Source organism: Astatotilapia calliptera, chromosome 17 (genome assembly GCF_900246225.1).
Source record: "Astatotilapia calliptera chromosome 17, fAstCal1.2, whole genome shotgun sequence".
Taxonomy (NCBI): Eukaryota; Metazoa; Chordata; class Actinopteri; order Cichliformes; family Cichlidae; genus Astatotilapia; species Astatotilapia calliptera.
The window spans coordinates 31,355,033-31,427,121 of NC_039318.1; the positions used below are offsets into that span (position 1 = coordinate 31,355,033).

General features: G+C 39.6%; 1 protein-coding gene across 1 annotated transcript; it reads right to left on the reverse strand.

Moving 5' to 3' along the window:
• Nucleotides 1-16,442: 16,442 nt before the first annotated feature.
• pdzrn4 (PDZ domain containing ring finger 4) lies at nt 16,443-60,025 on the reverse strand. The gene is made up of 10 exons (XM_026146908.1): nt 59,931-60,025; nt 59,563-59,792; nt 33,899-34,164; nt 33,013-33,115; nt 25,989-26,087; nt 24,396-24,458; nt 21,512-21,613; nt 21,217-21,324; nt 18,644-19,702; nt 16,443-18,552 (listed from the first exon to the last, which is right to left on the reverse strand). Exons 2-10 carry the CDS (start codon nt 59,629-59,631, stop codon nt 17,980-17,982), a joined length of 2,442 nt encoding a protein of 813 aa, XP_026002693.1. The 5' UTR covers nt 59,632-59,792; nt 59,931-60,025; the 3' UTR covers nt 16,443-17,979.
• Nucleotides 60,026-72,089: the final 12,064 nt, after the last annotated feature.

The following is a 72,089-nucleotide window of genomic DNA, read 5'->3' on the forward strand; positions in this document are numbered from 1 at the left end:
CATGATTACAAAGAGCCCTGCAGGGAAAGTGTTGGCGTTAGTAGAGACAAGAAGCCAGTGAAAGGAAAAACGTAAGTAATCAGCAGAGGACAGAAATTAGGGTGCATTCAATATGTGATGCAAATGGATTTCTTTTCGGTGGGTAAAAGCAAATATTGACAACTTAAATAAGTTCATATGTCAAATTTGCTAGCTATCTGTTTTCCGTTTACACATCCAGAAGCGACAGAACAGAATTAGCATTTCTTATATCCCTTGAGTGGGTTTCCAATTTCTGGGGCATCTAAAGTTTATAAAAACTTCAGCACTAGTAAAACCAAAACAATGGAAGACGACAAAATACTCTACAGAAGTAATGGCAGCTGAAGGGGCCAGAGTGAAATGTCCCTATACTCTATAGCAGTGGTCCCCAACCCCCGGGCCTCGGACCGGTACCGGTCCGTGAGTCGTTTGGTACCGGGCCGCGAGAGTTGAGGCTCAGGTGTGAAATGTATGGTTTTCAGGGTTTTTTATCGGTTTTCAGCGTTATTTTGTTATTGTTTTTATTGTTAACTCTGTTTTCCTGGGTCTTTTCACGTGTGTTGTGAATAAATCTTCTTTTTTTCGGTACCAGTACTAGTTTTATTTTCTTGTATTTATCCGCGACACCTTAAAGGCCGGTCTGTGAAAATATTGTCGGGCATAAACCGGTCCGTGGTGCAAAAAAGGTTGGGGACCGCTGCTGTATAGTGCTACTACATTCTTGCTAGGGTATTTATTACTGCAGTCAGTGTAACCCTTATGAACTTATGAATATAAACCCTGTCTACTGCAATATTGTAATATATTTTTTAAGTTGTCTGAATTAAATTGCCTTTCCACTTGACCAGCTGTGTCATTTAACTTAATAATGTCCACACAAAATGATGTTAATTAAAGAAAGAATTAAGTATTCCCCTACAGTGGATACCTAAGAAAACAGTATACTTTCATGACAATTATTTCTGCTTCCTAAAGTGAGTCGTTTTCTTTTATCCATTGCTCAAAATCTCTGGACAGGGATTATTTCATTTACCTAAATCATCAGTGGACCTTTGGGGTCCCTAAACATGAGGTTCTAACTGTGAATGATGCAATGAATGATGGTCAGGGTTCATCTTTCTACACTAGAGTGTGGCTGTTCCTCTCTATGGTTCCATTATAGCTGCTGCTCCATTACTTGCAAAGTTCAAAAATAATGCACATAACATTTCTTCAGTGATGTCCTTCAAGACTTTCTAACAACAGGACATTGCAGACAGCAGCTCCAGATCATTATTGCAATTCAAGCTAACTCAGAACTGTGTAGGAAACTCTGATGTAGATGACCAGGCGTTTGAGACTTATTACAATATTTTGATTTTTTTGTGAGGAGTCTGTGAAATCTGAATCCTTTTTATTTCTCTGTTATTTTGCAATAATTTAGTTAGGAGTCAAGTTGATGTTGAAAAAACTGTGGTATAATAAAAGGTAAAGCAGAATGGGGTCTGGATCACCATCCCGCCTCCACAATTTACATGTTATGGGATCACACAAGTCGTTTAACTCAGTATATTTTAGGCAACTATGGCAGTGCACAGCAACTAACCTGGGATTTTCAGAAGATGGTCAGGCTTTGTCTTATGTTTAAAAAAACTGTAAATGCTCCTCCAGCTGTAAAATTCACTATTGACAGTGCAACAATTGTTCAGGAACACATCTAAGAAGTAGAGATGGCACGATACCACTTTTTTATGACCGATACCGATATCATAAATTTGGATATCTGCTGATACCGATATGAATCTGATATAGTGTGTTTTTTAATCAATAAAACTGTTTTTTTAATATCTTGCTGCTTTTTTTTTTTTTTTTTATCAATCTAATAAACTTAAACCTACTCCATCCTCCCTATTCTGGTATTTTAAAGAGTAAGCAACCTAACTAATAGGGTTCTAAAACTCCCAGCAAAAAAAAAAAAAAAAAAAAAAAAAAGGGAACCACCCTCCACCTCATGATGCTTAATTGACGTAATCAACTTTAATTTGATGCAGTGTGAAAAAAATGCACAGAAACCAATTATTTTTCAAGAATAATTAAATAGATTCAACATCTTTCTTCAACAGAATTGCAGACTGCACAGATGGTATCTTCCCAAAGGAAAAGGTACTATAGCTTACTAGGGTATATTAGACTTAATAGTTACTATATACAGTAATGGACTTCTATACATTTTACATCAGATTAAAACTTTGGGTGTAAGATTCGGAAAATTATTTATTAAAAGCTAGACATTTTAAATGAGAATAAGAAAGAAAAGTATGTCTTTGTGCCCCCTTTTCCCTGTTAATGCCCTATCGGCCCCCCTGGCTAAACTTTGCTTGATCCGCCCCTGCACAGTTACCAGCCGTCAGCTGCGTAGAAAAAGATCCTGGTGTAGAAAGTAATATTAAATAAATTCTAACAACAGCTTATCAAGCTTAAACGTGTTGCTGTTGTTCAGCCGCTGCTTATTACCGATACGTAATATCGGATCAGTCCATCTCTACTAAGAACACAGCAAAAAAGCCCAGTGTTTATCTGGCCTGCCAACTACACAGTGTGCAATCTAATCAAGCATACAGAACCCAGCCCAAATCCAGTGAGGTCCCATCTGCCAATGTCAAGGTCCCAGAACCTAAAGAGTGCCCAAAGCGTCAAACTTGCTCTACAGGCTTTGCTTTTTCACGTTTAATGATATTGTAGAATATTTGGATCACAAGTTTGGTATGCATTGCCTAGCCTGGGGGGAATTTTGTAGACATCAGAGTCTACTTTTTATTTGCCCCACTCTTTATCAAATGACAATTATTTATGAGGCTGTTACACTGTCTGATAATAGGAAGGTCTGCTGCAGGGTCTGCAGCTGACTGGTGAAAGATCTCCTTATAATAGTGACTCAATCGATCAGTGTGTGAAACAAACATACATTAATGTCAGAAGGAGAGACAAATGTAACATGTACAGAGTTTGTCTTTATTGACCAGTTGTTCAGTTGATATTTAATGAGCAATGCTGTGGAAAAACATATAATTAGCATGATCCCAAAGCATATACTTCTGTCATGATTTACAACAACCTACTTTTGGTTTCCACCAGTTTTTATTGATATTCTTCAGTGTTTCTCATTTTTTCTTTCTATTTCCTCACTCTCCTTGCTTAGATGCATCTTTTATTGATACCCATCCTTCAGAACTCTATTTCCTTTGCTTCTAAAGTGTGAAGGTGTTCTTTATGTGATGAAAACTTAGATCCTGTTTTCAGCCTTCAGCTAGTTTTGGACTAAATAAGTAATATGCAGTCAGAAGATAGAGACAGAGGGCCAGCAAAATACACCAAGCCTGTCAGTATCCAGTGTAACATCTTATTTAGATAATCTACAGTGAATATCCTTTAAGTTATTCATGTAGGATTCAGGATGCTTGAGGGCAGTTTCACAGAGGAGATTGTAATGTAGAGATATTAATTCTTGATTGATTGAATGAAAGAATAATGGAAAGAACCCACATCATTTTTCACCGTTGGTAATCTTGAATCTTATCTTCTTGATTTTTTACAGTTTTGCTTTGAATTGAAATTTCCACTACTTTCAGAACTGGCATGATTTTTGGTGGAGACATTTACTTACTTTACACCTTGAACCATCATCAGGTCAAAGTCTTCCTTTGGCTAATGACTAAATACATGCAAAACCTTAATTCCAGCAGCCTTAGCTTATGTTTAAAGCTTCTTTTATTTTGCATGCAAACATTATTATATTTATCAAATCACCACTATGCTAAGTGTGCTACATTGGAAAAGTGGCATTATCTGAAGTGAAAAGAAAGCTGTCACTGGAAACAGTAATGCACACAATGGAAAGTAAGAGCTTAAAGTTAAAACCCTGTTTTTTTTCTCAACTAAGCAGAGAAATTACAGTCACAGAATGAAGCAGGGGGGCTTTGGTTTGGTTATAGAAAGTTGCAGAAGAAGTAGGACATGGGGGAGCGTGTTTCTAGAAGTCCGGTTATCCAACAAGAAGTTCAGCTTAGAATAGATATATTAACTGTGTCGGTTTAGTGGTTTTTGATGTAGGATGCAATAAAAAAAACATTGTATGGTCTTTAAATTAGGTAAATACAACCTCAGATGGAAAACACCTGTACTGTATTATTATTTATTCAACAAAAAAAAGTGAAAATGCAGAAGCAATGTGTGAAAAACTGGGTACACACCATTATTCAGTACCTTGTAGAACTTCTTTTAGAAGTAATTGTTTTCTTTGTGACATTATCAGTCTTTGACATCGCTATGGAGGCATTTTGGTCCACTTTACTTCACGTTGCTTCAGTTCATAGAGATTTGTGGGCATTTAGCTCTCTTAATCCAATACAGAGCCCCGCAAGGCACATGGGAGAAAAAAAATTAAGATGAACTTTTGCGAGATCTCGCAAAACTAACTCGGGATCTTGCAAAACTTTTTCGAGATCTCGCATTTGAAGGCCGAGTCGGTGTATGCTTTGTAACCCAACCTATCCCAGAATTCATAGCGCAGCCCAGCCAATTCGTTTCCAACAATGGCGGCAGCTACTTAGTTTTAATATTACTCTTTCTGGGTCACAAAATAAACTTTTAAGATGTTTTGAGGCGTGAATGTAGCTGTGTAAACGTCAAATATCTGCTCGGTTTATCAGGACATCACATATTTGCAAAAGTGCTCCGACGTTTTCGGAGACGTCTGTTACCCACTATCTCGAAGCTAATGGGAGGTCGAGGCCCACTACAGCCGGGGGGAATGCCGCACTCCCGGCACATCGTGCCTCGACCTCCCGGTCGGCTTCGAGCTGGCAGCCTCCGAAGAATGCGGCCAAAACTTCAGCTTTATTTAATTTTTTCTCCAATGTCTCCTGCGGGGCTCCATAATCCAACACCACAGCATTTGAGTGAGATTGTTGCCTGGCCTTTGAATGGGTCTGCAGCACACTTTGATTCATGTGTTTCTCAGCAGTTCTGTTGTAGATTTGCTGGTTTGCTTGGAATTGTTGTCCTATTGCATGACCCAGTTTCAGCTAACTTTACAGTTGGACAGATAGTGATAAATTGAAGTCCAGCATACTTTGTCGTATCAGAGGATTTTGTGGTTAACTCATTGACTGAAATATCATAGGATTTTTTTGCAGTGTCTCTGTGAATTGCACTGTCTGACCTTGAGTGAATTTGCTGTCTTTGCTTGTATTTTATTTGGGGTTTTTAATGGTTTAGGCTGTAATTTTTAATTCCAGGCAACATGGTTAACAGCAGCAAGAAGCACCATTAAGTCACTGCGAGGCTAAATTGAACCTTTGTGGATGCTGATTTTATTAAAGCAAACGGGAATGGTGGATAACATTATATTGGAATTAGTGAAGCAATAGTGATAGAAAGAGTTATATGTGAGCCTGAGCCCTACTTGACCCTCCCTTGCACACCACCTCAGGAGTGAAATGGTAAATAAAGTGAAACCACGCCCATAGTGCCAGCTGACATGGCAATAAATCCACTCAAAACTTTAAACAAAGAAACAAACTAATAGTACTCAAAAGTATATAGTTTCACCCCCACACACAGGACGAATGAATGGGAAATCTCTGATACCCAGTATGATACTGTAATATCACAGGACATATGAAGATAGCATAAAATATATTTTTTTGTATAAACATACCATTTGATCAAGCAAAAAGCAAACTCATACTAAACAGCTTTTTATTGCCTTTATGCAAATTCACTCTGTTCAATGGAGACTCATATAATGTAGCTTTAAAACAGGCTTTAACCAAAAATCAGCATAGCCCCCGCCCACCCTGTGCTTTAACTAGAACATCACAGGGAAGTTTCTCATAAACCTAGATCAATTACTTTGAGTGGGACTTGTCTCATTTCCTGTGTTCATTTTCCACAGCTTCACAGGGACTGTCGAACAAGAGGGCACCATCTGTGCACCTTTGCCCAAACAAAAAAAAAAAAGAAAAAGATGAAGAAGAAAAACATGTTCTCTTCGTGTTTGAGATAATCTCATGGAGGCTCTTGTTCTATTGGAAATCCTCTTGCCACGGAAATCAATTTACTTTCGTCAGGTTTAATGACACTTGGTTAGGACCCCCATTTTCACGAAGGCTGTTCAGGGAGCTATTTGTCCAGAATGAAGTAACTTGGAAAAACACTTCAGTAGCTCATCCAGTGATGCATATGGTCAATAGACTTAGCTGAAAGGATCAAAAGAAATGCACACAACAGTTATTACTGGGCATGACAGAGAAGGACATTAATGGGCATCCTCCCATTAGGCCAAATTTGTAGAACATCTGGGTATCTCATTGTTTAAGCCTGCAAAAGCTTTTTGGTATACACTCCAGTTTCATTCTAACAAATGAGTTGCCAACTTTTTCAGCTCTCTTACTATTTCCATGAACTCTACAACCTAGCAAAACAGCTAGATAAATGTAACCAGCTATTAAAACACAAGAACATAATGCTAACACTGTTCTACAATTTAAATCATCTTATTTATTGCAGGTTGGTAGCCAAGAGGCTTACATTGCTTATTACACAAAATTGTAAAATAACTAGAAACACTGAGTGATGTAACTATAGGTCAATGTTAGACTTTGGTTGTTTATATATACATTGACTGCACAGTTCGTTAGGTGTACCTGCCGCTCGTTAATGCAAATATGTAGTCAGTGACTCACACGGCAGCAACTCAGTGTATTTAGGCCCATAGACACAGTCAAGACAAGACAATAAACATCAGAATGGGGAAGAAAGGTGAGTTAAGTGACTCTGAACGTGGTTGTTGGTGCCAGACAGACTGATCTGAATATTTTAGAAACTGCTGATCAACTATCTCTAGGAAAACAGGAAAAATAAAAACAAATATCCAGCGTGTGGCAGTTTTCTGGTCAAAACTGGACTTGATGTCAGAGAAGGCTGGTTAAAATGCTTTGAGCTGATAGAAAGGCAACAGCAACAAATAGCCACTTGTTGCAGAAGAGCATCTCTGAACACAAAATATCTCAAACCTTGAAGTAAGTGTGCTACATCAGCAGAAAATCACATAAGGTGCTACTCCTGACAGCTATGAAGCAAAAATCTATAATTTACACAGGTTCTCCAAAATTGAACAACCGACGACTGGAAAAAACTTTTCTTGGTTGGTTTTGTGGCTAATAGTGGTTTAATGCTGTGGGAAATATTTTTGGCACACTTCAACAAGGTCCCTTAGTACAAACTGAGCATCATTTAAATGCCACAGCCTACCTGAATTTTGCGGCTGACCATGTCCATCCCTCTGTGACCATAGTGTACCCGTCTTCTGATGGCTGCTTCCAGCCATTCTTGAACATGACAATGGTTTCACTGCACTCAGATGGCATCCTTAGTCAACAGATCTAAATCCAATAGAGCCCATTTGGGATGTGGTTAAACAAAACATTCACATCATGGATGTGCAGCTGACAAACCTGCTGCATGCACATAATGCTATCATGGCAATATATCCAAAACCTCTGAGGAATGTTTTCACCACCTTGTTGAATCTATGTTACAAAGAATTTTGAACATAAAAGGGGGTCCAAGCCAGTACTAGCATGGTGTACCTGGAAAAAACTATCAGGTGAGTTTATACTGTAATAATTAGTGAATGTCATATATAGTGAGTCATATATCATTAAACAGTATGAAGAAATTGTTGCTATACCTGAAGTCATCATTTGAAAACAGGGCGTTTCATGTATGAAGTGCCTTGAATGCTCGAATATCCCCTTGATCGATAGGCTGGATGGATAAGCAATGTTGTGTTCGGGAGAGTAAGAGTTCAATTTGTATGCCTTCGAACAACAGGTCAGTTTTATTTCAATTTAATATACTTATAATATATGTTTTAATTAATGTGTTACATGTGTATTTTTGTTGTTATTAATTTTTTTAGGCTCGAAAGTGCTTATTTTACTGCAAAAATAATTAAAATATAAAAAAATTTAAATACTACTAATAAAAAAATATAGGCTGCAAAAACTTGCAGTATAATGAACTTCCTGTGATATAAATGTACAGATAAATCTGCGATGTAGTGAGTAAAGTATTTAAGTTTAAAAGCATAAAAAACTGTTGCTACAGAAGCTCATCCAAGATCTTGGATTGACAGCAATGACTGGTCTGATGTTTGTGGAAGTAATTGTGTCCCTTACCACAGTTGACAATGTAATTGGCTGGCTGGCTCTGTGTAAAGCTCAGCATGTTGCAGTGTTGCTCCACAGGATAAAGCAGCTACACTTTAAGTAGCCAGCTCTGCAGGCACAGAGACCATATATCCATTATAATTAAAGGGAATGTGAAGGATCAAATCAGCTGGCAGTCCAAAACAGAAAGTCCCACTTCACATATGAATAGCTGTGGTCAAGTGACCCAAAGATGCTGAATATTTCTGACCTTCGTGTAAAGATAATGGTTCAGTTTCCAACATTATGAAAGGATGAGATTTGTGAATTAGTATCGTTAATTAGCACAAGAGTAATTCTATGTATAGCTTATTACACCATTTAAAAAGTTTTTGGTAAAAAAGGTGTTTCTTTTTATGCTTGTCTTCTCTCTACTCAAGGGAGCATTAAACCCCCCAAGCGGAGCAGAGCTGGTATTCCCAGCACAGCACTCTGAACCACTAAGCCCATCAAGATGCCTGCAGTAAACCAGTAATAACTGAGCAAGATAAGGAGCAGTCAGGCAGATCAATAGCTGAGCACATCACTGTCTAATCAAAGCCTTCACCCCACAGGAGAGACTGAAACAGAATACCTTAGTCTCTCAGGATAAACCAGGATTTAGAATTGCTGGGTTATGAAACCAGCTGCAACCACCTGCCATTGTCATTGCTGAGACAGAGAAGTCCTTGAAAGAGACTGTTTCAAATAATTATGCTCATATTACAGACTTGTTTACACTATTATGAGGATATTTGAATAAAACTAAAAAGACAAGAAATTAGGTGGTAGGTATTCATAGTTTTGCTTATGTTTTTGGAGCAAATCGCTCTGTAAAATGCAGATTGCAGTTTCGCCCAAGAGTCAGGATTTGATAAAAAGCAGCTTGTCTTGAGCGTACAATATTTTTTAATGTCTCACTCAGAGAGGCTGGTCACAGAAAAATATATGAAATGTTTTCTTAACACAGCATTATGTAGCCGTGGAAGTATAAACATCTCACTTCAGTTTGAAAGCCATTTCTAAATCACAGTGTTTTAATAAACTGAATCAAATGGCAATTTGAAACTACAAATAAATAAACAAACAGTCCAAAATTACAAAGTCTCCTGTGCAAAAGCCAATGAATCCTTTTTCTACCTACTATATCTGGATATGGGTCACAGAGTGCTGCTATCGCTCTCTCCCAAGCCACACGAGAGGCACAATCTCTCAAGTGTGAACTGGCTCTGCTCTCGGTTAGACCAATCCATTAATTGTCACCTTTTTGTTGTTGACAGGTTTGCATGAGTGTGATCCCAGGAGCTATGTTGTCTTGCCTCTGGTAAACTAGTCCTGTGTAATAACAACTGAAATTCAGGTGATCCTCTATTCAGCCAGCAACTTTGTACCAAGCCCCATCTTGGAGCCAGCCTTTGGGGAGTTTTGTAGGGAAGTTTGTGGCTACTCTTATCTTTCACCACAGGACAAAGGTAGTAGTGCAAAACCTTATGAGTTGGATGACAGCCGAATGCAGTAATAGTGTTAGATAATGAAAGAAATCATATATATTAAATAAATTACTAATAACATATAAGAGTAGTATCTGCCTCTTGCCCAGTGACAATTGGGATATTCTCCAGCCCCCCACTAAATTCAATAAGCAGAAGTGGATGGATGGATTAAAACAGGAGACTCAAGACTCCAGGATTAAAGTCTGCTACACCATCATAGTCTTTTCCTCCTAAAGAGGAACATATCTGTCCTTTATGTCTACTGCATATGAAGCAGGGCTTTTATGTGGGTTTCTCGAAAGAGTTGCTAAGTGATTTTTTTCCCATAGTTCCAGCAGATTACTTGAATATGAAATGTGCAACCACCAAATAGAGAATGGCATGAACTCAGGTGGGATTCAGAGGAAGAACGTGGGATTCTTTCCGTGAAGTGCTTTATGAGAATGATGAACCAGAAGGGAATCGTGTAATGCAGCATTCTCCAAAACACACAAACCTGCTGTGCCACACCTAGCAAACCCAAGAAATCCCTGTGAGGCTTTTATTTATGCATCATCTGCTTCTTTGTCCACCATCCCGCAGAAAAGAAGTTACACACTTTCTGTTTCCTGCCACCCTGCCTTCGGTTCCAATTACCACAAGTGTTAAATCTGCACTGGGGCTGGGCCTTTGAATATTTTATGCCACTCATTAAGCACAAGTTGAGCCATTTTTCCTGTGAACCTTCCAGCTGGGTGTGAGTTTTCTTTCAAAGGTAACAGTTCTGTGGCTGCAAAGTCTTTGAATGTAGAGGCTTTTAAAAGACTGCGGTGACAAAATAAAGCAAACTGAAACTGTACATTGGGATACTGTTGTACTACTGATACTAATGGAAGGCAACTTAAAAGAACAGGTCTAACACTGTGTGAGAAAAACAAGCCTGTCTGGTATTGATCTCAGTGGTTTTTTTTACTACCTAGTGAACTTTATTTATGCTGCATTCAAGCCTAAAAATGTACAAAAAAGTGAATGCAGCAAAAACAACTGCTTTCTCCAAACAATCCCACAATGCAGTGAAGTTCATACAAAAACTTTGTAGTGTCAGGATTAAAGAAATCTCAATTTATTCTTCACTACTGAGTGTTTGTTGGCTTGGAGAACTGTATTTAATATAGATGTGAAGGCTTCCATGTCTTGAAATCCACCTCAGTAATAACACACCGATTCCTGTTTGAGTATCAGGCAGACCTGGAAAGCATCAAGACCTGGGCCTGTAAATATTTGAAAGGATTCTGATGATTGCGATTTGTGTTCGTTACAGAAGTTACAGAAGAATACAGTCAGCTGTCCTTCTTCATGGGGAAAAGACGGCGAAAACAATCCATTTGTTAATTAGACGTCTGAATGAGCCAATAGCGCATAATTGGGGCTATGAATAGAAGTTTAATGAATGGAAAATTATCAGTCATTACCCCACTCTAATCAGTCATTTATTCCATGATAAGACACAACTCTTAATTGTGCCGCGTGTTATAATGTATGGTAGACTTTTTTTGATTTTGTTGGCATGAGAAACAAAGCTGATTGATCAAACCGTCATCTGTAGGTCACGCATACAACACCGCGCAAAGATTTAAACTGAGTTCACGTTGTTAATTGTTTTTCTCTGTTATGTGCTTGGCATATTAATATAGTGAGATATTAATGTGACCGTAAACTACAGTCTTGTACTGTTTGCCCTGTAGCGATTTCACTGGAACAACTGGGTGCTAACTGCTGAAATTACCACACAGCAGCACAGTTAATCAACCTTTCAGCTACAAACACCTTAATTACTTGAAACAGCATGTGTAAATGAAACACATGTGTCCAACTGTCCTATTATTGTTGTAGTGATAATTACAACTTTTGCTATGGATGTATTATTATCTCTTCTCCTAACACTCTCTTATCAGGGACCAGCAAAAAGCTACAGCTTATTATCCATGACAATGAATGAAAGTAGAGACAATTCACAGTAAAAAAAAAGCCCCAGAATTATTTAAGTTCACATTTCTAATAGATGTTTTTATTAGTGGTAGTATATAGATATTATTAAAGGTACTAGTTGTGCTAGCAATTGCAAAAACAGAGTAGCGTGACTGTTTGCTTCGTTCTTTATCACCCACATTTTCCCATTGTTCCCCGACTTCTCTCTGACATCCACCTTATGCACCTGTTTCCTGCTCAGGAATAGAGTGGATCACTACTAATAGGAAGGTCATTGGTTCAATCTCCAGCTCTTTCAGTTTACTAGTATTAGGATTAAAGATTAGGCAAGTGCCCCCAATATGCGTATATGTAAATACGAAAGAAAAACACATTATGAACACTGTAAATGTGTAAAAAAAAGAAAAGAAAATGACCTAGTAATTTTCTGCCAGTACATTATCCACTTTTTTAAAGAAAGCTTATGGGCATCTCAGTGAATGGTAAATGATATCATTCAATAAGTGATTCAAAATATGAAAAAATAACATCTGTAAAAATTGCTTGATTTTAAAAACAGTACATTAATTTAGAGAGTCTACAACAACAACTCACAAAAATGTTTATTTTTTATAACTTTTTTGATTATTTTATTTTGTGCATGATATCTGGTTAACGTTCTGTCTTGAAGTATGCTTTCACTCCCAAGATAATCTTTTTCTTTATTATAATAGAGCATCAACTGAGAATTTTCTGTTTTATTCCTGTTATTTGTACACTATAATCACACACAAGGACCCACACACAGTGAGCATCCAAACACATGCATAATGTGCTACCCATCCCCTGTCACAGTGTCTAAACCAGCATCACAGCAAAGAACACCTGACTTTGTTCTAGTTTCTCTCACTCGCTGCTCCTTCAAAGGCATCGTTAGATTAAAGAGAGGCAGGATGCCGCGCTTTTTCATGAGCTACGCTGCAGCAGCAGGCCCACTCTGCTCACTTCACCCGCTGGAATTTGAATGAGACAGATGAGAAGAATGAAGGAAGACGAACCAGGATGAAATACATGTGGGTGTGTTTGTGTTCAGGGCGTAACTTATTACTGCTACCGCAGTGTCTCGAACCAACAATGCTCTAACTTCAGCAATGTTCCAACAATATTCAGTTTTTCCTCCTTTGGACAGTGAAGCCCACATTTAATCACGCAAAACAATAGATGAGACCTTTTGTTTAAACCCTTTTATGTACATGTTTCTATTTGAATTATTGAAAATTAATGAATATCATATTACATCTGTTAATTAAGAAATTAACAGATTAACAAAAAATAGGTCAAATACATTAAAGTAAAGGCTAGAGAGAGAAAACTATTCTGACACTGTCTTGGTTGGTTTTTATGTCATAACCTGTTCTGACCAGGCACCCACATGGTGATATGACCCCTTGAAAGTTACCCAAAACTTTGTTGTTGAAGCTTTTTACTGTGAACTGGCAGAATACACAAAAGATCCTGGTTATTCTGTTACTCTGTCATAGGCATTTAATCAGTGCAGTTTTGCTGTTTAAACTAAGGTGTATTTAATGATCTTCATGCTCAGAAAGCTGGTGATAGAAAAAATATGTTGAAAATAACGACAGGGTTTTCAGCTATGTCAGTTTAAGGTTATGCCAAAGCATCTCAATCAGACTTCAGTCTGAATTTGGACTAGGCCACTCCAAAATTGTGTTCTTTTTTGAGCCATTCGGTTCAGATGTGTACTTGCTGGTGTGTTTCGGATTGTCCTGCTGCATAAGGGACTTCAAGCTTCGGGGCACGAACTGATGCTCCGATGTTTCTGGTAGAGAGCAGAATTCATCGATCCATGAATTAAGAGAACTTTAAGAGAAGAATTAAGAGAAGAAGCAGGCCCAAACCATCACACTACTTTTTGTGTGATGTTCTTTTTATGAAATGCTGATATAGCAGGACTCAAACCTTCCAAAAAAGTCCACCTTTTATCTTCTGTCAGTGCACAGAATATTTCCCCAAAAGTCTTGGAGATCATCAAAATGTTTCTTTTGCAATTTTCTGTGTCTTTTCCCATGGATGCAATTTTTGCCCAGTCTCTTTCTTATTGTTGAATCATGAACTCTGACCTTAACTGAGGTAAGTGAGGCCTGCAGTTCCTTAGATGTTATTCTGGGTTCTTTTCTTGACCTCCTGGATGAGTTGTTGATGCACTCTTGGAGTAATTTTGGCCACTACTAGGAAGGTTCACCACTGTTTCACGTTTTCTCCATTTGTGGATAATGGCTCTCAGCATGGCTCACTGGAGTCCTAAAATCCTAGAAATGGCTTTGTAACCCTTTCCATACTGGTATATGTCAGTGACTGTGTTTCTCATTGTGCTTGAGTTTCTGCATAGGGCCAGTTAAGATTGGACAAATGGATAATTGAATAATTTGGATAATAATAAATGAAATACTTGGGTTATGTTTGTTTGTATATTTGGACTGGTATTAAAGCAGTGCTGACATTCAAATCTAATTGTAGCAAGAAAGTTGTTTAAGGCATAAGTTGAAATTCTTGGAGATATGCTCAAGTGTTATGGGCTGAATGTGAGATTTACCCTCATTATCCGAATCTGTATATGATCTGACTTTGTGCCGATTGTGTTGGACAGCCAGATATTGATCAGCAGTGACCTGAATCTGATTCATCCAGCTTTCCTCAGTGTCTGCATGCCTGTGCATTTAAAATAAAGTCTTCAAACTTTAGACGTGTTTACTTCTGAAGAGGGGATTTTCTGTGATAACAGCTTATTTACGAAACACTGAAGAAAAGGCAAAGCTTGTCATTCTCTTATCTCTAGAGCCTGAAGCTTGTGTGCAACTTTAGTTTCAAGGCTTAGTATTAAGCTATGTATTTTTGGTCATGCTATTGTGCTTCATACACGTATGGAAATCCAAGCCTGTTCATGCCTAGCCCACCAAACACCACTGGTGTGTAATAGATCAACATTCAAATACATTCAATTATCTTTGCTTTGCACACTGGGATTAATCATTTATAATACTAGGCTGACTGCAGGGAATTATTCCTCAGTTCCTGTGCCACTTCTGTCACACAGATAAAACTGGCTGGATATTATATGAGGAGATGGGGAGCTGTGAGAAAAGTAGGTGCAGTGTTTACCTGATTTAATGTTATGCATAAAGGCCCTGGTGATGGGGATGTCACTCGGATGTCTCTCATTAATTCCTCAGTTCAGTGGGCTGTGGACACACACAGTAGACTGACAGGGAATGAGGAGACTTCACCGGTGTCTCTTTAATGCTTTGAAATGGGAGTATAGTTTAGCTTTGATGCCTCCTATCACTAAATGGACATGCACCCCCATCACACACACACCCATCCCTTGCACCAATATCCCACCCCCCACAATGTGAGTCAGTCATCCTGGTATGAATACATGAATACTGTAAACTGTAGCGACAGGCTAAATTACTATGCATGCAATGAAGACACCAAAGGAAAAAAAAAAAATCAAAATGCTTTATGAATTCCTGTGAATATGGAGATCATGAGTCTTGGTAAAGCCTTGAGGCAGGTGTGGTGTTTTTCCATGTGCTGCATTTATTCACCTTGTATGAATTCACTGAGCAATCATTTCTTTATGATCTTTCACAAAGATTTGAGCGTGTAGCCGATTGCACAGTATCGATCAGTCGCTTCACTTTCCACCAGCTACAGCGCATTCCTTTATTATGAGTCTCAGATAAACAGCACGCCCGCCTCCTCTCATGCTTCCTGATGCACATCCGTGCACATCAAATGTGTTGTCTCTCTGCAGGAGACAATGCAGTCTGCAAAGAGTACACTTTTATAAGAATCTCTCTCAAATCCAAACATGTAAACTTCTGTCCTCGGCATGCATAATGCATGGTTTGTTTGAAGAAGACATTCAAAGCGAATCACTAAAAATTGTGTTCGGGGTTCTTTGACACGTAGGACAGATATGCATAGTAGAAACACCCTATGATTGATATGAATCTTGTCAAGTATTCTGATTTTAGGAACTAATATTTATGTTTCATAGGGCCACTCTTGAGCATGCCACTGAATAGGTTTAGTGTAAGAATATGTAAGGATATATTCCGACTGAAAAAGTGCTTATTACCTGTCAGATAGTGTTTACTATCTGAATGTAGAACAACTGGGATCCTCAGAGCTATAGTCATGTTTCATTATCAACAATTATGTTAGAAAAACAGCTTTAAAGGCTGTGTGAAATAATTTACTGAATGCAAATTTGCTCCAGTATACACTCACCAGAAAACGTTTACCTTCAGAACTCCTTAATTCACAGCAGCATAACACACTTGCGAGATATTTGCTGGCTGCAGATCCATGATATGAATCAACGTATTCCACCACATCCTAAAGGAACTCAATGACATGGACAAGACACCAGTTTGAGACAATTTGAGCTGACGTGATGTGTTATCCTGCTGGAAACAACCATCAGAATATGGTCATAAAGGGATCGATATGGTCAGCAAAAACACTCAGGTTGGGTGTGACAGTTAAACAATATTCAGTAAGTACGAAAGGGATTTAAAAGTGCCGAGATCATATTTCCATTACACCACCACTGTGAGCTGTAAATACAAGGCAAGATGCATCCATGCTTTCATGTTTATTTCACATTCTCATCCTACTATCTGAATTAATCTGTATAAATTGTAGCCTCAGTTTACTTTTCTTAGCTGACAGGAGTAGCACGTGGTATTAGGAAGAATCTCAATGATCAGAAAACCCGCTGTAAGCAAGCAACAGTGGGAAAGAATAACTTTAAACAAGAAGAAACCTCTGGCAGAAGCAGGCTCAGGGAGTGGCAGTCATCCACCACCAGGTGGATGTGAGGGGAAAGAGAAGAGAGCAGGACAAGAGAATAGGACAAATAGCAATATATAGTAGTGAGAGTGAGTTTTTAATGAGTGCTAATGATGAGTGAAAAAGAAATGCTCAATTCATCATGGGAAGTCTCCAGCAGATTAACCCTATTGCAGGATAACTAAGAATGTGACTGGCTTACTAGATATTTGGGTAGATATGCAGTTGAACAGGAGGTGATTACTCACTGAAAAAATATCTTTCTACAGATTTTTTTTCTTATTGTTCTTTTATTACAAATATCACCATCAACAAATACTGAACTCAAGGCCTCGTCAATTAACTTTACAGTGAAAACAGCAGACTGAGTTGAAAGGCTGCAAATATTATACATTTTCATTGACAGCACCTTGAAAAGTGTTGCCTTTTCAAGGCTAGCTGCACCGAAACATTTTAGACAGACTATAAAAAGGAATTTACAATAAATACAAACGACAGTAAACAATATAAATAAGAGTCTGTTTAACATGTTTAACACAATTCACGCGATTATGTTTCAAAGGGAGGGTTGAAGGTCAGCCATTCCTTTTGCCCCAAAATTCAAATACTTGACAGGTCAGTTTGTTCTGTAAGTTGAGGTAAAGCTGTATCAAAAAAGCCCTCCCAGCTCATGAACAAAATGAGCTTTTGAGATGGCAAAATTGAGTCTTTCAGTGCCTTAAATTCAGTGCTGCTTATCAGACAAGTCTGACTCAAGTGACTTTATCAACACAATAAAAGCAGTGGTTTTAGATGTGGAGTCGTAGTCCTTTAGCAATGTAATGAGGTCTCTCTCACTGCGGGCTACAATACAATCAATTAGTGTCACTTCTGACATCGACGATTTGGTGGTAATAAACATAAATAAGAAATTAGAATAAAATGCTTACAGTACTTTGACATTCAGTGTAAAAATTTCTTTACAAAAAGCTGTGTGAAAAATATCGTATTTCCCCCATTATAAAAAAAACAGCCAAACACCTCGATCGAGGCAAGTGAAGTCGCTTCATGTGCAATGACACAAAAGAAACGAGAGTAATGGAGACACAGTACATGGTATACACAAGGTTAATGTGTTGGTCCCTCAGTCTGTTACGTGAATCTGTTTGAACCAACGCGCTACCAGAAGCAGGGAGCATTACCAAAATGCCAGCGTAAAAAACAGTTTGTATGGCCGAGGTCTTGCAATTGATTGTTGAACTATTCAAACATTCTTAAAGTGTTAGTTCCAGAGTTGCTTTGGGAATGCTACAGACGTCTTCGGCGTTAACGTATTTGATTTAATCTCAGAAATGTACACTTAAAAAAAAGAAGAAAAAACAAGCAGTAGTTCCTCGATTGCTGTCTACCTGACTTAATATCTTTTATTACACAGTTGTGACAGAAAGAAAGGCATTATGGACTTTGGAGCCCTCTGGGACTCTGGCCCCATGGCTCATCAGCTCCTGAATAGTCATCCAGTTATCCAGGATCTTTTTATTTCGTTTCTTCATCATCTTTTTGTGACTGAGCTCCAAGATATTGATCTCCTTCCTGCCTTCAGCTCCACTCAGTGGTCCCTCCTTTAAACACTCCAGGCGGCTCTTTTGCATAAACTCCCTCCTCTTTCTTTGCTCCCTGGCACGTGCCAGGTGCTGCTTCCTCTCCTCTTTGCTCCAGTAGCGGCCCATCTTCATCTCACTCATGGCGTCATCATCTGTGGTCATGCCTCCACTCCTCTCCTCTCTGATCCTTAGCGCCCTCTCCCTCAGTATGCGATCACGAGCAGGCCTCCGGGCAACGTATCGCGTCCCGTCAGCTCGAACTTTGACCTTCCACTCTAGTCGTGGTTCCCCAGGGCGTCCGTTACGGTGCACGGGATCTCGGCAGACACTGAGGAGACTCAGCTGGCTCTGCGAATACTCCACGGATGAATGCTGCTGTAGCAGTTGCATGTAGCTCTGCAACAAAGAAAACAGGGTTAACAACGAGGTGTTCTTCATATGCGCTTTACTCAAAGCCACAGCAGCATCAGGTTCACATGCATTATACCTGAATTTGCTTAGATCCTCCCTGGCCATGATAAGGGGTCGTGTGATATGAAGAAGCGTAAGGAAGCCCTCTCCTTGACTCTCTGGTCCTCCCTTTCTTCTCACACCTCTCATCATCTGCAGGCAGAGCAGGGTCCGACTCAGACCTGGAAGGGTTGCTCTGATCAGGGCTGCTTGAGATTACAGGACCTGGATCTGCTTGTCTGCTACGACTAGATGTGCCCTGGGGCTTGGGGATAGGAATAGGGCTTGAGGGTGTTGAAGAAGCCAGTCTGAGGTTTTTCTGGTTGGTAATGCTGATGTGTCTCTGCAGAGAGTGGTCAGGAGATCTCTCCATACCCAGTGGTGTTGAGCGTGCACTTTCTGCTGTGTTGTAGGCACTGGAGCTATCCTTCTCGCGCATCTTATCGGCTTCCAACCTCTCTGGGTGTTCGTGAATGTCAGCCAGCCTGCTGTGCCGCTTGTGTCCATCTTTGGTGCTCCTTCCTGGTGAACAGGGCGACGGCTGTGAGTGCTCCTGCTGATGGGACTGGCGAAGCTGATGGGCCTGCATAATGCTCTGGCATTCGAGCTCAATGCTGCGCAGTTCCTCGTTTAGCATCCTCAACTCCTGCTCCACCCCTCCCCCTATGTCATCTACGCAATCGGCATCCTCTCCCCCTTGTTCAGTAAGGCTACACTCTATACTGTGTCGAATTGAGTACACCCCACACTCACCCCCGTTTCGGATCTGACACTTGAGCTCCAAGAGTTGCTGGAAGCGATTCTCCAAACCTAAGATCCCACCTCCACTATTGCGAACACTCCCTACCCCTTCGTGGCCTTGGCCTGTGGACAGTGTTCTCGTGCTCTGGTTTTCCCGTGGGACAACAGCTCCTCGCTTGGTGTGGGGATGCTCTGCCCGCCACCGCTCCCTTAGGCAATGAGCTGGGCTCCTTCTTTGGAGTTTAGCCAGCAGTGGTTGGTGCTCCGGACTGTCCGTACTGCGTCCAAACCCACTGTCTTGATTGTTGGAAGAACATGTAGCTGTGTCTGTTGTCATCCCTTCTTCAGCTTGATTCTGGAGTATTAAAAGAGAAACAGTTGTATTAGTTTATGAATGTTTCAATCATTTGTAAGACCATAAATTCTTTGTTGTCAATGATTTACGGTGGTCCGTCACTATAACGTGGTTGACTTTTCGCGGCCTTGCTGTTTCGCAGATTTTTTTGGTGCAGTTTTGCATGCTTTTATTTTTTTGTTTGTTTCCTTACAGCGCATTGTGTTCTGCGTCCTGATTGGCAATAGACCATTGTCAATCAATCTCGTGCCGTGTCTCCTGTACAGTACAGAATGTGTTTAGCTTGTCAAATTAAATAAATCTTCGATCGCTAGCAGTGTGACTCTGAAGTGTTGTACTGTGTTTGTAAGTTTTCTCCCCAACAAACACAACACTGTCGACAAAACGTTTTGCACCGTCAAAGGCAACCGCGGGTGCTTTTGGTTTCTACAATACTGGACTTATTTTTCTACAAAGGTTTGAACTTTGAGAGTGTTTAAACGAGAGAAAAGTGTGAAAATGTTCATGCCTGTCTGAGAAAAGTGTATAAACTGTGTAGTGAGGGGTTTTACAGCCTTAAAACATCTGTAATAATTGTAAAAAATAAAGTTGGCTACTTCGCTGATTTCACCTATCATGGGTTATTTTCAGAACGTAACTACCTCGATAAACATGTACTTGGCTGCTTTATCTTTGGACATAAACAAAGATTAAAAAAAACTAACACCATCAAGGTTTCAATGAACTACATGAAGTTAAGCTAGGTGGTGCATAAGGATTTAAAAGCCTGCAGATACCTAAACTGCTGTTTTAGGATAATATCGGCACAGCAGCAAAGGCAATGTCTGAATTGTTTTCCAAAGTACATGTTGAGGGTCAGTCAAGTACAGCAGGTGGTGAAAATAACTAGTCAAGAACGTCCAGACCTCACTTTCTCGGTCAAACAGGTTCTCATGCTAAAAAACCTTAGCTTAACCCTCATCTACCTAAATATGTAACATACATTAATTTACAGTGAGAAGCAAAATAATAATAATATTAATAATGATGATGATAGCAAAACATATTTCATCTCAAAGCATAATTAGTTATGTAATTAATATAGAGAAAAAAACATTATTATTATTTGTTCAAAATTACAATTAATTTGCATATTTTCTAAAAAAATATTTTATTAATACTTTATACAACTTGCTGCTTTTTCAAGTACAATCTGTATAATTACTTAATAGCTTATTTACCACCCATTTGCCCCGGTATTTCTTAGTTTTTGATATTTTTCAGTAAACATTTTTTGTGGGGGGGTTTTTGTGTTTGTTTGTCTGGTTCGTTTTGACCCCAATATAAAATCACCAAAATAGACACACAACACAGCCCAGACATCTAATCACTCCAGCATTTCCTGGGTCTGTCTTGGGGCCTTCGCGCCTCCTCCCCTCCTTAGCCTAGAACAACGCCAAAACAGTCTCTCTTCACCACTGTACTTTTAATGGACACTTTGTCTGTTGGTTGCTTCACTTAGCGTACCATCTTACCTCATCTCCCCTGTCAAAGCCATGTTCCTTCTGCTTCCTCCTCTCCTCGAGGATCTCCTCCATGAGCTCCTGTTGCTCATCGTCCAGCCATCCAGCCTCCTCATCTAACTGAAATCACAACATCTTGTCAGAAACCTCCCTCTTTCTCTTTGGCTTTGAATGAAAGTGTTTGTGTGTCAGCAGGAACTCCAATCACACTGACAGGAATGGAACGGGAGGCAAGTGCTTTTATTTGACATGACACAGGCTGTCAAGATAGGGCAGGAAGGCTGCGTAGGTGTGTATGTGTGTTTACCTGGATTTCTGGCCTTGTCACCAGTAGTGTGATGCTCCTTGCTTCTTCACTTGACAACAGGGCAACAGCCTTCTCTCTGTCTTGTACTTCACAGCCATTTATCTGTACATCAAGATGAGAATAGATGGTTCTGTCAGTGAGAAAGAACTGATACACAACAGTCTGCATATCTTACAAAAGAAATTAAATGCTTTTTCTCCATATACCTACCACAAATAAAATGAATTCAAATGTTTTAGCAAGCCACCTTGACCACACTGTCTTTTGATCTTTATCCCCCTTTATACCCTTTTCTTCCTCCATTCCTCCTCTCTTTTTTTAATACATTTCTTTCTTGGCACTCTCCACGTCTTCGCTGTTGCACTCATAGCAAAGAGACTCACTCGAGAGTGCATAGTCCGACCTCACAAGAGTCTACTCTCACCAAACCATCCAGACATACAATTAACTGTTCTTTGACAGGTGGCGTTCATCTTTTCCTCACTAGAGTAATGGGCCTGTCAGAAGAAGATAATAGGGCCAGGAGTACAGCAGGCCTTGCTCCCCACAATCATTCATAGTACCGGGAAACAGAAACAGTGTAGAGAGAATGGAGTGCTGAATGCAATAAATATGGAGGAGGAGTAATGTTGGTATATTGTTGTTCAGACTAGAAGCAAGTTGAGATGTTGCTTACCGAGGTCATCAATAATAAGACGACTTATCTGATTTATGCAATATGAATAAATAACTCCTTTGTGTGAATGTCATAGGCTACACATTCAGGGTGTCCACCAGAAAAATGAGATCCAGGCTGCTGTGGTGGGATCTAACACTGCACTTGCTGGCTGTAACACGATCCACCTGTCATTTTCCACTTGTTATAAAAAAAAAAGGAACAGTGTGGGTCACTTTGTTTTGTGGTGCAAACCACAACCACTCTTTAGGACTGTTTAAGCCACTGCCAAAGAAAAGGCAAAAACTGCCATCAGAGAGTTTGGTAAAGTGATAGAGGCAAGGTATGTCGTAAGGTTGCGGTGAGATACTGTCCCAATAAAAGTCCAGAAGTACGGGGGCCCAGAGAGGTCAAATGCAATTGCAACTTGTGAAAACAGTAGCAAATAGAAAATACTGTAAAAGCTCACAAAACACAAAGAACGAAATAAAGAAACAAGAAATAGAAGAAACAACAATAATAGAAGGTAAATTCAACACATGGAATTAAAAACAAAAATCAAAGGAAATTCATACAAAAAACGTGTTGGTGTTTTGGGGGAGACAACAACAGAAACCGAAATGTGAAGGATTATACTGAGACACGCTTAAAAGAAGCAGAGGATGGGATGTTGGGAGGGAGAAAAAGGTGCAGGTAAAGACATATTAAAAAACAACAAAGTTGTGATTGTTAGATTGAAATGATCTGATTTTGCGTCAGAAAGAGATCAGTTCTGTAACATGCTAAAAAAATAATATTAAGTCTGCGTTAAGTGTTTAAGATAGATGCTTTGAGAACTCTTGAGTTTTTATCCCTCTGAATCACTGTGAGTTCCTGAGACACAGTAAAATCTAAAGATAAGTGATTGCTTTGAAGCCTCATTTTTTAATTGTCTTCTAAAGAACTTAAAGGCCAGAGGCAAACAGTTCTATAAGCCAGCAGCACACCTCACAGACTGTGCGTCTCTAGAGGCTTAAACAGCCCAGCAACATATTGGTGCAAGCCAATGAAGCAGAAAGCATTTACATTTACAGTGAATTAGTTGCATGAGTACTATGAGGGTATTTAAATAAATGTAGAAATACATGCACTTACTGATATGCACTGACATATTAATTCATATTTTATCTGAACATGTGTATGAATATAAGAAAATGCAAAATAACAGGCTGTAGATCAAAAAATAAAAACATAAAATCCATCAAGCAGCTCAGCGTAAGACCCAACGAGGGACCTTGGTCACACACACCTGCAAGCCCTTTCACTGTTTATCCTGCATACCAGTAGGAAAATTATTTAAGACATTTAAATGTAATATCAAATAGTAATTAGTTATTATTCATATCTGGCTCTCTTCCATAGCATGTCTTGTCTTGTCCTGTTTTCATCTGATCATTCCCAATTGGTCGTGGCAGATGGCCACACCTCCCTGAGCCTGGTTCTGCTGGAGTTTTCTTCTTGTTAAAAAAGTTTTTCTTTCCCACTGCCGCCAAATCACTTGGTCATAGAAGGTCACATGATTGTAGGGTTTTCTCAGCTTTTTATTTTTATTTTGTGCAGTCAATATAAAGTACCTTAACTCAGTCTGATGTTGTGATGTGGCGCTATATATATAACATTGAATTGAAGGTAAAGAACTGCACATGTTTTGTTGTTTAAAACCCCTTAGGCCTCACAACAATTTACTGAAAATACTGACATTTCTCACCGTTAATAAATAAAGTGCTGACAGCCCGTCTCGTCTATACACAGCTAATTGTGCCATCTTTACACTGTACGCACTGTGACCCCATGGCTGTTTCTGCATAACGAGGAACAGTGAGAAATTGCCAGAGAAAGACAGCGATCCTAGAATTGATGTAATGCCTGGTGTAACTGCAGCTAAGGACTTTAATTTCCCTGGTAAAACGAGGGACATAAGCTACATAAGCTTTCCAAGACTGGAGACACCAGCCGCTTGGATATTCTCTAAAAAGGACCGCCTCGAAAACAAGCTGGCGGACGTCCAGATTAAACATAGAAAAACAGAGTATTGCTGTTTTCTTTTTTTTTTTTTTGTCTTGTTCAGTTGTACAAGATCACATGCTGCCAGTGATGTGACTGTGAAGAATACTTGCGCACAGACACAGAGTCAGTTCATAACATAACCTGCTGTTCATGTACTTCGGGCACTGACATGAAAATACCCACCTGCAGAATACGATCTCCTTCCTTTATGCGCCCGTCTTTTGCCGCTATGCTGTTCGGCTCAACCTGCACAAAAGAAGTTGAAAATCAATGCTGACAGCCAATCACCACGCAGCTCTGTATCTCGAAAAGACAGCAGCGATGCAGCACACTTGCACCGCCGCTCTTTTATGTCATGTTTGGAGAAAAGTCTGTTTTTTGATATAGAAATGACACTCATTTTTCTTGCCTCCTATTTTTGATATGATGCAGGTTGATTTTCTCAGGTACTTGTGTCATGTAAAGGAAATGGAGATACATACGAAGCAGTGAATAAAAGCAATGAGAGAAAGAAGGGAAAGAAGAAACTAAAAACATGTGTTTGTGGCATAAACATCGTTGTGTTTAGCAGAATGAAGCAGCAGTGCATATTTTTCAAAATGCATCTCAGTGGATATGCATATAAGCTACGGCACCACCCAAAGCCCTCAACAACTACTTCATAAACTTTGTTGTTCTTGCATTGAAGATCAAGAGATTTAGCGATATGCAGAAAAAGCGAAACTTGGTGGAGTGGGGTTGAAGAAAAAAAAGCATGCCTTTCTGGAAGTTACACCAATACCGCATGCATTATAATACTGGGAATTAGCATTTCTATCCTTCTATCAAATGTATAAAAATAGATCTGTTATGCCGGTTGGAGCCGTCACAATCTGCCGAGGTTCAGCAGGTGCCTGCGCTTTTTTTCTTTCCCTTTTTTTCTCCTTTTCATGCTTTTCGAAAACTAACAGGTGAAAAACCGGAGGAATAAGTGACATCTCACAGAGTTACAGTGTGTATGAAATTATTTCTGAAAAGACTGAAAATGAGCTAACCACACTGCATGTCTTTGTGTTTCTGCCATTTATCTCCTTATGTTGCTGAGCTAATCCTCACTGTAGCTCTTACTTTTCCCAGCCTTGCCTTTTGTGTTCATAATGGGATTGAAATTGCACCTGCAGTCAAACTAAACATTGAACATTATTGAATTCGTTTCGCAGCCCCTATAATTCTATCATTCATTCAGCTCTGTCATGGAAAAATGTAATAATTTGTTTTCATTTTGTGTTATTTAAGGTTTTTTTTTCAACAGGAAGCAGCACAAATCATTTGAATAAAAAAAAAAGAACATCCGTAATGCATTTCTTCTTTCATTTGTGCGTTTGGCATTCAGATGGTGGATTCCACTAAATGTGCCATTTAATATATTGTGTGTTGGGGGTTGTCGCTCAGAGCTTATTAAAACCTTCAATTCAAACTTGTTTAAGAGGAGGGAATGAGAAAGTCAGGAAGGGAATCACATTTCAAAGCTGACTTCCTTTTTTGTTCATGCATGTCTTATTCTGAGTTTATATTTGACTAGCAAACATGTGCTCTGCTTTCGTATGTAAAAACAAGAATTCTTCTGTGATTTCATCCTTTCTTTGACTTTTTATCACTCCAAACAAAGCTGATCATGGGGCCCCGGTTTATTACGTGATCAGGCAGCTTTGTCTCTTATTGAATTTAATCATTTTTTATTTTTAAGGGCTTCACTGCAGGACAGTTTTCTATGAGAAGTGTTGTTTCTGTCCCCACCTGGCTCACATAGATCCCAGTGTCCTCCTCATCATCAGTCCTGTAGCACAGTGTCAGGCCCAGCTTTTCTTGGCTGTTCTGCCTGCATAGCTCCACTTCCTGTTGCAGAAACACGCACACACATAAAAAGAAAAACAGTAAGGACTCTTTGATCGGGACCATTTTACTCAAAAGAAAGGTATTGTTTTGCAGCCGCGGGATCTGGACACAGACTGCAGTCATTGAGTCAGCTACAAACTCCTCTGTATACCAGAGTATTCTAGAGTGAGGTCCTCTGTCTGACAGCTAATGCTTGGCCCAAACTGGGTCATGCAACAGGACAATGATTACTACTACAACACCTGCAAATCTTCAACAGAATGGCTTAAAAACAGAAGAGAATCAAGACCTTCAAGTTATTGCAGGTAAAGGTGATTCCACAAGGCAGTTTTTCACGAGACTGCACATTCTTCAGAGTCCGTTGAAAACTTTCTTTCTTACTTGACTTTATATACTTTCTGAGTAAAGACTTATAGTGCAGTCAGTCATTGTGTTATCGTGTACAAAAACCTATCAGTCTTTGCAGCTTGTTGCCAGATTAGCAGGGTGCTAGTCAGTCGTACTGATAACAGAATTTTTAATCAGCAGAAGATTTGTAAGGAAGCCTTTTGAATTTGGGTATTTTCAGCATTGAGAATCTACAGGCCGAGCAGGTTTTTCAGTTCCACATTGTTTTACCGGGTATTGCTTTAAAGAGACATATAACTGCAGTGATCACCAAACACGATAAGCAAGCAGAAACACATACAGCACAATAATTTATATAGTCCAAGTATCGCATGACATCATATATATAGATATAGGCTCAAATGGAGCCCTGTCAAGCGATCTGTCAATCAATAACATGAAAGTCTGTCAAACGTAAACCGAACATGTGGCAGCATACTGTGCAGATCTTTGATGGCTGTTTTGATGCCATTTCATTCACTGATACCCTCCCACAGGAATTTTCTCTCAATTTAGCCTGACTCACAACTGGTTCCTTTTGATCTCAGCTGTGTCTAAATGTAATGCATAAGATAACTCCAACGGTAATCTTTATTAACCCCTCAGTGCCAAATTCATTTCACTGCTGTGATATGAAAGGCGGGGTGGGGGATGGATTGTGTGGGATAGATTGTGGGGTATAAAGACGCTGAGGGTGGGTGTGGTGTTCATAGGGGGCAAGAATTAAAAATTCCCAGCCCCCTTTTTTTCTGTCATGGGAAGCAACGATGGCAAAGATTGACAGGGGGAAGAAATTAATTTCTTTGGCATGTTATCCCCCTGTGGAAGCAGCCCTGACCTTCAGAGGTTGGGTGGGGCGTGCAAAGGAGTTTACAATATTGCAACACCATGTGCTGGTTTTGACAAGCCACACTCCTCAGCAGTTTAGTACACTGGTTGATTTGTACAGCCCCTGGCAGTGAAATAACAACTGCATGCAGTGAGATCAGGCAGCACTAATGCCTAACGTCAGTGCACATTGGGCGGTTCGCCAGGTTTCAGTGGATTACTGGATGCCTGGATCCACGGGTGCTAAAGCTATGAAGTGATTTGATTAGTGATGATTGGATCATAATCTGTGCCGCTGAGTTTGGAGCATGGCACAGCAATGACTTAAAAAGTCATTTCATCCGGCTTGCAATGCATATGACAACTGATGTGGTTTCCCAGCCTAAATAGGGAGGATCACATTTACCACATGTTACAAATATATGGGAGAAATAACGACACATTGACAATGGGTGGCATTTTATTACCACATTAAACATCTGGTAGTAACATTTCACTTTTATATGCACTTAACTGTTACTTCATGTTTCATTTTAAAAGAAATAGCTGCCAAGTGTAATGTTCACTGCCTCATTGTGTCCTCATTGTGGCTGATGATGATGCTGATGATATCCTTTCAGCTTTAGCTGTTTCGAAGTAGCAGTCTTTGAATTTATATTGATCATAATTCAGTCAATCCGAAAAAGATTGTGGATGATTTTAAATGACAGGCTTCCCACTGATTGCCATTTATTGCGGTAAATAGGTAATAGTACATTTGTTCATTCTGTATTTTACTTGTTTTTCAGGCTTAGTGTTCACATTTTGCTTCAGCTTCACTGAGCTTTTCAGCTTTTAACTGTTAGTTATGTTAGAGATATTTCAGCTTAGTTGAATTCAACTGATTAAGCATTAGGGAATTAAGCGGATGTGACTGTAGTAGTAGTAGTCTTTACCAGCTTTATAAGGAAATACTGTTTGTTAGGGGCAGAGTGTCCAAAAACCAAGCTATAAATTTGGGGCTGTGGGTTTTGAAACACAGAAATGTACCTGCTGCAGAGAGTTTAGTTACAGCTCGAAATAACTGCAGAAATATTGCAGTTTCATCGTACGTTTGTTTTTTCTCAATTCTTTCAAATTTGTTTCATTTTGATCCAGAGAAAGTGGTACTAGGCCTTTTTGCATTTTTTTCATTTTGCTTTATACTTCCACAACCCAGCGCTCAATAGGACCCTTTGTTCTTGCACATCTGTTTGCATACCAGTATTTGCTTCAATCTTGGTTTGGAAGATTAAAAATTCAGCATTTGAAGTTTGGCACCTGTTGACAGTCCATAATTACGACATTAGAACAGGATTAATTTGGCAAACAGATAACTGAATGCTGTCTGGCAGGCAGCTGCCACTTTATTAACCACACTATGCAACCTAGTGATCACACTGAGTCTTCATTAAAATCCGTTGTTCCTCAATATTACTTTGCCTGGTAGGTGGATATAAAAGATGTGTCTGAAGAAAATACCCATTTCCATACCCGCATGGTACTGGGTACCCTAACTGCAATGGCTTGCTATTCAACTGTGAACTTTATCTTTTAGAATAGTAATCAAAGCATCCACATAAAAACTACTTTGAAAGTCTGTTGCTACTTGACGATATTGTGGTATGGTACATTTGGCAGGGTATTATGACTGCAGGGGTACCCATGTGTACGATCAAACTGAAGTGAAGCTAAACCTGTCAGTCAGAAGTAATGTTCCTGGGAATTGCAGCCCTATTCTGTTTCATCCAACAGGAAAGCAATTCATGTTTCAGTTAGATACACATGAATGGACAGAGGAAAGTGTAGACAGCTGATTTGATGTGTGTGCTTGTGCATAGATGTGTGTGCTGACCTTGTTCTGATACTACTGCTATTACCACACACAAGCCCTCCGCTCCTCAACCTTCCCCAGACCCACACAGGAGAATCTTTTATCCAGACGACTGTAAAGGTAAGACCACAGCTGGCAGCAGACAATACCCTAATGACCCACAATGCAGTTCACTGAACCAGGAAGTGCCTATTAAACCAGCGAAGGCACCTCGGGAGTAGCAAATATCACCCATCACTGTCACCTGGCATGATATTGAGGTCTACTGGCTGATTGGTACGGTTCATCTGTCACAATGGAGACACTTGCAAGTGCACGTGGTAAATGTGCTCTTTTAATCACAAGATTTTAGTAAGAAGGAAAAAGAAACTTAGAGATTAGCAAATTTAAGAACAATAAGCATAAATCATCCACTCAACCAAACGATATACACTCAATGGGCAGTTTATTAGGCACACCAAGTATCAGGTTGGACCCCATTTTGCCTTGAGAACTTTTTTAATTCTTCTTCAGATACTTGGTCCATACTGGCACGATAGAATATATATGCAAACAACTGCTGCAGATTAGTCAGCTGAACATCCATAATGTGAATCTCCTGCTCCACCACATCCCAGAGGTGCTCTATTGGATTTAAATGTGGTGAATGTGGAGGCCAATTGAGTACATTGTTATGTTCAAGAAACCAGTTTGAGATCATTTAATCTTTGTGACATGGCACACTACCTTGCTGCAAGCAGCCAACAGAAGATACTGCCGGTAAACTGTGAATGGACAGAGTCAGTAGCAATACTTAGATAGGCTGTGGCTTTAAACAATGTATAGTTAGGGCCAAAACAAGGCAGTATGGATTCATGACAAATCTGATGCCAAATTCTGATCCTGTTTCATTTTCATAGAAGAAATTGAATTTTGGTGAACCCGTGTGAATTATAGCTTCAGTTTTCTGTTGTCAGCTGACAGGAATGGCACCCAGTGTTGGTTTTTACTGCTGTAAATGGTAAATGGTAAATGGAACCCTTGAAGTAGCCCATCTACTTCAAGGGTGAATGTGTTGCGCATTCAGAGATACTGTTATTTGAGTTCCTACTGCTTTCCTATCAGCTATAAGCAGTCTGATTAAGATAAGATAAGATAAGCCGCTGAATTGATTTTTTCTTTTTCAGAACATTCTTTATAAACCCAGAGATGATTGTGCAGAAAAATCTCAGTAGATCAGCAGTTTCATACTCAGTCCAGCCTGTCTGGTATCACCAACCATGCCATGTTCAAAGTCACTTAAATCATCTTTCTTTCTCCTTTCTTGCTCGGTTTGAACTTTAGCTGCAGTAGTCATGTTGACTTTGTCTTCATGCCTAAATGCATCAAGTTGCTGTCATTTGATGAGCTATTTAGATATTAGCATTAACAAGCAGTTAAACAGGTGTACATACCGAAGTGGGTTGTGATAAATTCTTTTAGCAGTTTGCTAACAAAACCTTGCTCAATACACATGGTCCTGATCTGGGACGCATTGCCTTGGAATATGCACAGCTGTGGTTTGTCATTATTGGTGCCCAGAGAACACATCTTAATGATGATCCCGTCACGTTTACAATAGCACCTATAAGGCAGCACCACATTTGTGCTTGTTTGTTAAATGCCTTGTCAGCTAAACGTGATGAATGATTAGTGTATTTTAAGTGGTCCCCTGACACCTAACTTTAACAAGTTAATTACTGGTCTAAAACAATGACCTCACAATTGAAATTCCCTTCAGCTTCAGCTAATAGCTAGTTAGGCAGTCATAAGAAGCTAGAATTATAATTGACATGCTAAATATTGCATAGCTGTGTATATACTGTGAACATGTTAACATTCTGGCATTAGCAAAGAACTTGCCTTGAATTTCACGGCTAAAGACTCTTGTTATGATATACAACAGATGCTGTTTGAAATGATTAGCCACTTTAATTAAAATGCCACAGATTTCATCTACAAGTTTTTTTCCCTCTCACTGAAACAATGAGTGCTTGCTCTATTCTGAAAAGGCGCACAAATATTTCTGACAGACAGTTCGTGATAAAAGGGAAACTAACTGCCTGTGAATAAAACATACAGGTAATTCAACTGGGAGGCTTTTCAGAGAGGGATTTTCTTTTTGTACAATTATATGAAGAATGGCCTTCCGCACTAAATCCAGGGACTTTGCTATGCTATACAAAACAATCTAAAGAGCAGATGCTGCTTTGACAAGGGGTGGCCAATTTTCTTCTATTACTGCAGTCTGCAATTTTTCTTGTATTGTTAGATTTGTGAGCATCGTACATCTTGACCAACCTTGTATTATCCTCTTAGATTGTGTATAACTGACTCATGGTGTCCTCTGTTCTCCTACATCAATGGAAAATAAGTTTTATCTGTTCTTATTAAAATAACATCATTAGCTAAATGAGGTTTTTATTCCACAGGTATTGTGCAATGTCTGTCTTTAGGTACAGATAGAGTTTTGATGCGTACTGAAGGACTTTTATTGGAAAGTCAGTTGCAGAAACAAGAAAGAAATAGCAGAAAGCAAAGGATGTAAACTGGAAATGCCATTGGTCGTGATCAAATATCAGATTTTGGTATTTTAATTTATGAATTTTAAACTGCTGGTGCCAGGAGAAAACTTTAAGAATGCAGAAATATGTGCCGTTATGTGAAAAGGTTTCACAGGACTATCTGCATTACTGTAAAAAACTAAGGACAACCCAATAATCCAAGAGCTTGTAGAACCAGAAATATCTTGACGTAATCATTTTCTGTCTGATTTTATCAGTCTTTCACTTTGTTGTGGAGGAACTCTGGCCCACTATTCTTTATAGCACTGCTTCGGTTCATTAAGGTTTGCAGACGTGTTTATGCACTGTTCTGTAAGGTCCATACACAGTATTTCAGTCAGGTTGATCTCTGGACGGAGCCATTGCAACACCTTGATTCATTTCTTTTTCAGCTATTCTCTCGTAGGTCTGCTGTTGGGATTATTGCCCTGTTGCAGTACCAAGTTTTAGACAGACAGCCTCACATTTGATTCCAGAATAAGAATATTTTGGCATACAGTGTAGTTCATGGTCAACTCAATGACAGCAAAGTGCCCATGTCCTGTGGCTGCAAAACAAACCCAAATCATTACCACTTTGATATCATATGTTTAAAGTGCATTGTTTCAGAGGTCTGTAGTAGTAAAGAATCTGGCTTACTTACCCACCTAATTCCTATGGAAGAAGTACATGTGTACTTGTATAGCAGGATTGGCCACTTGTGTAAATAAATCTACATGTCTGAGTTCACAGCAGTTTTTTTTAAGCTAATTTTGTCAACTTTGCTACAGTTTTTGCTATTAAGTTAAACAATTACTTTATTGCACTGCAAGGTGGCAACTGCTTTCATTTTGTTATAACTGAATTCAGTGTTGTACACAAACACTCATAATGGAAATTTGATCTTGTAAAAGCAAATGTTAGGGCTGTGTTATTGCTAGTGCTATGGACTCCTAGAATTGTAGCGTAAAATTAAAACCTAACCTAAACAGTCTAGCCTAGCTAGCTGCCAGATTATCTCATTATAGGTTGTCCATCCAGATCATTTCATAGCATATATTATCCCCATGTTTGTTTGTCTAAAGGATGCAAGGTTTTCTTTATCTTATTGTTCCACTAAGTTCTTTTCATTTGTAAATTTGGTGTAGGTTCAAACAAAAAGGTGATTTTGTTTTCTTTTAGCAAAGACGTTTGTGTATGCGAGGTGCGAGGAAGAGGTCCCTAACGGTGGCTGGTTAGAAAAAATGTAACACATACTCTTAAGAGTGATCACTGAGAAGATGATGCAAGACTGTACCTCATACTCATACTCTACGATCCTCTCCACATCTGCTGTGGTGTTAGACAGGTACTCTGGACATTCATAAAACTCATGTTCCATAGTGTGGATTGAGTGACAGCTAGAAAGAAGAAAAAGTAGAATGTTAAAGATCATTAAAATATGTGCTGGTTATCTCTTTGCTTCATGGCAGTTTATTTCAGTTTAGTCAGATCATTAAATAGACAGACGTTGTTCAAATCCATGTAGCGATATTGCAGACACCACACAAGGGCTGTATAATTTCATATAAAGGACAGCTATGTTGCCAGCTATTGTAAGTTATTATTTTATATCACATTTCTTAATAATGATTCTCATTTCACCACAAAACTCCAAACAAGCAATTTGGTAATCAACTATTGCCCTCATAAAGCCATGACCTCTGCAAAATTGTCACAATGTAACAGCCTCTCTGTAATCACTGACCACGACTAGCATATTCGTAGTTTTATGGGACAAAGTGATTTCATTTGTTGCCAAGCCAAGCCCTGTAAACAGCCACAGAATGGATGTAGCATCAAAATGCCTGCTCTATCAGCCCATTGGCTTTTAATCGCCCAGCAAAAGGTCCCATTACAGAAAATGGATGTAGCACACCGAAGCAATTATTACATGCGGGTTTGGCTCTGCATAATGATATCAGAGTACTTAGCGTTCCAGGGGGTTTCCAAACCATGATACGGCTGCTTAATAGCTACTAGGAAATGAAAGAAAACGGCGTTGAAACCTCCGGTAAGCTTCAGATTCATTTGGGCCAGGAAGAGTATAATTCCCTAGTTGTGGTTAAAAACATTTAGAGGAAGGATCTCCATCCTGTGTAACATTAACACTCATTTACCTTTACGTAAATGCTTGCCCTCACCTGTCAGACAGCAGGAAGGGACAAATGTCAGGGACTGGTGGGGTAGCAGGCCGAAGCTTGGCCAGTGCCATAATATGTTCAAAGGTGATGTCTGTTTGCGTGCACACATCGACCACACACACGTCCTGCGGCGAGCTGGTGCCGTTTTGTACGACAGCCGCCGCGGCTCTGGTGGGGGTACGTCGGAGAACCTGGACAACGATAGGGTCTCGCCTGATGGCCTCCACCACTGCTTCATCATGTTCGACCTTGGCCAAACCATTTACCTGGGGGGAAACAGAAAGCAAATAGTTTCAGGAAGTGAGTCTTGCAATGTGTCACTGTGAGAAAGCAAAGGAAACAAGCCTTGTATTTAAGATCCCAGTGTTTTTTTGTTAATCCAGGATGCATCTGACAGCCATCCACGCTCTTTTCAGGAGCAACTGGTTCCAAATTCACACCTGGAAATCTCAGTACAGCTATAACTCTCCACAGTTAAGCACTAATAGCTTCCAATGAAGCAACTACCACATTAGTTAAGTGCTTTTATAAAGGGCACTTTGCCTGTAATTCTTGATGCCGAGAGCACCTTACATATAGCACTCTCCTGTTTTGTTTTTTTTTAACAACGCAGCACACTTTTCCCAGCAGGTTCAAACATTTTAACTGTTGACCAGTTATTCAAAAATGTGCTAACCTTTCAACTGGTAGTAAATCCACAGAGACTGTACTAGAAAATACAGAGAATGCTTTTGAGAATACTCCCTAAGCATGCTTTAATGAGCAGTTTTGCCTCATGTTCTTCTGCAAATCAGTCTAACTCAGATGCATTATTTACTCTGAATCCCAACCATTAGGCCCATTAGATGCAGATGCAGAATAATAATAATGATTTAGGGAAATGAGCAAAGTGGAGTGAGTAGACTTCACCCCACTGGGAGCACCAGTTTTAGCAAGTAGCACTTACTTAAATCGCAAGATCAGAAAATGTTGAGCCACAGGAGAAGCAACTGAGAACAGATATGCTGGTAAAAATTCATTACCAAAGTGTCGTGATTCCTACCCTATGGGTGGACATGTTTGTGCTTTAACTTGGAGTGTAAACAGTGTAAAGATCTCCTTTAAAGATAAACCAAAGCATGAACCAATCTGTGGATCTGGAGAATTGTTATAAGCCTAAATAAATGAAACACAGAAACAACGTATGGTCCTCCAGTTGATCCAGTCAAGTCACTACAGTTTCTGTATATTCTTATGTACCTATTTCTTTAATGAGCTCAATGTCACCTTAACACTTTTACAGAATTGACCTACAGAATTTTGACCTGTGCTGACATTTAGCATTGGTCAAACAACCGACCCTCTGGGAAGTGCTCATTAGCAGCAAAATCTGTGTTTTGTACAACTGGTTTTTGCTATTATGTTGCACTCATATGTGACATTTGTTGCTGTTTTTAGGACTAACACAAGTTCATCATTACACACCAAATCCTGGCAACTACACCTTTGAAATCAAAACCTGTAACTGAAAAGTCCCAGTTTACTCTGTTTATGCTCATCCTAAAGAACGTGTCGAGAAAGTTTCATCACATATTTAAGTTCTAATGAGGTCCAGATGGGCACATTAATCTCCAATCAGTAGGAATGCTCTGTAAGGCCGAAACGGTTTGTTCGGGTACACCTGCCGGCGTGTTTACCTGCTGTTGTTCCTCTATTCAACCTGACTATTGAGGAGGTAAATGGGCGAGATTAATAGCCAGCAGATGTGACAAAGACCGGGGATAATGACTCAGAACGTGTAGGTTTTACGTGCATGTGTGTTTGTCTGCAAGTGCTTGTGAATTGCGCATTTTGAAGATCATATGCATTAAATCTATGGCTTTTGGGATAATTAAGCCACAAATGAGGAGATAAAGAGATGCAGACAAGTTCGAAAAATGTTTTAAAGCTTTGAGACAATTAAGATGTGGACTGTGGAGACATTTTCTGAGTCACAAAGTAAATTTATGTATTTCTTTTTCTTGCGTGTTTGCAGCTCCCTGCTGTTGATGCGTTTTTAACTTGTGAATTTAATTAAGTCACAGCATCTACCTTTCTATCTGTATGTGTGTGGGGGTGTGAATAAGCATATATGGGAGCAGTGCATCCATAAGCACTAGGTGTATTAAGACATATATATAGGCGTGCAGATTCCATCAATATGAAGAAGTAATTCCATTTTGATGACAAGATCCCTTTCTCATTACTGAAGCATGCTCCTGTGACCAAGGTGACAAAGAGACAATATTACAGCATTGCATCATCTATATGACCCGCAGAAGCTCCAAGAGGGTGTTAAAAATAGCATCAGTTCAAGGGGGCCCATGGGGACAGCTGTAATGAACCAACAATCTAAGCAGAGCCTTCATATACTTCTGAAGTTAAAGGTTATCATTGCCAATAAAAAGCGTTCCCAGTAGACTTAAACTAAAGCTTCTTTTCTGTCCAAACATTCTTCCCGAAAGGTCGAGGTCCAAAGCGGTCTGCTACACCTGGAGTGGAATGAATTTTGTATACTGTAGTTCATGTTGTGTTTCTTTAGGTGTTCAGCGAGCGTAGTGTTGGCAATAAGACGATCAGTAAGTCGAATAAGTATCAAAAGCCTACTGTTTGACCGTTTTATAGTTGTACTTAAGGTTTACCATTTTCCAAACTTCATTTTATGAATAGAAAAAATAAAGTTTCAAAACTTAAAATTGAATTAAAATAACATATCAAGATATCTGTATATCTAATTTCTAATATAATATCTAAATTATTTATTTAAAGGGAGCTTAACAGTGCCAAACAAATTCTATAGAGTAGCAGATGCTGCTACTGCTGCTAATTCTGCAATAGTTAGCTAATTAGTAAGATATCTTTAATATGTACTTTTTATATAAAGTATGCTTGAAATTATCTGTTGTCTGTAGCTATAACAAACTGATGTCTTAACACATTACAGCATCAATACAGATTTTTGAGTAATTGTAATTAGTAAAGAAAATGTAGCTTATCTTATCTTTAGCTAGTGCTGTCTTCCCAGATAGGTTGGACCAGCAGATACGTCTCGCTATCAATGGGTCCCCTTTTGTCTCCAGAACTGTCTTAATTCTTGATGACATAGATTCAGCAAAGTGCAAGAAACCAATTGAGCTTTGTGACATGGCATATGGTCCTGCTAAAAGCAGTCATCAGGAGAGCTACACTTTCTCTCATGTTATTGTAGTTTTTACCTTACATTACAAAGTGCCTTTTCAGTTGTTATGATTTGATGCTAATTAACAAAAACTGAATTGAATTGAATATCAGTGTTATCCTAGACTTACTTTAGTCCAAGTAAGCTGTCCCTTTCTTTGTCAAGTCTGAAATGTTAAAATTTGCTTTGATATTTTACTTTAATGACTAGAAAGAATTTGGTACTATCAAGCCTCACTTCCAAGCTCTCTGTAATATTTTGCTGCCTTTGATGCAGGCATTTCACACACCATTGCCTATAAAGGGTTACTAGTGGACCATGATGAAGAAATGATTGTTATATGTCTTGAGAGCGGGCTGAAAGTAGCACAGCATCTGGCCTAAAGCATTTAATATTCTCTATATGTCTGGTCACCCTTTAAATGTGTCAAAAGGTTTTATCAGTTAGCCACTAAGATGGTTAAATGTTGTTTCCTCTTTTGAAATCCAATAGGAGAGATAAGAAAAGCCAAGCGATAACAGCAAGTGTTTCTATGGGTGAGCTTGGGTCTAGCTGTACTTTTGAATGGTTGTGTTTGCTGCACAGAGATAAGATGGAAAGCACTCAGCCTCACAGCTAAATCTGACAGATATGGTGTCATTGTGAGCAAATGGAAGCCAACACACAGAGAAGACATGCACACACACAATTCCAGCATTACATTAGCTCCAGACAGACTTTAAACAGCACTACGATATGGCTGCTGCAAGCACGTTTGACTGAATAATACCAGCATCTTCTACTGAATAAGTTCACAATGGGCCACGAAACAATAAGCTCCTGAACAGAACCCCCCTCCATTTATTCAACCCTGACCTCATCTGCCCCTGAAGAGATGCAAGCTCAACACCAGCAGTATTTTCGTTTTCTTTCTTTTGTTTTGTTTTGTTTTGTTTTTTTGATCAGATCATGATCGCAATTTTTGTGAACCTAAGCTGAATGCATGCAAGACTGCTTTTACATTCATGGAAATTGTTATATTGTGATGAATAAGGAAACGCAGGTGGTGTGCCCTGGTAATCTGCCAAATCTCATTTCTCTTTCTTCTTTTGTTGTATTGAGATGATTCGAGAGGGCCCACTGTCAAATGTCTCATTTCAATAATAAAAGTCAATAATAAAACACATGCAATATCTCCTAGTGCTGCAGAAGCAAAGAAGCTCATGGTTTCATACATTTGAGTGACAGGCTGTTCAACTGGTGAGCTATATGCTCGGCCAACTGAATAAGATGTGATGCATGTATGACAAGCAGCCAGGGAAAACTAGGAGAACAAATCTGAGTGGGATTAAATAAAGCTTTATTTGAATCAGCCTTTCTAAAGCCTTGATTTATATTATCATCTAAAGGTTTACATTATATAGACTTGTTTCACAAAGCCTCAGATACATAGATTGGCTACATCCATTTTTTATAAACAACCTTAGACCACTTACTGGTTTCGCTATTTTAATCTGTTGAAATCAGATGTTACAAGCGCATTTTACTGAGAAACTCGGCATCCCTGCACGCTCGTACAGCTTTTCAGTCAAGTCCACTGCTTATGCACCCTAACCCTTTTAATCCAATTTTATTTATGTAGGGCCAAATCAAAACGACAGTAACCTCAAAGCACTTTATATTTTGAAGACCAACAATCTGGGGATGAACTGTCACTTGTGGGAAAGTAGGATGGAAAAAACCCATTTAAACAGGAAGAAACGTCTGTCAGAACCAGGCTCGGAAGGGGCAGCCATTTGCTGCAACTGGTTGGGATTGAATGGTTAATGAATTGAAAAAGAAATTCCATGCTGTATTAAATAAGATCTCGTTCAAGAAGAGTTTACTAAGCACATGGAGCTTTTTCCAGTCAAGCCACATCCATCTTTTATATACAGGCTATGGTTAGTTATCCCTGTAAAGCCTGAACCATGAAATAATTGCCTGTAAATTCAAATTTTGGGAAGCTGGTATCTTTACTTTAATTTAATTGCAATCATAATTAATGATTGTAGCAATACATGTGTCTGTATGCATACATCGGATTTTTCAGGAATAGAAAAATTCACATAAATAATGTAGAGGACTCAAAAATGTATGTATGAGATATGATACACTTGGAGGTTTAGCCTGGAAGTGAACCTGTTAACAGTTAACTGCATTTAGCTGTAGAATTTGTAAACTGCTTCAGGTTTTAATTTGGTTAAACTAGAACACAATTCTTACAATGATTAATATCAGTTTAAAAATGGAGATTATGATTTGCTGTTCACGATTCTCCTTGACAGACATGGTTAATACAACACTGCTTTCTTGCCTGACTATAAGACATACTATCTTCTCTCAAATTCAAAACCAATCACAAGCGATCTTTTGTTGATCAAGTGATCTTCAGTTTTTTCAAAGCGTGAGTGCCTTTTTATGTGATATGAAAAACCAAGCAGTTGAGCTTTAAATGGTCAAGTTTAGTTTCCTTGAAACTTTTAAAGTGCCCTGAAGTAAGAAAAGAAAAAACACAGCATGCAAAAGCTGCCACTTTAAAGCCATTAGAGAATCTGTATAGCTTTTAGACGTGACAGAGCGGCTTAAGTTCAAATGCACCCCGGTCACAGCCAACTTCAAGCCGAGTGCGATGACTGTCTGAAGTAGATGAGTTTTACTGTGATTATTTTTAACCTATTTTTAATTAGAGAATATTGTCTGAGCACGTAGCTCTTTTGTTAGCAAAATAAATGTAAGAGAGGAAGTCCCTGTGCGTTTGTGTGTCTGTCCTTCACCATGCACTGTTCATGCAATCTACTTCACACTTGGTAAGTGTGCTGGCGAGGGTGAAGGCGTTTGGATGAGTGGTCCTCATATTTTGGCTCCAAGGTATTTTCTGTTTCTCTGTCACAGCAGGAATTTTTTCAGTGATCTTAGCCTTTGTGGTCAGGTAATGAAAGCAGGCTCACACTTTCTCACTGAGTGACTGCAGAGTGTGTTAAAGTCAAACTTATCACCCAACTATCAACTGTTCCACCATCTTTATTATCATTAATTCAGTCTAAGCAACTAACAAAAGGAAACTTTATGTTTGATTGTTTAGAAATGGCAAGCATGTTTTTAATGGCTTACTCCTATCAACTCAGGCCAATTGTTTTGGCTTGTGACCAACTGTAGCAGCTGGGGATGCGCTCAAGGGCACCTTAACATGCTTATAGTCACCTTAATAGCTGTCCATGGAGAGATGAATGTGTATTGTTGCACTGATCCAAACCAGAAACAATTCAGGTTTGAAACATTTAGAGCACGGCCTTTTTTCAGAAGGAGAAGCTCAGGATAAATCAGATTCTTTAAAAAAAACTTACTTACTTTGTTTATTGTCCCGGTGCTTTTTTTTTTTTTTTTTTTTTTTTTAGATGGGCTTGTTCGTCTTTTCCAATCAGAAACTGTTCACTATGCATTGTACCGCTCTGCTGTTTTACATTTCTGTATCACACCAATTAATCAAAGTGACAAGGTATTTAATGAGAGGCAATTAGAGTGTTAACCAAAATGCAAATCAGACGGGGAGGCAGACCGGGAAGGGGGCGGGGGGCATTTTGTGTGTGTGTGTGATAAGCTAAGAGTTCACTAAATGCTTTTATTAGGACCCTTACTTGTCGAACTGAGTCAAGCAATTCCCACTTGGACTTGTCTGCACCTGCGATCGCATCCGTGTCCTGTGAGTGTGCGTTCAAGTTGTTACAAGTGTCCTTCAGTGATTTTTTTTTTCTATGTTGGCTCCTGCATAACAGGCGAAAACAACCAATTAGTTCTGCTCGAGGAAGATGGCATGACAACATGAAAAACAGATTAAAAAGCTGCTGTGGGGACGGATGTTAAGTAGCTCGCTCAGGTCACTCCCTTCCACATCACAGTGCCTGTGCGCTGAAGATTAGACTGTGTTTCCTCAAGGAAACACTCTTCACAACGCTGGCTTGTTGCTGCTGGAGCTTAGCCTCACAGGGAGCAAATGGTGGAAATGTTGCTACAGCGGAGTGTCCTTTAAATGGTCTGAAACTAAAGAAGTTGGCGTTTTCCGTGTGTCTCTGTTTAATGATAATCGCTGAAAGTAACAGGCTGTTTTTTTGTCCTTCAACTACTTATCCTGCACTGAAAACCCTTCAACGTGGGTCATGGTCACCTCTCAAGTGTGCTTAAACAAGATGTCGTTTTCTGCTCTGAAGATATGCTGTCATGTTTGTTTGGACAGTTAAAAGACAGTTTCTTATTTTTCCTTTTCTGTTCCAAGTTTTTTTTTCTTTTTTAAATGCATTGATTAGCATTTTTAAACATTAAGAAGCCAGTAAGGATCAAAACTCAGCACATATCTGAGTTTGTAGACTTCACAAACTGTGGTAATATTTATTTTGTGAAAAACTATACAATCTAGGAATCCTTCAACCATATCTTGATGACTTAACCTTTGATTACAATCTGTTGTGGACACTGGCAAGGACAACTGGAGACATGAAGGATGTTGTAGTTAATCCTGGTGTATATCTGCTGCCTGGGGCACTTGCACAGTTGTAAGGGTATAATGTAAAGTCTCCGCAGACAAGTCTGCACACTCAGAAAAACTGATGGGCACAGGGATGTCTGCACAGACCTTCCCTCTCACAAATTTACATCACTTGGAGCCATGTGGATCTTAGTGCGCTTGGAAAGTGTTGGTAATGGTTTGCAGGTGTAGCCTGGCTAGCTCAGTCGATAGAGCATGAGACTCTTAATCTCCGGGTCGTGGGTTTGATCCCCACGTTGGGGGAAGCTGTTTTAAGTACAGAAGATAGAGTTTGGTCCATCTTTCCCTTGTAATCTCAAAAAAACCATTTAGTTCACTGCTGCGAATTCTTTACGTAACTTCCTCAGAGATTCTCCAAAGTATTCTTTTTCTGATGGTTTTGTTTTTGCATTTCCACCTTCTCTTGACAGGATCTTTTTCTGCTCTAAACTCTGCTCCAATAAGATTGGTTAATTCAGCTCAGTTGACAAACAGAAACCAAGAATCTTAAGCTACATCCAAACTGGAAGCATTTCACAGTGATGTGGTGACCATAGGAAGTGAATGACATTCTGCGAAGTGTAATTTAAGGTTCCGTAAATGTGTCCGCTCCCGTATACATTTTCATTTGGCCATTGAGCAGAGTGGGGTTTTCACCAAGTACACCTCCCATATGCATCTGCTGAATGCTGATTGGTTGATAAATGGGCAAGTATAGGACAAGGAGCATGAGTGGAGTTCACTGGGAACGGGGAGAAGCATCAAAACAAACAGTAAATAAATATGGCACAAAAAGCAGAGACATGAGCTGCAGTCTACACTTTTCTTCGTTTTTTTCTGTAGCAAAAATTCTGTCTCCCTCCCTTCAACGCCAGCTGATCATGGCTGCCCCTCCCTGAGCCTGGTTCTGTTGGAGGTTTCTTCCTGTTAAAAGGGAGTTTTTCCTTCCCACTGTCGCTAAGTGCTTGCTCATAGGGGGTCATATGATTGGAGTTTTCTCTGTAGGTAGAGTGCGTTTCCTGCTGAACAGACAAATTAGGCTTTAAGGCAACTATAGGCAAAAAAGCGCAGGCAACAGGAAGTGGGCGGGGCTTAAGATAAACTTTTCTCTACTTCCAGGTGATCGACTGACGTGACTACCAATGATTGTGAAGAATAGCATATGACCTTGTAGTAAACACATTAGAAGGTTACCTTGGCAACTGAAACATAGACTGTCCGCAAGCGACAAGCCGTCAACTTCAAAGAGAAGAGGAAATCGCTTCCAGTGTGTTAGTAGCTTTATCCTCGCATACAGATTTTACATATACAGATACATTTCGAAGGATAGGGTGTTACCTTTTTCAAATATGCACCTCATCAGTGCACGCTAAATTAGTTTTTAAGGGTGTTGAATACCTTTGTGATTTACTGTCATTTAGAGAGGATTTCAAGTTTAATGCTGCTCACAAAAACAAAACAAAAAAATAACAGGGTCACAAATCTGTCAACATGAGCATTAGCGGACATCTTTTTACAGCCCCACTGTCACGAATAGCACTTGACCACTGACGAGCAGCTATGGAGGATGAATATAAAGAAGTAGTTCAGAAAATCCACTTACAAAAGGATTGTGTTTATATCATATTCAGCTTTAAGAAAAAAATCCTACAAACTTTTGTCATCAGTCGTCTCGTACACAATTTGTATGGTACTCTATATTCTTTTGATTGTACTTGTTGATGGTTTCACACAATTTCTCCCTACTGTTAATACAATACTGACAGCAGTTGTTTGCTTCTGTTTTATTTATAATGGCTGATATGATATAATCAGTACTTTTATTTGTTAAATTCTTTTCAGTGGACTGATTTTCTTTATCTTGTAGTCTAGGTATTTTTCCCGTCTTTTTGTCGACATATAACCCATTTCAATTTGATTTAAAAGGTTAAAAATAGATTCTATATAGCCGAAGTTGCTATAAACAGATGCCGCATATCTCTGTGTTTCTGTTTTTGTTCTTTTTTTGAGTATTTCAAGGGTTTTCTCCTCTCTCGCTCCACACGTCTATCTTTTCCTACCCCGGTGTACCAACACCAGCAGTAAAACATGCACGCAGACATCAGAGAGTGTTGACTTGTGACTGTCATCCCAAGCAGCAGTTTTCTGATGTAAGTGGGGGGAAATCAGAGGTTATCATCTGTCAGGGAATGCATTAAGAACCATCTCATTTCCTGCTCTTTGTACCACTTCTATATGCAAGACGGGCTTCCTTTCAATTAGGCTTCATGAATACAGATCCTTCTTACTGGTTCAGCCTTAGAATGAAACATGATTTGCCTTATTTTGTGCGTTTTGGGGGAAAAAATATTTTATTCATAAGACAGAGTGTGAGCTACAGTTTCAAAAAACAGCCTCCTGCTGTATCATCCCTGAGACAATCCAAGCTATTTCAGCTTCAATTAAAAGATACTTTCATTCAGTTTCTACCTGATGATTAAAAAAAGCTAGTGGCAAGAGTCAAGAGGTTTGCTTCTTATTCAGCACCTACTCTAACCTGGCAGTTTGCTTTATTTTCTCTCATAAAATGACTAATGCCTTCTAGATGGTGGGCTCATACATCATGGCAGGGCCAATGTGTCTGTGTTTAACTAATAGGCTCTGTGTCCTCAAGCAGCCAGGGATGGCACGGGTTATTACAAACTGCATCAACAAGACATTCATTACCCTCAACATCCTAGCAACCAAATCACAATTACCACGATCCAAGAGTGAGCATCCAACCCCACTGCCACGCTCCTATTCCCCGCACACCATGTCGCCAATGCATAAATTAGCCTCCTTTTGTCACACTGGGGGGTTGCCGGGTTGAGAATTAGCTCTGTTTGTTTTGCTCGTGATGAGATGGGATGCGCTGATGATGGATGACTGCAAAACTTCTTTACTGACAAATCAATAAATGCGGTGTGAATCCTTTTCACTCGTGTATCTGTACATATGAATGTGTCTGGGTGCCTGGAGAATAAGTGAATAGTTTCATGTGTGCATTTCACGCGTGTGTGTTTATAGCAGATAGCTGTTCTGACTGGCTAATGTACTCGGGGCTGCACTGTAGCAGGACTCTATTGTTGCTCTGAGTCCTCCCCACAGCCATTAGATCGCCATTAATCTCTCATCTGCCATTAAAACAACAGCCAGCAAGCCGAGCTTAACAATAGAGCGCCCCTTCCTCCAGCCCCTTGATACGTACTAGCAATGAGTTTGAATTAGGCTCTCGGGGTCACCGATTAGACCCTAATAATTCATCCAGACGGTTGAGTTCACAAAGAGGTTACATGTAACACTTCTGTATGAGAAAATGTAACAACACTCCTGTATGTGCATAATTTTGAAATTTAGAAAAGGTTGAGTCTGGATTTCACTTAGTTACTAAATACCATGCAAACCCAGCCACATTTTGAAGATTTTGAAGGAAACGAGGAAGATCACAGAAAAGGTTTGTGGATGTAGTGAAGGAGGACAAGCAGAGGGTTGGTGAGACAAAACAAGATGCAGGGGCTAGGGTGAGATGCTGGCAGATGATCTGCTGGAGCAACCCATGAAAGAAGCAGCTGGAAAGAAGAAGATGGCCTCGTTTTCTTGCACAATTTTATCCTTGAAAGCCCTTTTCAAATAGCAAAACAAGTCATCAGATTACAGCATTTCTACTTTAATATTTATGGCATTAATCATAAACCAGGCAAATCATTTCTCCTAAACCAATGTCGACTCATTTCTTCTATAAACTGAACAATAACCACTGTTTTTGTTATGATTCTCACTTTTACTAGGGAAACTAGTAAATATTAAGTCTTCTAAGTATTATGAGTGTTATTATTTTTTTTTAAGGATTAAAGGATGTAATGTATAGTATTCAAAAAATGATGTGGGATAAGAAATAATTAGAACTTGTCCAGCCTCATACCTTTAAGTGTGGCCACGTTCCATTCGAGGACCCTTTTGTTTTTATTGTCTTGTGTGTACTCAACCCCATAGCTATGGGTTAGCCATACAGAAACATTGTTAGGGTTTTAACAGGTTCAAGGAACTGACACCATATTCATTATCAGCTAAGAGACACAGAGAAATCCAAGGCTGACTGTGACATCTGTCGGAAATTAGCCTCTTGTTGAACTGAAGCAAGTAGTGACAAACATCTACCCAACTAACATAGATTTTTCTGCAGGATTTTGCAGAAGAAAATATCAACATCATTTGTTAATTGATTGGCGATTAACAACAAGATATTTAATATTTGTTTTGCCATGACGTTTGTGATGTATGTATGTTTAAATAAAATATGAGATGTTCAGGAAGTAGGCATCATTACTGAAGCAGACTTGCTGTGAGTCTTAGTTATTCACATGGGCAAAAATGTGGTTGAAGGCAAAAAAAAAAAAAAAAGCCCAAAAAGAAGGAAGCTGGATGCAGAGGGCATAATTAGCAAAAGTGTTAAAGCTTGGGAAGTAAAAACATTTTACTGGGGAGCAGTAAAAATCAAAGATTTATGTGCTGCTTTTTGCATAAAATTAAGTCTTTTTCTTTCCTCTAAAGAAGCCTAGAGTGTGAACTTAACATTTTCCCTCCTCCTACCGAATTTTAGCCTATTTCATTTTAAAGTGATGCATGTTTATGCACACTGGAAGCACCTAACACATTAGCATTATTCATCACATGAAGCTCGCTCGGTCCGCCCTTTGGTGGGGAAGAAAAACGACTTCACACTTCACTAGCTGTGAGCGGGCGAGAAGAGCTCCTTCCAGCAATGAAAAATACTTCCATCCAAAAGCATGGCTGGTTAGTTAAGTGAGAGACGCACTGTGGTGCAATTTACCCCTCATTCGACCCAGCTTAATCAAGGCTTAAACTGTATTCACCATTTCAGGCAGTAGAGTGTACGTCTGCAATATGACTGAGTGAATATCTAATCACGTTTGCCACCAACATAATATAAGGCGGATGATGATTAGTGGCCGGGGCTGTGCCGAATTTCAAACTGACTCGCTAAATCAGATCATTGTTTCTCAAAATGTGTTGCATATCTGATTCATATGAGTTTCTAAATAACAAGGCAGTGAAGCATGTTGTAACAATGATGGCTCACTGAGTAAGAACACATTCGCTCATCTTTTTGCTCCATGTTGTTTATCTCTCCTCACAAGAACGGCTACAGCACAGGTCATGCCTTAAACGATCTATGACCTGGCCTGAAAAGGGCTTGCTGTAGCTGTGTGAAATATTATATTTGTTTCAAAGGTACAAAAGCAGTTGTTTGAACAATGCAGCTCTTGGCACAAACTGGGTTGCTTTGTGTTATTTTTCCTACAGAGAGTGAAAAATGTTTTTTAAGGCCGCTCTCCCCAACAAGGGGTCTGTTGTGAAAGCTGTTATTACTTATAGGGTTGCTTTCTAGTATCCTGCATGAAGAAGTGCATCCACAACATGAGCCTTGATCATCAGCTTTAGAGGAGCTGAACTAAACACACTGGAAACACAGTTCCTTTAACCTAATGCTAAAATTCATGCATATGTTGTCTCTAAGTGGTTAAACGGTGGCTAATGCTCGGATGAAATTAAGCACTAGGACAGCCTCTATCATGATGAGCGTCCTGGTGTAAAAATCCAAAATTGATGCCTTCCTTCTCCAGCACGCTGGATTTGAACCTTTGGTGGCCTATTTCCGGCCTGTGGCCCATACGTTTGACACCCCTGGTGTAGTTTGTGGACCTATACAGTACTGTGAAAAAAGCTTGACTCACCTTTCACTTTCTTGTATTTTTTCCTTTCAAAAAGAACAATTTTATTGGAATTTTTAAACTGGTCTTTCATTGACTTCAGCTTTTTCACTGATTTTCAGTCCAGTCCTTGTACTTGACCATTTTCAAAAGGCTTTTTGTTTGTTAAGCCACTTAATGCTGATCTATGAATAAGAGATGAATTAGTGTTGTGTCTATAATGAACAACTTAACAAAAAAAAACAACCCAGTTTTCTGTGTATCTTTAGATCTTTAGACACCTTGTCATTAGAAGCCTGCTGCAAAAACACCAGTTGTTCACATTTCGTTTGTTAAATCTATAAAAAATGCTAACGCTAACACAGTTTGACAGCGTAAAATAGTATTTCTGTACCAGCAAGGTGCCAAAGAGCTATTAGCTATTAGCATGCATATTTCGACATGCTGTGTACTTAAAAAAAATTAGAAAACACTGTGATGCTACATTTCTCCAAGGGGTAGTGGGGAACTTGTCAATATTGATGGAATTAGGAAGATAAGTACCATCAGACTACAATTCACCATGTCATACCACCTGGAAAGCATCTGATTCATGAAGGCTTCAGTTTCCAGCATGACAGTGATCTCAATGCAATAAAAGCATCATGGATAGAAAAGCACACAATGCAACTCACTTTCAGGGTGGATGTAGTAAGGAGGTAGAACAGATCATCTGCAATTTGCAAGGCTGGTGGTTCAATTCCTGCCTGCTCCAGTTTGCATGCCAAATATACTCGGGTGGTGAACACTAACCCCAAGTTTCTCCTCAATGCATCCATTGGAGTGTAAAACTTATGAAGCACTGAATAAAATGCTCGTGTAAATGAGGCATTTTGTATAAAGCATTTTGAGGGCTCAGGAAGAGTAGAAAGGTGCTATATATAAAAACCAGCGTTTATCATTTACCATTTATCAATCATAGATTCATTTGAAGAAGACAGCTGCCTAAGAGAACTCGGGCTGTGTTGAAGAAACGAGGTGGTCATACCAAATATTGACTTTCAAATTTATTAGAACTGTTTAAATTTTGTTTTGGCCTTATATAATGTATCTTCATTTTTCCTGGTGTATTTCCTATGTACAACTATATCCCACCCCCTCAAGTACAATATGAAGAAATGAGGGGTGGCTCAAGACTTTTCCACAGTGCTGTATTTTTCCAAAAATAATCAACATCTTTTCAAAGATCTTGGTAACATCCTTTTACAAGACAGTCTCTACTTAAGTTTATTTACTCTCAATGACAATAAAAACAAGCTTTCAACTGATTAAGACCAAGTGATACGACTGAAAGATCCGGAGTTAACAGTCAAGTGGGCTTTGGGTGCCTAGTCATGCCTAGCTATCACAGTTTCTACAGATACAAGTTTCTGTTTCATATCACTGGACGTCTTGGGAAAAAGGTCATCGTAACATCCTCAGGTTTCTATCTGTCATTGCAATAACAGCAGATGTAGTGAACTGTTTTTCACTTTTTTCACAAGCCTTTAACTGTACAGAGAGTTGGTTTGTATTACAGCACAAAAGCTGGTGAGACTGGTTGACACACATTCCCTAATCACAACAAGCACCTCTTAATATATATTCGCACAAACAAACAACAACAACAACAACAGCAGAGCTTCAGCCACTCTGCCATCCAGAGGGCATTTCCCATCTCAGCATAAGGCTTATGGTTACACCCCCCCACTATGCAGATGGTTTAGTGTTATTCTATCTGTAACTGGACTCGATGCCAGGCTCTGAGTGGGCCTAATGACTCCTAAACCCGAGTTGGTTAAGTGGGAATTCAACACCATCTCCCAGCTGTAACCTAATCTCCCTCTAGACCACCTGGACCTTGGATACACCCCGTGGGTTCAAAACGCACTTGACTGTGAAACAATAACAGTCCATTTGCATTTTTAAGCACACCGCTAACAGCGTCTTTGAGACACATGCAGACACCATGCTGCCAAGCAGACGACACGGAGGCCGTGAAAGAAAAACATTGCAGTGGATATTATGATCCCGCAAGCTTGAGAAATTCCCGGCAATGAAATTAAAGGGGAAAAAAGAGGATGTTTGACTATTAAAAGTATGACTTAAATTTGGTCTCAGATGAGAATCACACCTTCTCTGCCAATGAACTTCTCCAAAGACCGAGAGAGATTTTACACTAACATGGAGGTTGTGAGGTTTTTATGTCTCAGAAGTTGTGTTTCAGTGCCCCCCCCTTGCTGTGACAGCCGAGTGTCTGGAGGAGTATTTTCTGCATATTTCACGCGTATGTGTGCATTTTTCTCAGCAGTGTGTAGGAGCAAACGCCTGCAACATATCCATAACAGCTCCAGATGGTTCGTCATAACATCTGTCTAACCTGACAAAACATAGCCTGCAGCGTGTGGCCATAAGGTGTATTATTGGGTTATTCTGGCACAAGGTTGACTTCAGACTGTATAACAGTCATTGGCTGACAGCACACACACACACACACACACACACACACACACACACACACACACACACACACTGAGACTAGACAAAATTACTGGCTCTCTGTGCCACACGTGAATGACAGGCTGCCTCTGTGTCTTCCACTGCTATCTTCTTCCTTCCAGGGTTTACAGAAAATCCATGCCACCTCCGACGGTGGGGTTATGCCAGAGTGTATTAATGAGTCGGATAGAAAGACAGCGACAAACAGGCAAAAAGACAGACAGGAGCAGCCAAACGGAACGGACTTGAAACAGTGTCTGGTGACTGATAAGTGATGGGGGGAGGACGAGGGTGACACTTTGTGTTTTGGAGAGGGCGAGGTTAACAAGGGAAAAAATCAGGAGAATTTGGAGACTTATTGATGGACAACTCACATTTCCTTGCTTTCAATTGCCTCATTCTCTCTCATGCTGGCTTTCCCCTTCCAATTTTACCTCCACCTCACCCTTTTTTCCCTCTATCTTGTCCAGGCCACTTGGCTGATCAGTGAGTATGGTAATCAGGGAAAGGCTGATAACAACTGATAAGTCCTCTTGTCAGATGCTGAGGGCTTGAATGACATTTTTACACAGTCGTGAAAATGGAGGGGAACAAACGCAGTAAAGCTGGTGAATGGATGGCCTCTGCGATTCTGCTTGTGTGATACGCAAATAGGCATATCTACCTCCGTGCTGTGTAGTTGGGTGTACGCGCGTCATGTGTGCGTTCTTTGCCTCGTCTGGAGGGGCTGCAGGGGGAGGGAGGCGAGGAGTGTCACTCTGCCCGCAGAAAGGGCTTTCATCCTGGGCTTATCAGAGCCAACACAGGGGGAGATTGTTGGCCGGTGGTGCGAAACGACAACTCTTACTGCCCCCGCAACCTCCCCCACCACACACACTGGACCTGTCTTCCCCTGACTTTGTGACTCCCCCTCAGACACAAACACAGGCACAAAAGCATGTTTGCTCACAGATGCACAAAGAAAGAAAAAGGAACATTAAATGCGCTTATGCTTCAGTCCACCACAATCTGCTAAGCTTCACACACAGACACACATACTTGTATTTATTATCAAAGATATCCCACATATTTCATTTGTTTCTCGTGCGACACAAGGACGCTGTTTACTGTATTAAACTGGCACTGAATGATCGCCCGTTTCCTGTTTCCACTTTTGGCCGGCGACCAGAAGACGTGCTACCCACAGCGCCAGCGACGAGGCCATATGCACCTCTAAATCATGTGGTATTATCACCATGCTGTGCACCAATGAGCAACTATAACCATGATGGAAGACACCAGATGATCTGTCTTTAGCAGCAGAGTTCATTTCCATAATGCTAGATTAACGTGTTTTTTTGTTTGTTTTTTTGGAAATACAAGTCATGCTAATTAATTTGACAGATCATAAAAGCTGTCAATCCTGCAGGTACACACTGATTCAGCACAGAGACCTCTCTTTTTCTGACTACACACAGCAAGTGCACATAACTGTGCATGTGTGTGTGTGTTTGAGAGAGAGAAAGACTTGTCAAGTGGAATTACAGTCACAGGTGGAAAGGTCAAACTCAGTGACCCACACAGTCAGACAGACAACTTGTTGGGCCCAAAAAATGCAAGAAAAAAAATGGAAAGGTCAGTTCAGCCGATACTTTCCTGCGAAAGCTCGAAATCCCATCAAGGAGACAGATATAGACAAAAGAAGCATGTGTGTTGTGCTCCTCTGATAAGGAAACTGTTTTCTTCCTCTGGGACTCATTTATTGGCCCAAACACATCAATAAAAGTTGAAGCCTGGCAGCAGAAGATTACATTCATCACCGATGCCACCTTTTAGTAAATCCCAGACCTCTATGTTATGTGTATTCCACCTAGTGCAACTTCATTGATCATGTTCACCTATGAACATCGCTACACTGGTTGAGAAGAAGCTCCGACCTCGCAGGCAACACCGGCGGGATGAAGTCACGGTTGAGGTCGGATTTGGCCATATGGAGGTGACGGCTGTGTGGGTCTGACCACACCCTCGCTTGCTCTGTGGCACTCGCTGGATACCATAGGTGGTGGCAGGAGGAAAGGGGTGAATATGTAGCCCCCTTCATGCTGTCTAACAGGCTGGACATGAGGCACAGCATCTGTCTCTGGAGGGTGTGCCTGCAAAAAAGGCTGCCCTAGTTAAAAAATAGGGGAAATGGACAAATGTAACTTCAAGGTGCTATAACCGAGACGATGAAGTGCGATAACAAGGGTGTGAACGGTATGGAAGCCTCACATACTGTACTGCTTCTCTCTGTTGTTAAAAGGCTTTTCTGAATGACTATTTACTGCTCAGTGGCATCATCTGTTTTACTAGCTTATTTATTATACCAGTGCTCAGCAAACATTTAGGTTCCCAAAAGAAAAAAAGTGCCAATATCTGTGATTCTACATCACTGCCTGACTGGACTTTCTAGTATTATTTTTAGTAGTAGTTCTTTTTATCAGTTCAGGCAAAAGAAAACAAAGAAAACATCTTGCTCACTGTGTACTGGACTTGTGCTTGTGACCTTTAATATTCAGAATTTTACCTAAGGCTCCTTTTACATAAGCCCACTGGTACCAGTTACCAACTATAATTACTGGTTACTGGAAAAAATGAGTATTCCCCGACTGGTTGTCTGATTACAACCATCTCATGACCTCATGAGTTGTCAGTCAGAGATGTGTTATATGAGAAAATACATTTTGCTTTGTTTATTACAATAATATGAACAATATTTCTTGCTTTGTAAAAGTGGGTTTGTCTGGATCACTCTTTGAAGCAAAGTGACCTTCTGACTACGTTTGTTGCAGGCTTGCTTTTGCACCACAGAACCTTCAGTTCAGGGGTGTTTGCTGGGTGTAATTATTTTAAATGAAGGCACTCATGCAGAGTAACTGCCCCATGTTATTTTACAGGTTCAAGAGTGCAGTATCAATAAAGGAAAAACAATGGCATGCACAGTTCACAAAATAGCATCTAATCTACAAGACTGTTTTTTCTTTGTTTTTAACTAATCCAAACCGCACTTTAACTATACTTAGCTGTTTTAACTGTAATTTTAATTAACCTTTACTATTTTCTTGCCAGAATGCACTCTTATAGATTTTCTTGTTTAGTGGCAAATAGAAATACACGTGTATCAGCCATTAGAATGGTAAATGGTAAATGGCCTGCATTTGTATAGCGCTTTACTCAGTCTCTAAGGACCTCATAGCGCTTTACACTACATTCAGTCATTCACCCATTCACACACACATTCACACACTGGCAATGGCAAGCTACATTGTAGCCACAGCTGCCCTGGGGCGCACTGACAGAAGTTAAGTGTCTCATTACACTGGACTGAAATAAAATAATGGGCTGAATGTTCTTCATTGAATGAAATCACAGGTGACTTTTTGAGTTTTGTATCCTGCTCATGTCTGTACGTCATCTCTGTGTGCAAATACAATTGAAAACAATACAAACTACTTGGTTTGTGCTTTACAGTTCAAAAAAGGCTCAAAATGTAAACACGCAGACAGGCATGTTGAGAAAATAAAAGGAGTCTTTAGTAGGGCCTGATCAAGAATCCAGGAAAACACAAAAGCTGGGATAAGGTACGGCAAAATCCAAAATGAAAACAAAAAGTAAGCACAAAGAACAGTGACAAACAGTGAGATCAACAAAGCCAGGCAAGGAAAAAGGCAGGAACACCAGGCAAGCTGACAAAGGCCGGAGGAAGACGTGAGGCTATAAATACACACAAGGAAGACTGAGTGATAAAAATACAGGTGGAAATTAGGGTGGAATACACAATCACAGGGTGGGACAAAGAAAGCAAAACAAAAAAAGGCAGGTTAGTTAAATTTGCAGGACTATGTACAATATGTACATCTATTTAGAGGGTTTACACAGCAGGAGTGTATCTGCAAACACTCTTGGATTATGTAGATGAGGGAATAATGCACTAGGTTGCAAATGGCTGTTGCATCATATATGTGTGTGTGTGTATATTATATATATATATATATATATATATATATATATATATATATATACACACACACACACACAGTCAGTATTGTCTGGTAAAATAGTGCTGACTTTGCTACAACTAAAAGCACAAAGCGCACAGGCCCTATGAGAGTCTGAAGGCCAGAGGCTTTAGAACGATTTAACACAGCCACAAGCAAAATTCGCAGAATGGCATTTGCAACATAGTGAATGGAGTCCTGTGGCGGGAGAGTGCAGACACACTCATGCACAAAATTACAAATGAAACACTGAATTGTAAATTGTCTGACGAAAGTCATAAATCTCCCAACGGCCGCTGGGCAGCTGGGGTCGAGCAGCCAGCAGTCCTGTCAGAAAAGTGCAGCTGTCTGAACACAGATAGCCACTGGTGTAGCACACAGCAGCAAAGCCTGCAGGCTGAAATCTGGAATTGGCCTTTAAAATGCTCTATTATGTATTTTTTTTTAAATGAAATGTTCTGAAGTCCTCTGTTCCCATGTACTATACAATATGACCATTTTCAGGGGCAAGCCATTACCATAACTTCAAAATAGCTACAATCTATTTTGTAAGTGTTTCGTCCGCATAGTCCCTAAAGGCTCTGTCACACCAGGAGATTGTGGTTGTATGGGCTTGGTGTTGTAGTAACAGACATAATTGGTGACCTAGTTGGCAATCTAACTCCTAACTTCTTATAAGAAAGGAAGTTATTATTAGACCTTTAACTCTTTCCCCCATAAAGATGACATTTCACAGTCTCCCCTGTACTCTTAATGGATAATTTTTACACATCAGTGTATATCAGTAAAGATGTGGTTTGACAACCTTAGAATAGTTTCTGGGGCTTTTTTGTAGTGTAGTTGTGTAGCCAGAGCCCACCCTCACTAATTTCTAATGCACAGGCTTGAAATACAACTTAAATACTACTAGTAGACTTTCAAGGAGTAGAGAGAGTTAAAACTAGCATAACCAGTTCTTTAACTGATCATACTTATCTCCCTAAGGTTGAAGTCATAGCATCAAATACCTTTTTTTTTTTGAGCTGGTCCACTAAGATTTGTAAGCATCTTTCCGGATCTGAATTAAGAGAAAGTTAATGAACAAAACTAATAGTTACTCACACATCCTACGACAAAAGAAATTAGTTGGAGCTGGATCGGGTGACCCTAAAATCCTTTATTAATTACACTGCAGTAGGAGTAATGTTGCCTTTTTTCAATGACTATGTGTTTATACAGCATTATTCCATAATAAAAATTAGCTATAATTGATCTCTGGCTCTCTTCCACAGTGTTTTGTTTGTCCTGTCTTCCTCCCCACACTCCCTGCCCCTCCCCAAGCTTGTTTCTGCCAGAGGTTTCTTCCTCTTAAAAGGGTGTTTTTCCTTCCCACTGTTACCTTACAAAATAAAACACCCAGAGATCACTGTTTTTGTGATTTTGAGCATATATGTAAAAACACCGAGTTGAATTGAATAATAAAATCAAAAGCCACCTAGAGGGCCACTAAATATGAAAAGTGCAACACACATAGCACCGCAACATCTTCAAAAATACTCATGCAAAACACGAGTCCAGTAACACTATGAACCTGTTCCAAGCCCCACTTTAGCTACCTTATAAGCATCCTTCAGTTTTTCACTTGTTTAATGAGCAGGTGGTGTCCTGTTGGGTAGCACTGTTGGAAGTAAAACAGAACAGAAACACATTTAAAGTCTGCAGCGCTGTGCATGTGCCAAAGTAAAATGAGAGAGGGGAGAAACAGATTGCTGAGAGGGAGCCAGTCAGAGGGAGAGCGGGACTAATGAAGGTTACAGAAGAGGAGAAGTATGAAATAGGAAGGAGAAGAAATGAGTCTGGAATGATAAAAGGAGGAGAGACAGTGGGATTGTTGAGGAGTCTCTCTGGATTTGCAGAATCCCCTCAGCCTCAAGTTTTGGTACAAAGTCATACTGACACACTTACTGCCTGGTGAGCCCTCTATCTTTCTCTTCCTCCACTTTCTTTCACACTGGTAATGAGGACTGTAGGTGTCCGCCGACTGTCACATGCACACCACCGAGCGTTTAACAGTAAGGGGGTGGGGGGGTGGGGGGGGCTTATATTACTCTTGGACATCTGCCATGGTGCCAGGACCTAGGCAATAGTGTGATGCTGAAATAGGGGGGAAGCATGGGGGTTTCTTTTTGTGTTAGTTCCAGCCAATCCCCATGCAAATTGCGTGATTTATATTACATTTGCTCTAACTTTAAAAAATGCTTTATTTATCTGTTCTGTGGGCTTAGTCTCTTTTATTTTACTTTTGGTGCCATTCGAAAGCTAATTCATAGCAATGCCAACCTTTTGAAAAGTGAAAGTGGTGCAAATCGAAAAAAAAAGGGTTGGGAGACATGCATTTTTGTTCTCTTGCTGACATTTGGATGAATGCATCTGTGTCATATAAAACAGTAATAATCAGTGAGTTGCATTTGCTCTTATGCCAAACAGAATGATGTCATGTCTATAATGTAGACGTATAAAGATAGATATAGCTTTTGGGCCTAAAAGTGAAGGAAAGGTGGTCTAAACCAGGCTTGGTTAAATCATCGGCGTATGGTCACCATAGCCCTTCATCATTTATGTTGGTACTTGATGGCACACCAGACTTACTGCAGTCATCTTATGAACAATAGGTGTCGCCACTCAGAAAAAAGCCCTCCATATCAGGATTAATACTGCAGGAGAAGAATTTGAAACAGGAAGAAAAGAAATTGTGGAGTTTTCCTTTTTGAAATTTCTTCTGAAAAGAAATTTAAAGATCGTGAGGTGTACAACAAGCCTACATCGGGCTTTAAACCTGATAGTTTTTTAATGGCCAGACATGGTTACCTTCTGACTGCAAAGAGGAGTAACATTCTGTACCTCATACTAAACTTCAACTTCAGGGCTTTTTGTGGCTTCAAGGATTTTTGGTTTTTAAAACTTCTATATCATCAGTGTGATTTTTTTCCCCCCTTCAACCCCCAGAAATCTTTTGGCAATTATTTCATCATTCGGGCATTAAAGGGTTAAATGGTTCTCCATAAACCATGATGTCACGATGTTGATGTCCATCTTTTATTGGCAATTTACTGTTCTTACAGGTTTTTAAGACCGCAGCTATTTTGCTAGCAGCAAAGAGCAGTGGAAGCACATGGAAACAAATAATATTGCTCTTATTTCTTGTGTACATGAATTTAGAGTTTTAGAGATGATGGTGTTATCTGTGCATGGAACCAGACTCCAGCTAGATTTTTTATGAAAGCATTATGCTACGTCCACGCTCATCCTGCGTTGCCTTGAAAGGAGTTGCTTGTGGACATTTCAGTATCTGGTTGCCTAAGTATCCATCTATCCTTCCAGGTCTGTCGCAGGGCTAACCTGGGTAACTCTGTAACATATGTACTATCAGGTCACATGTCAATCAGCGGTATCCTGCACTCTCATTGGTAGTTGCTTTAGTCCCACCCATTGCAATTTAATCCCTAGTCACCTGATTTACTTTATATCAGGGGTCCCCAACCTTTTTGCGCCATGGACCGGTTTATGTCCGACAATATTTTCACAGACCAGCCTTTAAGGTGATAAATATAACAAAATAAAACCAGTACCGGTATAAAAAAAAAAGAAGATTTATTCATAACACACGGGAAAAGACCCAGGGAAACCAAGTTAACGCTAAAAATTATTTAAAAAAATAATGCTAAAAACCAATAAAAACCCTGAAAACCATGAATTTCACACCTGAGCCTCAACTCTCACGGACCGGTACCAAACAACTCGGGGGTTTGGGACCGCTGCTTTATATGGGCTCCGCTCACCACATTGCTTGGCAACTTTAGAGTGACATCAATCCTCTAATCTAAAAATATAAACACTTTTAAGACAGCAACTGGGTATGATTTAAATGCTTGTATACTCATAATCTTATAATTTTGCTGACTACATCCTGACTGCACTGACTGCATTCAGTGTTCCAACATATCACAGCTACGCCTTTTGTTTTGGCAAGTATGTGCAAGTCCATTAACAGTTTCCTACAAAAGCAGCCGCAACCTCCTAGAGTTTCTCTTAAATTGACGTGACCAATTTTCTTGCACTCCACCCAGGCAGACAACGCAAACATCCACCGCCTCATTAAAAGCATGGGGGCATTTAGTTTGAAAGCATAACGAGCTTGAGATTGCAGCGCTGTGAATAAGGCTCATAAAAGCAGCATCATGCGGTGGTGGAAAGTTACGTTAATGACAGTATATTTGTTCCATTTTAGAGAGGTCATAACAAAGACGCCTACGGCTGCCTTGTCGTCATTAAACATCATTAACATCAACTAAGTGACAACAAGCTGACATTTAAAGTATGAACCCCACATGTACATGTGTATGTGTATATATATATATATATATATATGTATATATATATATATATATATATATATATATATATATATATATATATATATATATATATATTTTTTTTTTTTTTTTTTTTTTTTATTTATTTATTTATTTATTTTCCAGATTGACACTTTGGATGATAGTATATGATTACAGTATATTTTAGATAGCAAAAGGAACTGGCGTGCAACAACACTGCTCAGTCTCATCATGCTGTATCTAGTTTCGCTGCTGTCTGTAACAGTATAAGATACTAAATGATGAATGAATTTTGGCCCGATGTTTGCCAGCACTGTTCCCGACAAAAGAGATGATCCAGAACATGTGTTTCCTCCCAGTGATGTAAAGTGTGCAACTGAAAATTACAAGGTTATCCAACCTTCACTTGCTGTTTAAAGTTGTCTTAAACACCTGAAACCTGCTGAAATGAGTCAAAGAAAATATTTATTTTTGGCTATATGTTTTTCCTCAGCAGATTCACCCCACCAGCCAAGCACTGTACAATATAACAAGTTACTCATTCACCACATTTTACAGTAATGCAGGGTTTCCGTCATCATTAGTATCTAAAATTTCTTAATCATGTGTTTTATTTCTCACTCTATATTTTAGGACTTTCACTTGAGCATTAAATTGGAACAATTCCTTTTTTTTTTAACATGACAGCAGACAGGAAAAAATCCCATCATATGTTAGGTCACAGAAGTCCATTTCTGACAAACAACACAAAGGAAAACAGCAGAACACATTTGCTGGCTGTGCTTTGAACTGTATTGCTTCTAGACAGTCACAGTCAGAGGAGATGTGATGAATTCCCCCGGAGCCAGCTCGGGAAGAAGAGCTGAACTTGTTCTCACATCTCCTGCTACTGAGGAGAAATAACTAGCTTCACTCACTTTGATGGAGTAAAGAAATACACACACAGACACAGACACACACACATATACCCACTGGCTCTTTGCCTGTTTGCTTGAAAGAAACTCATTTTTGTGCATCTCTCTCATGCACCCTGTCTTTTTTCTTCTCCTCCGGGTTTCCCACTCAACCCGGCTTCTTTCCTATACCCCCCTTCTTAGATTTGCTCTCAATTTTCTGAGTTTATCCTCGTTGTTGAGGTTTTTTTTGTTTCACCCTGACCCCGATCCCTTTAAAACACCGTCATTAACAATGTCACCTTTGCTTGTCATTAACTTTATGGCAATGATTATTCCGCTGCCGCCAGCGCACTCTCCTTCAAGTCTCACTTACCTGTGCGATCTCGTAGAGCAGTTTGTAGTGTTCCTCCCGTTTCTGCAAGGTGCACAAATTGCAGCCCATTCTAGTTGTCAGGGAAACAGTGCCGAGTGCCCGCTGGAGTGTGTGTGCTGTCTGCGGTGTGTATGAACTCCCCCTTGGGCGATACACACTCGGGCTCCTCTTCCTTGGCTCCCCCACACCTCTTTCTCATCCGTGTATCCTCAGAGATCCCCTCTGTCGCTCTGAGCGCACCACACACGTGTTTCAATTCACTGTTTCAACGCAGGCTCTGGAAGTACTACCTTCAGTTTGTGAAGTGAGTGTGTGTTTGTAAGTGTTTTTGTGTTGTGTGAAGCAGTAATTAGATGAGTGAAACGCACCTGGCTTTCTTCCCCTCTTTGCCTGTCACTCCTTCCCTGGAGTCTCACTTGCATGCCTACATACACTCTCTCCCTCCACTCTCTATACTCCACCACCTCCTCTCTCAGTGTGAGCACACTCTTGTGCATACACACACTTTTGGCTCATGGAGTCACACCTCCTCCTGTGGCAGGCTGCCTACACATGGCTGCTCCTACTCCACCTCATGAATAGATGGCATCCTCATTGGCTGTTTAAGGAGAAGGGGGCTGGGAGAAAAAGAGAGGAGGGGACTGCTCTTATCTTGGGAAGAGTCAGATTCTGAACATCAGTGCTGTTGCGTGTAAGCAAAGGAAAGGACAGGCTGCATGCATGCGTGCGTGTGTGTGTAGTAAAGGTGGGCAGACAGATCCCAATATCCATAGTATTGATACTTGCATGATTGGATCGATTATCTATGCTCTAAGTTAGATATGTAGTCCAGTAAATTGGGTTAAATTACTTTAAATAACAGAAGGTGACCCAAACTGCTTTAGAGACATATACATTTACAACTCCCCCCCCCCCCCCCCCCCCCCCTCTTATTTACATGTTAAAAAGTATCAGTATCAGTATTGGTATCAGTAATATTGGCCCTGCATTTATTTGGTATCGGACCAATATCAAAATTTGCAGTATTGCACAGCGCTAGTGTGCAGACTGCACTAGCATCTGTGTTTGTATGCCGTAAAGTACATTTGTTAGTTTTCTGTGTGTACATACTCAACCAAACATTCAATCCATAATTAAAAAAACCCTCAGACATCAGTTAAAATGCCATGAAGGCAGTTAATCAAGTTCCTAAGAGGGCTTTTTGTCAGTCCACACATTTAACAACTGGATTTGGCATTGAAATCAATCTAATTTGGATTCAATCAGATAGTCTTTTGCACTTAGCACAATGGTTGGAGGAGTGGTGTTTAGCGGCTGCCATAGATTTACAGTCAGAGGGCGTTAGTCACAAAACAGATGCTCCCCTCCTCTCTCCCTCTCTCTCTGCCGGCAGTTAGACAAGGGCACTGGACTGGGTTGATACACAGGAAGAAACACAGACTAGTATTGATTGGCTTCAAATTAGCTTCCAGCCCAACTGATCCATCTCTACAGGGGTGAGGAAACAAAAAGGAGAGAGAATGGATGAGAGGAAAGAGGAAGAAAAACGGAGGATGGAAAACTCAGAGATGCTGCTAAGATAAACTGAGAGTCCAGCAATGGCATTACAAGCCTCTACTAGCAATTTTGTTTATACAGTAGCAAGTATGCCCTAAATATCCTTCTAGTAGCATAATGATAAATGGTTATTGCTCAACTCATCCAGCAAATTGTAAACTGTTGATAATGCTCATATCTATATATATCTATATATATCGATATATTTAAATATATATATATATATATATATATCAGAGCATCTTGCAAATATCAGCCAAATTTCCCCCTCCATGCTACACTTGGCACATTCCCTTGGGACTTTGACCATAAAACAGGTAAAAAGAAAAGGGGGGGCCTGAAATGGTTTGGCAGTTCCTGGGTCCAAACCAGATGGGATGCCAAGTGCAGGTTGGATTGCTATGAGCTATCACACTCACAGTGCCATTACCAACATGCTGGTGTTTAGCAGATAAAATACTCACTGTGGTCACCCTTTTATTTTAGTGTAATTTGATGTGTGATATTTTAAAACGCAGTGAACGCAGAAAAGTATAGTGAACACTGAGTGAACAGCAGGACTTGTCCTCTGAGAACGTTTCATGTCTATATCATATTTAGCAGCTAAGTGACTTAGTTAGTAAGATATTTACAGGACTGTGCAAACGTCTTGAGGTTCTTTATATTTATAAAAGACTGAGTTTAAATAATTCTAACAAGTTTGAAAGTCAGTATTTGGAATGACTACCTTTATTCTGCAAAAGCCTGAATTCTCTTAGTCAAGCTTTCATGTAATTTCTTCAAGTAGTCTTCAGAAATAGTTCTCCAGCCTTCTTGAAAGACAATGAATGTCTTTGGATGTTGGCTGCCTTTTGTTCCCTTCTCGGTCAAGATGATCCCACACTGCTTCAGTAATGTTGAGTACCGAGCTCTGGGGAAGCCAATCCATGACTGACTTGTTTTTCTATCGAGGTTTGGTTTTACTGTGTTGGGAGTGTGTGGGGTGATTGTCATGCTGAAAACTGAAGCCATTCCCAATCATGACATTTTCCAGATAGTCCTGCAGATAGAAATCTGGTGGTACTGTTCTATGTTCTTAATCTCAACACCACTGGCTAAAATGCAGCCCACAACCATGACACAGCCTACAGAGTGTTTTGCAGATGGCTATAGGCTCACTGTTGTACCTCTCTCCTGACCTTCTCCAGACATATTACAATATTTGACCAAAAAGTTTCAATCTGGATTCATCACTGTATAAGACTTATTGCCACTGCAATTTTTTCTCCTTGCTTCACTTCCTTAAGGAAGACTACCGCACTTCTTCTGAGACCATATCTGATGAGGCTTCAGTGAAGATGGCTCAAATAGAGGGGCAGATAGATTGCTTGGGTCCTGTGTCAAGTCTTTGCCGGATCTATTCCTATTTCTTAAAGATATGGCTTTAGGTCTGCTGCTTCTTTTGTCCTCCGTTTGCTTAGTTCCTTGAATTCTTAAGAACACAATACATGCCCTGCTCAGTGTTTTGGGCTAAAATCTCTTTGAAAACCACCTTGTTTGTGAAAAAACACCACTTTATGCCTGCCAATCTGTGTTATATTTTAATATAGATTGATCACAACATTTGTTTATCCTTTGCAGAACAACTTTTTTAAAATTTTTTGAATGATTCATAGGTCAGAGTTAAGTGGCTTAAAAACTCGTCTGAAAATGATTAAACTCAAGGACTGGACTGCAAATAAGGGAAAAAGAAGCTAATGTTTAAAGAAAAGCATTGAAAGGCATTCAGAAAGCTTCAAACTACTGTTCCAGACCAATTTAAAAAAGACAAGAAAGTCTGGCTTCTTACAAGCTGAATATTTTAGTGACTTCCGTGCAGCACTGTAAGTCAGGACCAAAATATGGACAGAACAGTCAAGAAGAGGATGCTCAGTGTGAGCCTGAGCCACTAGCATAATAAAAAATATGTAATTTCTTTTTGAATGAATACATGTATAGACACATTTCTTTCACGTCAGCTCAACACAAATAAAAAAAATAACATTTTTTCAAGTAAACTGGAACACTATAACATATTCTTCGTTGATCATTTGTAAGGATTTGCAAGAAAACCCTTTGTCTCTAAGCAAACATGGTATGCAGTTTATTTCCTCTGCAACAGACAGTTTATACTGCCACATAATCTACTGCAGTGGCTGTGTCATGGAAAAACAAGAACTTCTAGTCAAGAAGCAGATATAGCATGCCTGCATGACGAATAGCTGTCACCGCTAAGACTATGAGCAGAGAGCGCAGATGTGTCATAGTCCTTATCACTAGTCATGCAGGTACAGGGACCATACTTGTTCAGTCAAGGGTGTCAGAGCAAATCCAGATACATCCCCCCAGATAACACTTAACCCTTTCCCTCCGACCACTTTTGTCCCATTCTGATGAGGTCATTGTGTTTCCTGTTAATCTCTGAAGGTGACTTTTCAGGATGATATCACCAAATAATGAACTTTCAGATTTTCTTTTAGCTTTTTTACTTTTTTCAAGTGCCTCGAAATCTCTTTTAGTGCTGACGTTTGCAGTCTAACCAAAGGATTACCAATATTACCAGACTCTGGTTAAACTGCCACTGTGGTTCATCCATAATCCGAGATTTGCTGACAAACACATAAATGACTAGGGAGCTAAACGTGCCTCCAGCATTGAAGGCCTCTAATGGCACTCTAAAACGTTTCCCAGAAACTACATCAGTTGTATCTAAAGCGCGATCAGGCAGACCAAAAGTGACCACACCATCAGACGATCAATACATCAGGCTTGGGTCACATGAGAAAAGCTACTTCATTACAGATTTTTCTAAATAAAGACTGTAACACGCCATTACTGTCTTAGGCTGTCTAGTAGTGGTCTCAGGGGACAAGTTGTTGGAGTGGACTGGACATATCAGTATTCTGACTGTATATAAGGAGACGAACGAGCAGATGAGATTGTAATGTATCAAGCCAGCAGTAGAGCAAGTCATTGCCACTATGGAGTTGGACACTCTGGTAAATCAGCATCGGTGTCCAAGGAGAAATACAACTCTACAGAAACATGCTGCCTCGGGTTTGTATCTTTCCAGAGAAGGATTCATACTGCAGCATGATAATACAACTTGAAAAGCTGAAAAACGAGCCAATACAGCAGTGCCAAAAACTTAATTTCCTCAAGTTGGTCTGCAAGCAAGTCAGTCCCAACAGACTTGTATGTTAAAATGCCCCAAATGAGCTATGATATCAATGTGATCACAGCATGGAAAAGAAAAGAAAAGAAACATTTTAAAAAACAAAAACAAAACAACACCCTTTTGCATTTTGTTATAACATCACTGCCTTGATTTGAACTGTAAACACCACCAGCTGTAGCTAGCCCCTTGCTAGGCCTTGCCTCTGCTACGCTAATTTAAAAAACCAGTAACCTGGACCTTTTGTCCTCCAGTTTTGGTTAGTGAACTTTTAGTGTTTTACCTGTCAGCATTAGTAAGGACAGGCAGCAGCTAATATGTTAATTTTGTGAATAAAAATCCAGAGTGGGCTGCGACATCATGGTTGCTACATCCATCCCATCTGTTATTTACAATCTATAGAGGAAAAAACCCAAACGCGCCCAAAAGCTTTACAAGAATTATTTAACAACCAAAGATCAGGCAGTGCTAACTTTATCTGACTTGGCAGATAGTCGGCTGAACTCGACCACATTGGACAAAGCTCACAAAAAAACTCCTTGGAACAACATGGTTTAGAAGACTGTAGACTCCATGTTATCTCCAGCTCATACTTAAACATTTTAAATGCTACGATATCCTAATCCTCATGTATATTTCTCAGCATTAACATTGTCGGCCCAAACAGTTGAGCTGGCAGTAACAAGAAACTTTGCAATAAATTCAAAATAGAAAGTGCTTCATTTATGATCTTAGACTTTTCAGTTTTTATCTTTGGACTGATATTAAGGCAAATCTGAGATGCAAGGCGTCATTCGCCTCATTCACCTGTCCATTTTATAGTTCATATTAACCACTTTAACTCAGCTCAGCAGTTTCATCATTCTGAATTATAGCTTTTTTGTAGATGAGGTGTATGACAAACTTGTAGCTCATGTGCTCATTTAAAGTTGCAAAGACTTGTATAACTTTAAGAACCATGGAATTTATAATCAAATATTAAGAAATTATGTATAGAATAATATAGCTATCCTCAAACAAAAGATTCCACTATCTGAGAATTGGACTTCCAATAAAGTAGTAGAGTGGTGTCTTACCCTTCCGTTTGTATACCCAGTAAAGTATTTGACCGGCAGCTCACTTTAAGGTTAGAAGGGCTGAGGTGGCTTTGAGCAACTTTATATTCATTAGTAAAGTCGGTCAGTGAGATCTGTCCGCCAGTCAAAGGTTAACCAAAAATAGCTCTCTGGCACAGGGAAAGTGTTGCACTTCAAAGAAAGCCTAACACCACATTAACATAATGTCCTGTGCAGCTATGATTAGAAGAAAATCGAGCACTTTGCACATCTCCACCTGAAAATAGTAACTACTTCTTAGTTAAGCTCTTAACAGCTTTAAATTTATGATCTACATCTACATATTCAGTTCTATTAGGAAAGTTTGGAGTTCTTAGATATAGCAGGACAGCTACCTGGGTCCGTTACTGAGATGTTCAAATCACAACAACATTAATTTGGCACTATACATTGAGAAAAAACATGAATTGAATTGAATTGAACAACAGACAGAGTAGTGCAGTAGTGGGGCATTAGAACTGAACTAGTCAAAAATAATAATCACACAGTCATTTTGTGCAGCAGAATACCAAGAAACTGTTAAATAACTTACCAGTGCAAGCATTCCTTTCTTTTCCTATACAGCTGATTGGAGCAAATCAACAGTCAGACAAGGCAAAGGCACATCTTTAAAACTAGGTAACACCTCCAGGACTTGTAAATCATTTTATAACCTGGGAGAATGTCCTTCATGAAGTGTCATTTATTAATCCTTAGAATGACACCCGTGATCAGTGTTCTCCAGCAGTGATATTTGCACCATGTTTCTTATGACCAAAGTAGAAAGTATGCTAATAGGTTCTAATGTCAGTTAACCTGACCATTTTCTAAATTCAGTAATGGCCACCTGTAGTGATAAAGCTTTTAAATGCCACAGCATGTATGGAAAGACTAAAAGACTAAACAGCGGCATTTTTGCCAGTACAGACAACTGGGCGTCTCAAAGCCAACGGCGTGAGAAAAGCCTGGGGGCGACCCACACATAGCTCTCAATAGCCATAACCAATACATTATTCAACAATGTGAACCATTCATCTAGGTAAAAATATGATTAGCTTGCTACTTATAGCAGGGAACTGGAAGATGAGAGCAAATAATGGTGCACTGTAGTAATTGAAAAGTGGCTTTCTTTTCTTCTTTTTTTTGTTCTTGTAATTACATTGTAACTATTCATTATTATCTAATTAGCTTGCAAGAGGCCAGCGCTCAGATCCAATCCTCATAATGACTGTCTCTTTTCTGCTCATTGTCTCCCGATCCTGATTGTTAAAGCAAAATTACTGACTCTGTAAAAAAAAAAAAAGTGATTCTAGTGATTTAATTATCAAATTATGATCATAGTTATAATAGGAACAAAAGGCAGTCAATCGACAAAAGTGAGAAAAACACTAAATAGCTTAACTGGGATGTATTCAGCAAAACACAGAGGAGCCGTTTGTTCATAATTTGCAGACTGCCAGTGGGGCAAAAATCATTCATTAATGAGTTGTTGTAGAAACTGTGTCCCTTTTGAGCAGCCAGGCAAAACGAGGCCAGCACATACACAGAAATTCAGAAAATACAGAAAAGCAATGGAACCATATGAAGAAGTTAAATTGTTGCTAAATCAGTCACTGACTTCTTTTTCAGTGCTCCATTAAACAAAGCTATTCAGAAAAGCTTCTTCTTCCTCTTGACCAGACACCCCGATGCTGTTTTACTCTCTGCTTGGCTAATTTCATTATTTAGTATATACAACAGTTTATGGTCTCATATTCCTCCCAGTCTGCTCTTGTGATGGTGACAGCGTCCTTTACTCTGTAAGCCAGCAGCCAAACTGGCGTCTGACCGGCTGACCTCACACCAAGTAGGTTCAAGTAGCCCATAAGGGTGGAGTTGTCCTCAGGCACTGGGACACAGGTTCAGGTTTCCTTCAGCAGCCTTTTTTCTAACAACTGAGCAGCATGGAGGGATAAATAGGGCTCTGAAACAACCTACAACACGTAGAAGGTACTTGCTCTGACAAAATGATAGCTCAAGTATGTTTTTATACACTCATCCATGCTGGTTTGCACACTGGTTTCCACTGCTCACTGGTGTGTCAGTCTACCTTTGTACATTAATCCTTGAGATTGAATCCTGTTAACCTTCCATATTCATTGTCTTGCAGACCTGCAGAATTATATGGTTGAACATTTTTAAACTGAATACAATGCCTTGAAATTTGCCAAGATATTCATATTTGCCTTTAGAAGAATTTTGATGATCCTTTTCTCTTTGACATAAAATATTTTGACCATGAGCAGGTTTTAAGAAATGAAGTGGAAACCTCCCGAGCTGAAAAATGAAGACAAGGCAGAAAGAGCAAAAACATGGAGTTCTTGAAATGATTTCTTGACCATGCATTCCAAAAATAAACTCAACTCCCTTGTTAAAAGGCCCAAATTTACAGCAGATGTAATCACTTGTTGTTATTTTGTTCTTTTAGGCAACCCCCGGGCCACAGACCGTTACTGGTCCGTGAGTTGTTTGGTGCTGGGCCACAAGAGTTGAGGCTCGGGTGTGAAATTTATGGTTTTCAGGGTTTTTAATCGTTTTTATCGTTAACTCGGTTTCCCTGGGTTTTTCCCATGTGTTATGAATAAATCTTCTTTTTTTGGTACCAGTACTGGTTTTATTTTGTTGTATTTATCCGCGACACCTTAAAGGCCGGTCCGTGAAAATAGTGTCGGACATTAACCGGTCCGTGGAGCAAAAAAGGTTGGGGACCGCTGCTTTAAGGGCCATGGGTACTTTGAGTGCTCCCGACTAGCTGTTTGTTAAGTGCCCTATTCAGCTATGATTGGAAGAACACAAAGCATCATCTGAAAACAATAACTACTTCTTGGTTAAGCTCTGAATTATTTCTGGGGTTTTTTTTACATTAAAGTTCTATAACCAAAGTAAGATCCAAAGTTCGGTATAGCAGGACAGCTACCTGGATCCTTCAGAAATGTTCAAAGGCTACAATGTTTAACATAAGCAACTGTTGTGATTTAGCGCTGCATAAAGAAAATTGAATTAAATTGAATTGATTTGAACAACAGACAAAATACTTAAGCTGAGATTCAAAATAAAGTTAAATGACGGTACAATATTTTGGGTTATGGTAAGATACTGCAGTAGGTGTGTACCACTCAGCAAAATTTAAACAGTATGAAAGGAGATTTTTTTTTCAAATTAAAATTTTAGCAGTTCAGTTCAGTTGAAGTGGTAGTAAAATGACAACAAAGAAAATATGCCGTTTTAAAAGTTAGTCGTCACTCAACTAAATCTAAAACTAAATGGCTAGAAAAACAACTTTAACCCTAACCTGCGATGATTGAGATACCATAATGGTTATTGACTTTGTGTTTTTTATGTATTTTTTAAAAGGATTTTTAGATGTTTTCATTCTCTTGTAAAATGATTGTGTAAAATAGGTTCAATCTTGTTAAGATGATATTAATATTACATTATTGCAAGTTAGCTAATGCACAAATCAGTCAGTTAAGCAAATCATGAACTGTCTGTCTTTCACACACAGTCTATAACTAAACACTGTATGTGTTGAGCATGTTAACATTAGCATGTGGATGATCTGGTTAAGCAGAGCTTCAAAGACCTCATCTTGCTCAACTTGCTGCGTTGCTGCATTTTGTTATTTTTCATGCTACGGTTATTTTAATTAATCATATTTTAATAATATACATTCTGATTTCATGCAGTTATTTGATCACAGAATGTAAACCAAATGGAGCCCTTACACATGTGAATCTCACATTTCACTCTGACCAGTGTGTGTGTGTGTGTGTGTGTGTGTGTGTGTGTGTGTGTGTGTGTGTGTGTGAGATAAAGAGAGAGAGCACAAAAGAGAATGGATAGGAAGGCATTACTATCTATGCTATTGCCTTAGGGTATAAGCATACAAAGATTCCCCCTGTGTACACGCACACACACACACACATTTGCACTGGAGTGCTGCTGGGCCTGACCCTGTTGTGTTAACCCAATAGCATAGCTGCAATAAAACTGATTAGAGAAGTCTTCCCCTGCTGCTCCCAGACCCTGCTGCTGGACTAATGGCACAAGTGGGCCCCTTAAACTTTCCACAACATCTGTGCCAGTATTGAACCGTAAGGATGGATTGAGCACCAGGGCCATGAGGTATGAAGGGAGGAAGCCACATAAGACAAACTCAAATATAGAACAATGGGCAGAGTTAAACATAGTTGATACAACAAAAATAGATGACTAGATATTCTTAGATTTGGCCACTTTATTAATGTCCTACTTTTCTCCATGCTGTAGAGCACAGGAAGGCCAAGCCAGCTGTTCTTCTATTGTCCAGGTGCTTAAAAGGATTACAGAGGTCCACAAGGCTAGGCACACACACACACATACTCATACCCATCCAGGCACTCCCATGCACAGATTTTAGCTAAAACTTCAAAGGCAGACTGAGAAGCTCAAGGACACATCATCCCTCAGCTTTATGGATAAGGACTAGAGCCATGCTTGGCCAAGCATGCACATGCTGTGTTACTGGGTTGTTCAATATTACCCAAAGGTGTAAACAACCAGCAGAAATATGCTACAGCAGAACAACCCCAGACAATCTACAGTTGTTGTGATATTTATTAAAACAAATTATAATAATCTAACACAAACTAACATTATTCATTTTTTGTACTTTATTTTTGCTTCATGCTTCCTTAAAATAATAATAACACATAGATAAATATACTCACATCAACCGTGTGAGATACTATGAGAAGCATAATTTGTCACTAATTAAACCTTTAATGAATTTGCTAACGCTTTACAGTTTTGCTCATCTTCTATAATCAGGTCTCTTGTGGTTCCATCTGACATGAATATATGAAACCCTTTACTTTCCCTTTTTTCTCATTTATTTTTGTCAGTGTGGAATTTTTTTTAAACTTTTTTCCAGTCTGGAGCGCTTTTGATATGTAGCCTATTCTCGTTCAGTCTGGAATTGAAAAGAAATATTTTATGTGACCTTTAAACTGGACAATTACACAATATACTCGCAGAAGTATCAACAGATGGAGATGGTAATTTTCAAAATTAGAACATTTTGGTGATTCTGATTAAAGCCCAACCTTTTCAAGGAATTTATTGTGCAAATAGAGTTCTGTCATTATGGCAACCATGACCTTGAGTAACTTGTTATATCAAAATAACTCTTAGTATAATCAGCAATTGCTATTAATCATGCTCCATTTCCTTTCTGAAGAATACTTTTTTAGCGTCTCACTCTCTTTTTTTCTCTCACTCCTGTGTATTTTTAAAAGAGTTACACATTAAATCTACTCATTTGAGCAGTGGACACCGATGGCACACAGATTGTTTGCTTTGGCAGTAGCGTATGTTAAATCAACACAAACTATTTATGATCAATCGTCACAAACAATACCAAATTTTCCAACATTAATCCAATTCCATTAAATTAAACTTTGATCATTTTACTCCCAAACAATTTCAGCAGTTTGTCTAACAGTTACCTTTTCTTTCATCAGAGATTGATCACTCAACTCTAGTTGGAACAAGTTCAGGTATGTCCTGCTGCCCTGCTGGCAGACCCAGGACACAATGGAGACATTATATCGTTTATGTCTTATATATCTTTTATCTTGAGAACATCTCAGTATTCCCTCATAGGAGGAGGTGGTGGATGGGGAGAGGGAGGTCTCGGCTTCTCTGCTTAGGATGCTACTCCCGCGACCGAGCCCCAGATAAGTGGAAGAAAATGTATAGATGGAAGAAAATGTATAGATGGATGGATAGATGAACAACTATGGCTTGTTTGGAAGAGCTGTTCTTGAAAAATAGCACGGTAACACAACTTAGGTTTCCAAAGTTGTATCTGAACACCTAGATGTCTGGAATAAAGTTTTTTTTGGACAGATGAGACCAAGGTGAAGATGTTTGGCCATAATGCAAAGAATCACATTTAGTAAAAACCAAACACAACACATATCGGCACAAACATCTTATACCAATACTAAGCACGGTGGTGGCGGGGTCATGATTTGGGCTTGTTTGGTAGCACACACCTCTCACCTTGCAGTCACTGAGCTGATGAGGAACTCTGTATGCCAAGGTATAATAGAGTCAGCTATGAGGCTTTATGTCCGACAACTAAAGCTGAAATTTGGCCATGCAGCTGAATAGTGATTTCAGTCACAGCAGAAAATCTATAATAGAATGGCAGAAAAAGAAAAGAATCAAGGTGCTGCAATGGCCCAGTCAACCTGACTCAAATGGTTTGGCGGGACCCAAAAAAAGCAGTGCATAAAAAAACTGCAAAGAATAAACTGAAGCAATGCTGTAAAGAGGAGCAGGCCAGAATTCCTCATCAATGATGTGAAATACAGATAGTAATGCAGAAAACGATTAATTCAATTCTTTGCTTACTTTGCTAGTTTATGTGATTGCACGCTTATAGGTAATCGAAATTCTAATTTTAAGATTTGCAATTTTAACAAGTTTTTCCTTGCTCATTGTTTACGTTACCCACATGTCATTTTCCCTTGCTGAATACACTGAAATGTTAATTTTGAAACTTTTAGTTCAGAAACTTGCAGGTCCTCCCTTTTACTTTTACCTCTTGTGCATGCACTTCCTCCCTTTGCCGAGCACAGCACTTTTGATTTTTATCT

What these genes read in the sequence shown, in the direction of transcription:
- pdzrn4 (XM_026146908.1), bottom strand. Translation starts at nt 59,631, where the DNA reads ATGGGCTGCAATTTGTGCACCTTGCAGAAACGGGAGGAACACTACAAA. An exon ending in TCGTAGAGTATGAGTATGAG is followed by an intron (nt 26,088 to 33,012) that starts GTACAGTCTTGC and finishes TTTCTGCAACAG; the next exon opens with GAAGTGGAGCTATGCAGGCA. An exon ending in AAGGAGATCGTATTCTGCAG is followed by an intron (nt 21,614 to 24,395) that starts GTGGGTATTTTC and finishes CTTGATGTACAG; the next exon opens with ATAAATGGCTGTGAAGTACA.